The sequence below is a fragment of the Salvelinus namaycush genome, chromosome 7 (genome assembly GCF_016432855.1).
Source record: "Salvelinus namaycush isolate Seneca chromosome 7, SaNama_1.0, whole genome shotgun sequence".
NCBI classification, from domain to species: Eukaryota; Metazoa; Chordata; class Actinopteri; order Salmoniformes; family Salmonidae; genus Salvelinus; species Salvelinus namaycush.
In genome coordinates, this window is record NC_052313.1 from 2,035,678 (window position 1) to 2,107,766 (window position 72,089).

At 45.8% G+C, this 72,089-nt stretch overlaps 2 protein-coding genes across 2 annotated transcripts; both read right to left on the reverse strand.

Annotated features, from left to right (window-relative positions):
* Positions 1-10,297: 10,297 nt before the first annotated feature.
* LOC120050907 (calponin-3-like) lies at positions 10,298-35,158 on the reverse strand. Its single transcript, XM_038997430.1, has 7 exons — positions 34,826-35,158; positions 15,031-15,152; positions 14,475-14,541; positions 13,289-13,426; positions 12,917-13,033; positions 12,347-12,493; positions 10,298-12,009 (listed from the first exon to the last, which is right to left on the reverse strand). Exons 1-7 carry the CDS (start codon positions 34,880-34,882, stop codon positions 11,653-11,655), a joined length of 1,005 nt encoding a protein of 334 aa, XP_038853358.1. The 5' UTR covers positions 34,883-35,158; the 3' UTR covers positions 10,298-11,652.
* A 5,573-nt stretch (positions 35,159-40,731) lies between these two features.
* Positions 40,732-54,562, reverse strand: alg14 (ALG14 UDP-N-acetylglucosaminyltransferase subunit). Its single transcript, XM_038996860.1, has 4 exons — positions 54,418-54,562; positions 53,190-53,341; positions 52,437-52,559; positions 40,732-41,413 (listed from the first exon to the last, which is right to left on the reverse strand). The coding sequence occupies exons 1-4, from the start codon at positions 54,560-54,562 to the stop codon at positions 41,183-41,185; spliced, it is 651 nt and encodes a 216-aa protein (XP_038852788.1). The 3' UTR covers positions 40,732-41,182.
* Positions 54,563-72,089: the final 17,527 nt, after the last annotated feature.

Sequence of the window (72,089 nt, forward strand, 5' to 3'; positions counted from 1 at the left end):
CACAAGGTACCAGTACTGAGTAATGATAACTAGGTTATATACACAGGGTACTAGTACTGAGTCAATGATAACTAGGTTATATACACAGAGTACCAGTACTGAGTAATGATAACTAGGTTATATACACAGAGTACCAGTACTGAGTCAATGATAACTAGGTTATATACACAGGGTACCAGTACTGAGTAATGATAACTAGGCTATATACCCAGGGTACCAGTACTGAGTCATGATAACTAGGTTATATAGACAGGGTACCAGTACTGAGTCATGATAACTAGGCTATATACACAGGGTACCAGTACTGAGTCATGATAACTAGGCTATATACACAGGGTACCAGTACTGAGTCATGATAACTAGGCTATATACACAGGGTACCAGTACTGAGGAATGATAACTAGGTTATATACACAGGGTACCAGTACTGAGTCAATGATAACTAGGCTATATACACAGGGTACCAGTACTGAGTCAATGATAACTAGGTTATATACACAGGGTAACTGTACTGAGTAATGATACCTAGGCTATATACACAGGGTACCAGTACTGAGTAACAATAACTAGGCTATATACACAGGGTACCAGTACTGAGTCAATGATAACTAGGTTATATACACAGGGTTCCAGTACTGAGTAATGATAACTAGGCTATATACACAGGGTACCAGTACTGAGTAATGATAACTAGGTTATATACACAGGGTACCAGTACTGAGTAACAATAACTAGGCTATATACACAGGGTTCCAGTACTGAGTAATGATAACTAGGCTATATACACTGGGTACCAGTACTGAGTAACAATAACTAGGCTATATACACAGGGTACCAGTACTGAGTAATGATAACTAGGCTATATACACAGAGTACCAGTACTGAGTAATGATAACTAGGCTATATACACAGAGTACCAGTATTGAGTAATGATAACTAGGCTATATACACAGAGTACCAGTACTGAGTAACAATAACTAGGCTATATACACAGGGTACCAGTACTGAGTCGATGTGCAGGGGTACGAGGTCATTGAGGTGGGTATGTAAATATAGGTAGGGATAAAGTGACTAGGCGTCAGGATAGATAATAAACAGTAGCAGCAGTGTACGTACGAGGTAATAACTTGGCTATATACACGGGCGGGGTACCAGTACTGAGTCGATGTGCAGGGGTACGAGGTCATTGAGGTGGATATGTACATATAGGTAGGGATAAAGTGACTAGGCGTCAGGATAGATAATAAACAGAAGCAGCAGTGTACGTGATGAGACATAAAAGATGCAGGCAGTCAGGATGCTCTCGATGGTGCAGCTGTAAAACTTGTTGAGGATCTGAGGCCTCATGCCAAATCTATTCCAGTCTCCTGAGGGGAAGGAGATGTTGTCGTGCCCTCTTCACCGCCGTCTTGATGTGTTTGGACCACGATATGTCCATGTGGACGCCGAGGAACAGTGAGATAGATAGGGTTACACTGCCCTGTGTTTTCATTGAATTGAGAACACATGTTCATATATTGCTGTGCATTGTACTGTTCAAACATAATGTATGATGCCATTCAAGATGACCCAGATGTAATGTTCAACTTTAAGGTGAACAGTAGTACTCCCAGCCTCCACAAGAGGTCTGCGTGTCCAGACACATCAAGTCCTTACACTAAAAATGTCTTCTCCACTAGATGGTCCCACTACTACAGAGTACACAGACACTGTCCTGTTAGCCTTAGAGACTTGAGTTTGTCATAATAGGACATTTTTTAGAGAGAGAGAGAGAGAGAGAGAGAGAGAGAGAGAGAGAGAGAGAGAGAGAGAGAGAGAGAGAGAGAGAGAGGAGAGAGAGATTACACTGTGACAAATACTCAGACCTGAGAGAATATTTCTTTCCCAAAATTATAATTCAATACAAAGAATTTGAAACTATAAAAGATGAAGAAAAAAATCAAATATTTATTGGGTGAAAAGCCAAAATGTGCAGTTTTGGCAGCCAAATATGTGTCCTCCTGCCACAACCTGAGGGACAGCCAGTGAAAAGTGCAAAGTAATGTTGATAATATTTCCCATCTTGTTTTGTTTTGTCTTTCATACCATGTAATGTGTCTTCTCAGTCATGTTAACACTGGTCTACTACCATTGATTTAATGTATTGTTGTTCTGATTAATATTGTTGTTGTAGTTGTTGTTAATGGTAATCCCAGGTCCACTACTACTATTATTATTGCTGTTGGTCCCACCATTTATTTATATATAAATATATATATATTTTGTATATATATACATATATATTTGATTTTGATTTTCGATATGTATACTTTGACAATGTAAGTAATAATGAACTTGCCATGTCAATAAAGTTGAATTGAAAATTGAAAATTGAGAGAGAGAGAGTTACGTTTTAAAATACCAGCATGCTCTTCAACCACTGTTGCTTTTCTCTGCCCCACGCTACAGTGATACCTCTGAGGTCAAAGGTTAGCAGGCGACCTCATCGCTTCTGCTCTGCGGTTCGACGAATGTCTTGTTTATCAGTATCATGTGCATTAGGGAATCACATAACCAGTCATTTGAGTCATTCCCAGCACCGCAACGTTTTGGGTGTCATCTGCTTCTTAGAAAGGCAACAGGCCTGAGGACCTACAGTACCTTCCTCATCAGCTGGTGGGGTTGGGGCTGCTGGGGCGCTGGGGCTGCTGGGGCTGCTGGGGCTGCTGGGGCGCTGAGGCTGCTGGGGCGCTGGGGCTATTGGGGCGCTGGGGCTGCCTGGGCTCCTGGGGCTCCTGGGGCGCTGGGGAGCTAGGGCTGCTGGGGATGCTGGGCTGCTGTGGTGCTGAGGCCAAAATTCCCAGTCCTCTTTAAAAGAACCAATCCCAGTCCTCTCAGGAGGGTCATGTCAGCATGAGCCTGCAGGAAGGGTACCACATGAGGGAGGAGGATGTCTTCTGTAACACACATCATTGAGATTGCCTGCAATGACAACAAGCTCAGTCCGATGATGCTGTGACACACCGCCCCAGACCATGATGGACCCTCCACCTCCAAATCGATCCCGCTCCAGAGTACAGGCCTCGGTGTAACGCTCATTCCTTTGACGATAAACACGAATCCGACCATCACCCCTGGTGAGACAAAACCGCGACTCGTCAGAGAAGAGCACTTTTTGCCAGTCCTGTCTGGTCCAGCGACGGTGGATTTGTGCCCATAGGAGACGTTGTTGCCAGTGGTGTCTGGTGAGGACCTGCCTTACAACAGGCCTACAAGCCCTCAGTCCAGCCTCTCTCAGCTGATTCTTCAAAAAAAAGTCACCATTCTCTCAACCAGCTTCATGAGGTAGTCACCTGGAATGCATTTCAATTAACAGGTGTGCCTTCTTAAAAGTTAATTTCTTTCCTTCTTAATGCGTTTGAGCCAATCAGTTGTGTTGTGACAAGGTAGGGGTGATATACAGAAGATAGCCCTATTTGGTAAAAGACCAAGTCTATATTATGGCAACAACAGCTCAAATAAGCAAAGAGAAACGACAGTCCATCATTACTTCAAGAACTTTGAAGGTTTCTTCAAGTGCAGTCGCAAAAACCATCAAGCGCTATGATGAAACTGTCTCATGAGGACCGCCACAGGAAAGGAAGACCCAGAGTTACCTCTGCTGCAGAGGATAAGTTCATTACAGTTACCAGCCTCAGAAATTGCAGCCCAAATAAATGCGTCACAGTTCAAGTACGAGACACATCTCAACATCAACAGAGACTGCGTGAATCAGGCCTTCATGGTCGAACTGCTGCAAAGAAACCACTATTAAAGGACACCAATAATAAAAAGAGACTTGCTTGGGCCAAGAAACACGAGCAATGGACATTAGACCAATGGAAATCTGTTTGATGCGTCCAAATTTGCGATTTTTGGTTTCAACCGCCGTGTCTTTGTGAGACGCAGAGTAGGTGAACGGAAGATGTGTGGTTCCCACTGTGAAGGATGGAGGAGGTGGTGTGACTGTGTGGGGGTGCTTTGCTGGTGACACTGTCAGTGATTTATTTAGATTTCAAGGCTCACTTAACCAGCATGACTACCACATCATTCTGCAGTGATACGCCATCCCATCTGGTTTGTGTTAAGTGGGACTATCATTTGTTTTTCAACAGGACAATGACCCAACACACCTCCAGGCTGTGTTAGGGCTATTAGACCAAGAAGGAGAGTGATGGAGTGCTGCATCAGATGACCTGGCCTCCACAATCACCCAACCTCAACCCAATTGAGATGGTTTGGGATGAGTTGGACTGCAGAGTGAAGGAAAAGTAGCCAACATGTCACGCCTGCTCCCACTTTTCCCCCCCTGGCGCTCGAGGGCTCCCCAGCATGGCGCACTCCTGCCAACATCATTACGCACACCGCCCCCCCCCCCCCCCCCCCCCCCCGTCATGCGCATCAACGATTATCAGACTCACCTGGACTCAATCACCTGTCTATTACCTCCCCTATATTTGTCAGTTTCACAGCTCTGTTCCCCGCTGCTGCATGGATTGTCGTTTGTCATTGTGTATCTGTGGGCTGATGCTGTTTCTGTCTTGCTCTTTGTCTGTTCCTAATTAAATGTCAACTCCCCGTACCTGTTTCTCATCTCCCGCGTCGGTCCTTACACAACAAGTGCTCAGCATATGTGGGAACTGCTTCAAGACTGTTGGAAAAGCATTCCTCATGAAGCTGGTTGAGAGAATGCCAATAGTGTTCAAAGCCGTCATCAAGGCAAACATTGAAGAATCTCAAATATAAAATATATTTTGATTTGTTTAACACTTTTTTGGTTACTACATGATTCCATATGTGTTATTTCATAGTTTTGATGTCTTCACTATTATTCTACAATGTAAGAAATAAAGACAAACCCTTGAATGAGTAGGTGTATCCAAACTTTTGACTGGTACTCTATGTCAGAAGTTGCCTCTGAGCCTCTTACTAATTGGCAGTAAAACAGAGGAAGTCTTACTTCTCACTTTATTACCCCCAGATTAAATCTGAGGTATTCCCCATCTGACTGGGTGAAATACTGACTTCCATGTTGTTGTTACTAACTCAGTGTGGTGGTTGGGCCATACAGAAACCAGTGGCGGTTGGGCTGTACAGAAACCAGTGGCGGTTGGGCTGTACAGAAACCAGTGGCGGTTGGGCTGTACAGAAACCAGTGGCGGTTGGGCTGTACAGAAACAAGTGGCGGTTGGGCTGTACAGAAACCAGTGGTGGTTGGGCCGTACAGAAACCAGTGGCGGTTGGGCCGTACAGAAACCAGTGGCGGTTGGGCCGTACAGAAACAAGTGGCGGTTGGGCCGTACAGAAACCAGTGGCGGTTGGGCCGTACAGAAACCAGTGGCGGTTGGGCCGTACAGAAACCAGTGGCGGTTGGGCCGTACAGAAACCAGTGGCGGTTGGGCCGTACAGAAACCAGTGGCGGTTGGGCCGTACAGAAACCAGTGGCGGTTGGGCCGTACAGAAACCAGTGGCGGTTGGGCCGTACAGAAACCAGTGGCGGTTGGGCCGTACAGAAACCAGTGGCGGTTGGGCCGTACAGAAACCAGTGGCGGTTGGGCCGTACAGAAACCAGTGGCGGTTGGGCCGTACAGAAACCAGTGGCGGTTGGGCCGTACAGAAACCAGTGGCGGTTGGGCTGTACAGAAACAAGCAGGGGATGGATCTGGTCTGGGATCAGGGCCTTGGCCTCCCCAGCAGGGGATGGATCTGGTCTGGGATCAGGGCCTTGGCCTCCCCAGCAGGGGATGGATCTGGTCTGGGATCATGGCCTTGGCCTCCCCAGCAGGGGGTGGATCTGGTCTGGGATCAGGGCCTTGGGCTCCCCAGCAGGGGATGGATCTGGTCTGAGATCAGGGCCTTGGGCTCCCCAGCAGGGGATGGATCTGGTCTGGGATCAGGGCCTTGGCCTCCCCAGCAGGGGGTGGATCTGGTCTGGGATCAGGGCCTTGGCCTCCCCAGCAGGGGATGGATCTGGTCTGAGATCAGGGCCTTGGGCTCCCCAGCAGGGGATGGATCTGGTCTGGGATCAGGGCCTTGGCCTCCCCAGCAGGGGGTGGATCTGGTCTGGGATCAGGGCCTTGGCCTCCCCAGCAGGGGATGGATCTGGTCTGGGATCAGGGCCTTGGCCTCCCCAGCAGGGGGTGGATCTGGTCTGGGATCAGGGCCTTGGCCTCCCCAGCAGGGGATGGATCTGGTCTGAGATCAGGGCCTTGGCCTCCCCAGCAGGGGATGGATCTGGTCTGGGATCAGGGCCTTGGGCTCCCCAGCAGGGGATGGATCTGGTCTAGGATCAGGGCCTTGGCCTCCCCAGCAGGGGATGGATCTGGTCTGAGATCAGGGCCTTGGGCTCCCCAGCAGGGGATGGATCTGGTCTGAGATCAGGGCCTTGGCCTTCCCAGCAGATCTCATGATGAGTAGCAGCCCGTCAGCTGCAGGAAATGGTCCCCCCCACACACACACACACACACACACACACACACACACACACACACACACACACACACACACACACACACACACACCCCTAGCCTCCATGTGTCTCCTAGGAGCCTGATATATATCCTCCTACGCTCACCCCTGTTCCTCATCTCCCCATCCCCAAATCCCAGGAGCCTGATATATATCCTCCTACGCTCACCCCTGTTCCTCACCCCCCGCTTCCCCCACCCAGGAGGTGCTTTGAGTCACGGCACGAGAAGCAGCTAGCTGGAGCTCTCAGCTATTAAAGTCCAGACCTCAGAGGGAGGCTAGCTGAGAATGACTCACAGTCTCCCTTTCTATGCAACCAGTCATCCATCAGGTGCCATTAGATCCCAGACTGGCTCTATCACATTTCATTTGTATTATTTTATTTAACTAGGCAAGTCAGTTAAGAAATAATTCTTATTTACAATGACGGCCTAACAGGGAACAGTGGGTTAACTGCCTTGTTCAGGGGCAGATTGACATATTTTTACCTTGTCAGTTCAGGGATTTGATCTATCAACCTTTCGGTTACTGGCCCAATGCTCTAACCACAAGGCTACCCCGCTGCCCCAACGTTACCCGCTGCCCCAACGTTAGCCGCTGCCCCAACGTTACCCGCTGCCCCAACGTTACCCGCTGCCCCAACGTTACCCTTCAGAACCACTCCAGTTATATGAAATCACTAGAAAGAGATAAATTAATGGGTTATTGTTGTCTTTGAACATTATGGTCATTTTTTAATTTTAAATATGCAGTTTGTAACGTGCGATGAAGATAAAAGCTGTTTAAAACCACAGCTCCTCCTGTGTTTGAATCCTGGTTAACTACTTAAGTAGGATTCAAATGGAGGGTCTGTGGTTTTAAACTGTGTGTGTACCTTCTCTGTTCCCTATTCAACGCATTGGTAAACCTTCTCAGGTTACTGTGACTGAGCAAAAGACAACACAAATATGGACATTAACCAAGACCGAATGGTAGCCTCTTAAACACTAACAGTCCATGACTAACCAAGGTTACTCCACATTGTTTTAAAAACCTTCAGTACACAGGCTGCCCGAGCAGGATCTGTTGAGGTGTGTGAGCTTTTGTGTGTGTGTGTGTGTGTGTGTGTGTGTGTGTGTGTGTGTGTGTGTGTGAGAGAGAGAGAGAGGGGGTCGGGGAGTATCTAGACAGTTGCAGGACTGGTTGGTTAGAGTTCTGCCTTCCCTTCAAGACATTCCTACCGTGTTACTGCGGTAACCACCTTTTTTGGACTGTTTCTCTTGAGTCTTGCAGTTTCATCTCAGATTCCACAGTTCTCACACAAAGCGCAGATTATTCCCAAGCAGCCGACTGACTAGGGATGAAAAAAGGAGACAACCAATGTCCAACACTAACGTCCAACACACAGTCACCCTCAGAACGGACACACACACAGTCACCCTCAGAACGGACACACACACAGTCACCCTCAGAACGGACACACACACAGTCACCCTCAGAACGGACACACACACAGTCACCCTCAGAACGGACACACAGACAGTCACCCTCAGAACGGACACACAGACAGTCACCCTCAGAACGGACACACAGACAGTCACCCTCAGAACGGACACACACACAGTCACCCTCAGAACGGACACACACACAGTCACCCTCAGAACCTACACACAGACAGTCACCCTCAGAACGGACACAGACAGTCACCCTCAGAACGGACAAACAGACAGTCACCCTCAGAACGGACACACAGACAGTCACCCTCAGAACGGACACACAGACAGTCACCCTCAGAACCTACACAGACAGTCACCCTCAGAACGGACACACAGACAGTCACCTTCAGAACGGACACACAGACAGTCACCCTTAGAACGGACACACACACACACAGTCACCCTCAGAACGGACACACAGACAGTCACCCTCAGAACGGACACACAGACAGTCACCCTCAGAACGGACACACAGACAGTCACCCTCAGAACGGACACACAGACAGTCACCCTCAGAACGGACACACACACACACAGTCACCCTCAGAACGGACACACAGACAGTCACCCTCAGAACGGACACACAGACAGTCACCCTCAGAACGGACACACAGACAGTCACCCTCAGAACTGATTCACTGAACCGTCCTTTTCCCAGAACTCAAGAGGAATGCTAGTTCACTCATCACTTTGCTTTCAGTTCAGCCTTTCTTCTGCATAAGAAGAGAGCAGCAAACTTAACCTAATTGAATTCAATGCTCTGTTTGATGTCTAATGTTTCTATGGATGCTGGAGGATCCACTAGTCCTCTGACCCGCTAGTCCTCTGACCCGCTAGTCCTCTGATCCGCTAGTCCTCTGATCCGCTAGTCCTCTGATCCGCTAGTCCTCTGATCCGCTAGTCCTCTGATCCGCTAGTCCTCTGACCCGCTAGTCCTCTGATCCGCTAGTCCTCTGATCCGCTAGTCCTCTGATCCGCTAGTCCTCTGACCCGCTAGTCCTCTGATCCGCTAGTCCTCTGATCCGCTAGTCCTCTGACCTGCTAGTCCTCTGATCCGCTAGTCCTCTGATCCGCTAGTCCTCTGACCCGCTAGTCCTCTGTCATGGTTGTTTATCGGCTTGTATCACCGACCAAGACATCGGAACTGTTAATCAAGTCCTACGTTACTGTCACGACTGAAAAATCATTCCTGAGAAGCAGCATAAATGCAGGGGCTTCTTTCATCTGGCCACACAAACATATACAAGCAAACAGAGAGACTAGCAGTTAACATTTAAATGATTCACTTTAAAAATGGTAAACAACTAAACGGTCAGTACATGATGTATGAAGGGACACGAGGTAATTTTCTCTTCAGTTAGTGGCCGTGTCCGTAATGGCGTCTTCCATTCCCTACAGTGCAGTACTGTTGACTAGTGCACTATGGGCCCTAGTGCACAGTGAATAGGATGCCTTTTCAGACAAAGCCTGTGACTTTCTTCTGCTGACTTGTTCTACTTCTGAGACTGACTGTGGTTACATAGCGCTCTACAGAAAACTGTGGGACATCAATTCAGACAGAGAGCTGCTTTCCAAAACCCCTCAAAAGTAGAGCACTATATTATAGAGAATAGGTTGCCATTTCAAACACAGCCCTGGTTTATAATTAGAGACATGGTGATAAATACAGTGGGAATGATAGGGGGTAATAAGAACATGAGCCCTGCTGGTTTTGGTGCTGGAGAGTTGGATTGGTTCCAAAACCACCTCTCTAACAGAACCCAGTGTGTGGCTGATGAGGGCATGAAGTTAGAGTTTCGACAGCTCAGGAAAGGTGTCCTTCAAGGGTCGATGTTAGGGCCGGTCCTTTTCACACCGTATATTAATTATGTTGGTGAACATGTTAACTGTATGACACAATTGTGCCTCTAAAATTGAGAAGGCTTTCCAGGATTTGCAACGGGCTTTGGATGCCGTTCTGAAACAACTCTTCCACCTGAAACTGTGCTGAATGCCATTCAGAAACAACTCTTCCACCTGAAACTGTGCTGAATGCCATTCAGAAACAACTCTTCCACCTGAAACTGTGCTGAATGCCATTCAGAAACAACTCTTCCACCTGAAACTGTGCTGAATGCCATTCAGAAACAACTCTTCCACCTGAAACTGTGCTGAATGCCGGAAAGACTCAGTACATCGTTTTGTCTAACCTCAAAGTAGACAAATGGAGTCATTTGCAGATTTTAACTTTAAATGGCCAACTGATCAGAAGGGTATCTCTTCTTATAAGTACCTAGGCATGTATTTAGATGAACAGTCGCATTTCAAACAGCACATTGAAAACTTGACAAAGAAACTGAAGCTGAAATTAGATTTTTATTTTTAGGAACAAATCTTGTTTTTCTATGTCAGTTAGGAAAGATCTTGTGCGAAGGCCATGTTTTTTATCTGTGTTGGATCATGCTGAATGTAGTGTATCAATGAGCACTAAGGGTCATAACTAATGCAAGACCACTCACCCATCACCTGGCAACTATATAACATGGTGAAGTGGTCCTCGTTTCCTACCAGAAGGCACTGGGACATATTTGTGTACAAGGCAGTGCTTGTAATATTCCTTAAATATATTTGCTCCTGACTAGCACCGTCACAATCCTACAGTCTCCACTCTCAGTCAGCTCCTAGGGAAAAAACAGAAATGGGGAAACAATCCAACATTTCTTGGACTTTGAACAAACTACAAAATACTTTAAAACTGGAAGAGATGGTGCCGCTGCCTGAGTTTAAAGCTCTGATAGAAAAGGGAATGTAATTGACCATTCTAATAGTGTTTAATGTATTGTGTGTACACACTGACTACTTCCTGCTGATTTCTTGCCAGGTCACCCTCGGGGAAAAAAAGAGGTTTCTAACCTCAAGGCTATTTTCCTGGTTAAATAACATGGTGTGATAAGATTAGCCATACTGTATGCAATAAAAGCCGAACATTCTGGTTTGGTCATCTGGTCTAATGGAAAAGCCATTCGAAATGACTCACTTCAGGATAAAGCTAAATGGTCCATTTGGTTGAGATTGAAACCTGCTAAAATGAAATGGATTAAATGTCCTGACTCCTCAAACATTTTTCACTGACTGATTTGTATCAATAAAATAAAGAAAGTAATATTGGTCATTTTAGGTTGGCTAGGAGATGGGTAAACATTTAAAAAAAAAGATAAAAGCAGCTGGTGAACCTTTTAAGACTGGCATGATTGTGTGAATTCCTTTAAAAGGGATGAGTCAATCATTAAAGCAAGTCTGGGGATTAAAAAAAAAGTGGAATGGCTGCAGATGATACAAAGTTTACGTCACAATGTCCCATACCTCATAATGTAACAGTCGATTTAGAAGGAAGGTTCTCAATCCTAATATAGCACATCCTAAACACTGGATCTCAGGACAATACATGTTTTTAACCCACTGAAACCACTGCTGCTCATAATGGAAGAAGAGCTGGGAGGTGAAGAAGTAATGAACTCAAGGCAATATTTCTCTCAGGCTTCAATTTTAAAAAATACAATAAAAAGACTAGAGAGGAAAAAGACTGTCTCTGTTTGTGGTGGATAAAAGACACTGTTTAACTGTTCCGTCTAGCGGCTGTTATGGTGAAGCCGGATGAGTCTGGCAGCACAGACAGATCTGGGACCAGGCTTGTGGCCCTCAGGGGACAGCCCTAATAGTCGATGCCCTGGTCGACCTCGTTGTAGTGGGCCACGTCGCTGTAGTTGTCCTCTTCATGATAAGCTGGGTACTCCTCTCCCTCCTGGAGGAACTCCTCAGCCTGATAGTCACTGTCGCTGATCTCTGAGCAGTTGGTGCCCAGGCTCCCGTCGGCATGAATGACAGGCTCGGTGGGCGGGCCGCAGTACTTGGGGTCGTACACCTGGCGTCCTAGGCCATATGCGCTCATGCCCTTCTGGGACGCTGCCTTGTTGGTGCCCATCTGCAGGGAGATGGTGGAGTTGTCCACTTGCTGCACCTGCTTATTGTCGAAGATGTCACGACGCGTTCCCGGGCAGGACATACCGGCCTAGGAGAGGAGACGAGAGGACAGGACACATTTAGGAGATTTCCAAGAAAACAGTTATGAGGCAGGAATATTGACCTGGATGGTCTTCAAGACAACTATGAGTATTATGTATATGAACATTGTGATTATGGTGATGTGCAAAGTATATCTAGACTCCCCCGGCTCTCTGTTATATTCCCCCAACTCTTTTGAGAGTAGCACTTGCTGGGTAGTTCCTTCCATTATATAGGTTCCATCATGGTTTCAATAGGGGAAGTGGACCACTGTAAAAGCAACTGTGTGGGTTCTACCTGTAGACATACACATTAACAGTGTTAAAATACATCATTGGCTTTACCTGGCTGGCTCCTTTGTTGGTGCCCATCTGCAGACTGATTGTGGTCTGGTCGTAAGGCTTGTCTGTCTGGGTCTTTGGGTCGTAAAGATGTCTCCTGGTCCCGTACGCTGTCATACCAGCCTGGCTCGCACACTTGTTGGTCCCCATCTAAACACGCAGGAAACATAGAACCATTAGCTGAATAGACCTATTACAGGTATCTGACCTCCGTTATAGGTATCTGACCTCCGTTACAGGTATCTGACCTCCGTTACAGGTATCTGACCTCCGTTACAGGTATCTGACCTCCGTTACAGGTATCTGACCTCCGTTACAGGTATCTGACCTCCGTTACAGGTATCTGACCTCCGTTACAGGTATCTGACCTCCAGTACAGGGCGATTGTGCATGTATTACATTTGAAGAATCAGTAACATAAGCTACATATAAACATTCTATTATCGGGATGATTTCCACTGGCAAAATATTGAAAGGTAGAATAATGAACAAAAACGACACATTTTATTGTATAGTCACATCCAGTAACAGAACCTAACACACCTATCACACATCATCCCCAGCATGTCTTACCTGCAGTCCGATGACACACTGTCCAGCCTTGATCTGCTTATCATCAAAATGGCGTGTCTGTTTGTCTGCGTATTTTATACCAATGTCACACGATGTGCGCATGCCTTTGGTCTTTGCCTATGGAATGAGATAAGAATGTGGAAATATAGTGATGCTACAAGTCTCTTGGAGAGAAGGAACCCAGTCAGAAAGTCTTGTAACACTTTACTGTAGCTGTCAGCAGAGAAGGAACCCAGTCAGAAAGTCTTGTAACACTTTACTGTAGCTGTCCCAGTATACACTAATTACCATAACATGTATTCTTGTATGTTTTGAAAAACTAAAAAGTATTATCACAGAAAACATGCAGGAAAGTCTTTCCACCCCCCTCACCATGCTGGCCAGGGAGAGCAATGTGCTCTGGACTTGGGTCATGTTCCCGTTCTCAAACAGGTCGTTGGCCTCAAAGATGTCATTAGGCTTCATGCCATAGGCCAGGATGGCTTTGATGAAGTTGCCAAGGTTCTCCAGCTGGGGGAACACAACAACACGGGTTACAGAGCTGGTACTATTCCCTATTCTATCTGACAAGACAATCTCCTATCCCTTCTACACCATACATTTCTATATGAATGTTCTGTGGTGTTACATCCTCCTGAACAGGCCCCAGAACACAGAGGGGGTGGGGAGGGGCTTAGCAGGGATGGGGAGGGGCTTAGGTAAAAACATCAGAAAGTAATAAAGGTGTTCAGAGAGAGACAGAAAGAGAGAGAAAGAACGAGAGAGAAAGAAAGAGAGAAAGAGAGAGAAAGAACGAGAGAGAGCGAGAGAAAGAGCGAGAGAGAGAGCGAGAGAAAGAGAGAGAACGAGAGAAAGAGAGAGAACGAGAGAAAGAGAGAGAACGAGAGAAAGAAAGAGAGAGACAGACAATGAGAGAAAGAGAAAAAAGAGAGAGAGTGAGAGAGACAGGTGAAGGCTTAATGAATGAATCCACTTATTCTCCAGGCAGGACATTGTAACAGGTCTTAAATGGTGTTTAATGATGTGAACAGCCACTCTTTGGCTTCTGTGCTCTCTTGGAAAAAGTGTCCATATTATTATGGAAAGGTGTGAACAACAGCATCCACTGAGGTTACGTTTGACGAAGACATTAGCCTACCTCGTGCCAGTTCAGAGCATGAACCTACCTCGTGCCAGTTCAGAGCATGAGCCTACCTCGTGCCAGTTCAGAGCATGAGCCTACCTCGTGCCAGTTCAGAGCATGAGCCTACCTCGTGCCAGTTCAGAGCATGAGCCTACCTCGTGCCAGTTCAGAGCATGAGCCTACCTCGTGCCAGTTCAGAGCATGAGCCTACCTCGTGCCAGTTCAGAGCATGAGCCTACCTCGTGCCAGTTCAGAGCATGAGCCTACCTCGTGCCAGTTCAGAGCATGAGCCTACCTCGTGCCAGTTCAGAGCATGAGCCTACCTCGTGCCAGTTCAGAGCATGAGCCTACCTCGTGCCAGTTCAGAGCATGAGCCTACCTCGTGCCAGTTCAGAGCATGAGCCTACCTCGTGCCAGTTCAGAGCATGAGCCTACCTTGTGCCAGTTCAGTTGTGAGTGGTTAATTTTCTTTATTGAGCCGGGCTGCAGTTTGTTTATCAATCTGGGGGAAAGGAGTGAAAGAGGCATGCATTAAAGCACTCATGTTCATTAAAGCACTCATGTTCATTAAAGCACTCATGTTCATTAAAGCACTCATGTTCATTAAAGCACTCATGTTCATTAAAGCACTCATGTTCATTAAAGCACTCATGTTCAATGTAAAAATGACATCTTATGACAAAATGATAGTAGTTTTAACAAGTCAATCTTGGGGAGGACAATATCTGCTGTATGGACATGTGTATTCCACTGAAATGTGAAATAGACAAGATGCTAATCATGACATCAATCTGTGGACAGTGAATGGAGTGTGATTGATTACTCATGTAAAATAAAAGTCAGTGTTTCCACCCAGCAAACATCAGCTACAGATCACAACACACACACACACACACACACACACACACACACACACACACACACACACACGTCTGCCTGCAATGCCAATCGTCTGTCAGTATCAGCTCTGCTGAGAAACACACACACTTACTCTCCCAGGACGATTCCGTCCTTCAGGCCCTTCTGGAAGTTCTCTCCTATGGCCATCCCCGTCACTTCCTCGATCCAGAACCGAAGCTCCTCCTCCTTTTGCATGTCATATTTCCCTGCGATCTGAGAACAGTTAGTGTCTTAGTAAAAGTTACCATCTTGGTAATCTTGGAACTTAAAGCCATATCTCTCATGTCCTGGCCAGATACTATGCACACACCTGTCACCATCGTTATGCGCACTTGCGCGTCATCAGACTCACCTGGACTCCACCACTTCCCTTTGGTTCCTTCCCCAGGCGTTACTGTTTCATGTCTGTGTGCTGTTACTGTTTCTTGTTTTGTATTATGTTCCTTTTATTTTATTAAAACACTCCCTGAACTTGCTTCCCGACTCTCAGCGCACATCGTTACACTGTTATATTCAGCCTCCACCCGAGCAGTGAGCATTGAGCTGTGAGGTAAGTCATCTGGCGGAGGGGTAGACTGGAGGTTTGAATGTTGTTTTGCCAAAGCAGACATTTAGCAGAGTGATTCATGTGATGTGGATTGGACACAACTAGGTTGTAAGAACAAACAGTCCTCAGGGTTGTGGTGAGTCACACCGTAATACTTTCAGATTTACACCTTGGCTTCAATTAAGTCAGTGTGAGAAAAATTAATAAACATCATTTATGCTTCTACTTCAAATGCAATTCATAGGGGAGATAATTCTGACAGTTAAATAACCCATTATGCAAGGACATTATTTATACTGAGAACCAAAGAGAAGCTGTTGACTGACAAATCAAGGCATTTATTGACTGGTCTGATCTATGTTTTCCTGGAGTGTATTAGTCCTAAACTATTGCCAGTATCAGGATACGATATGACACTGGTCGTTTCATTGTGTGGCCTGATGCTGTAAGGACCGTGTGTTCTCCCAGCGTCAGACATCAGCGCACGGCTCTGAGAGGAAGTGATTAGGGTTGAATGGAGGGAACCTGGTTACCAAGATTTACCGCCCAAAACCACTCCCTTTTCACGGGATAAATAACTGAGAGAAACCGGTAAATTATTATATGCAATGTCTAAATCTGTCTTTCTCTACGGCCAGGTAGGCCTACATCTTCAGCAGCCTAGCCTATGCTACAGTAATATAAAGACCGAATGCACGTTTAATTTACACATCTCCATCTGGCCTTCGGGGGTCACCTTGTTTTTTAATTGTAAAGATGATTATTTTTTTAATTGCAGCTGCAGAGTTTTAAAAACAGCCTGTCACTCGAATATCTTTGCTTTAATTCAGTGGACTCTCTCGCAGTCTCTCTCTCTCTCTCCATCAACCATTCAAATTGCATCCAAAATAGATAGTCCTGTTCTAGATTATATACTCTATAGAGCTTTATAGCAAATGCCCTAGCCTGCCTCTTTCAGGTGATACATTAAAATGCATTATTAGCCTTATATTTAGCTAATGAATGATGTCTTATGGATAATACGCATCTAAGTTACAGCCTCTGTCTATTGTGCAACACGTACAGACCTGTGTTCCGCTGGCCTCTCTCATTAAAACAAAATGCTCCTTAGCTCTTGTAGTCCCATGCAGGAAAAGATAGATAGGAATTGCTTGCTGGACATTATTTTATTAGCATTTGTTATATAAAAAGACTATTCGAAGAGGGACGCAAGCTCTTGTTTGCTGAACGTTAAATACAGCCGCCTATAGAAGTCAGGGGTAGATTGAAAGATGAGTGAATGTGGTAGACCTAATAGCAGTTATTGATTCAGACCGATAACCAGTCAATCTTCATGAAGAGAAGTGAAAGCCTTCTGCATCTAATTCTAGTCCTATAGTGTCCAAGGATGTCATTAGAATGATGAAGATAAGGACAACGAAACGTATTTAATTTAACTTTTGAAAGCGAGGAATGAGGAATGAAACAACAATATAGAAAGAGGAGGTAGGCTAATAACATCAGGGGAAATATTATGAAAAGTACATATGCGTCATCCTACTAATTATACAAATAGGCCCTATTATATTTTAACATTAAAATCTAATTAGCTAGCCTATACTAGTAACTTTGTAGGCTGCATGTGCTGCACCAGAATCACGTTCTCCTCTGCTTCATCATGATTTGAATGAGGTGCGTAATTCTAGTCCATATAATACAGTATAATACGATAATACAAAATACAGTACAGTAATACAGTATAATACAGTACAGTAATACAGTATAATACAGTTCACACTCCAAACGATTAGCCTAGTGGAGGGAGTTTCATTTATTTACCCAAGAGAGCTTATAGCTAGCTACATCTATGGGCTTTTATATCATATATGTATTGGACAACGGCATAATCATTTGAGCTTGAGCTCATTAAATGTTGTTAACGTAGGGCTCATTAAATGTTGTTAACGTAGGGCTCATTAAATGTTGTTAACGTAGGGCTCATTAAATGTTGTTAACGTAGGGCTCATTAAATGTTGTTAACGTAGGGCTCATTAAATGTTGTTAACGTAGGGCTCATTAAATGTTGTTAACGTAGGGCTCATTAAATGTTGCTAACGTAGGGCTCATTAAATGTTGTTAACGTAGGGCTCATTAAATGTTGTTAACGTAGGGCTCATTAAATGTTGTTAACGTAGGGCTCATTAAATGTTGTTAACGTAGGGCTCATTAAATGTTGCTAACGTAGGGCTCATTAAATGTTGTTAACGTAGGGCTCATTAAATGTTGTTAACGTAGGGCTCATTAAATGTTGTTAACGTAGGGCTCATTAACTGTTGTTAACGTAGGGCTCATTAAATGTTGTTAACATAGGGCTCATTAACTGTTGTTAACGTGGGGCTCATTAAATGTTGTTAACGTAGGGCTCATTAAATGTTGTTAACGTAGGGCTCATTAAATGTTGTTAACGTAGGGCTCATTAAATGTTGTTAACGTGGGGCTCATTAAATGTTGTTAACATAGGGCTCATTAAATGTTGTTAACATAGGGCTCATTAAATGTTGTTAATATATTTCTCATCAGGCTCAGGTAGCATCAGGTTTGAATCTTCATGCTGATTTAAAGCTCTAAATCAAATCCAGACATATTTATATGCTTTTGAATGACACTTCTGGTTTTGGTGGGAAATATGGTGTTACGCGGGATGGAACATTTGTAAAATATCAGGAAGTGATGCTATTAACATCATGGTCATGGATAGAAGCCATCAGAGGAAGTGAATGTGAAGCCAATTACAGCTGCATGCTCTTCTTCTCCAGCTGCTTCCGCTCTTCCTCACACACACGTGTGTACACACACTGAACATGATAAGTTAAGGGCTTGAACACATTCCCACTGGCTCCCTGGAGCCTTTACCACGCTCCCTCCTTAAATGACAAACTGCCAAACACACAGCATAACATATACACTGACACACAATCTCATTTGTGTAAACAGATGTACAGGATCTGCTAAAAATGGTAGGTCTACATGGGGGAAAAAATGATTTGTTCTGCCACTAGTTTTTCTGTGCTGTAATGTACAGTATTTTAGTGTCAATGAGTAAGTACTGTTCTGTAAATTACCCACAATTGGATTGCATAATGCCATGGAGATTTTCCAGGACTTTTCTACAATGTCAAACAAAGGCGTAAATTGAACCGTTCTTTATATGGTACTGTCGGATGACCAGTTGCAGTCACCCATTAGCTCATAGTCCATTATAAACAGCTCAGAGTTCACTGTAAACAGCACTTCAACATTGGCCTATGTCCTATAAACATGGCCTTTCAACAAGCACATCACAGACACTAGTCATCCACACTGAGTCAGACAAACTCATCTTTATGATCTAGTCACAGAGGAAAGAGACGACCACATCTGACCTCCACTCTTTTTTACACATTTTTCCTCCACATTGAACAGCTTAAATGTAGTTTATGTGCATGGATTTACTGCTAAACTTAGTTTATTCCCTGTGCATGGATTTACTGGCTAAACGTAGTTTATTCCCTGTGCATGGATTTACTGCTAAATGTAGTTTATTCCCTGTGCATGGATTTACTGCTAAATGTAGTTTATTCCCTGTGCATGGATTTACTGCTAAATGTAGTTTATTCCCTGTGCATGGATTTACTGCTAAATGTAGTTTATTCCCTGTGCATGGATTTACTGCTATTCCCTGTGCATGGATTTACTGCTAAATGTAGTTTATTCCCTGTGCATGGATTTACTGCTAAATGTAGTTTATTCCCTGTGCATGGATTTACTGCTAAACGTAGTTTATTCCCTGTGCATGGATTTACTGCTAAATGTAGTTTATTCACTGTGCATGGATTTACTGCTAAACGTAGTTTATTCCCTGTGCATGGATTTACTGCTAAATGTAGTTTATTCCCTGTGCATGGATTTACTGCTAAACGTAGTTTATTCCCTGTGCATGGATTTACTGCTAACCGTAGTTTATTCCCTGTGCATGGATTTACCTCGTTAGCACCAAATGCCAATACTGGGCTTCAAGGGGGGTGCCATATACAGGCTAGCAATGCAAACCAAGCGTTCTACTGACCGGCTGCTAATAAAAACAGTGAGGTAACGACAGCTTTTCAGGACCACTCTGTGACACTAAAAGCCCATAAACTTGTAGCAAACCCCCCCCCCACACACACACGAAAGCCTGTCAGCTGGGATGTCAAAGCAGTCAACAGAAAGACGTGCCCTCTCTGAAGCAATGGGTGTGTGTGTGTGTGTGTGTGTGTGTGTGTGTGTGTGTCCGTTTCCCTCTGAGATTTGATGTCAGAAATGAGGCCCTGCTCTCAACTTAATAACAGACAAAAGGGCAAATCTTCAAATGTCCCTCCATCTCGTAAAAGGACAGAAGTGGTGTTCTGGCTCAATGAAAGGACTGGGAGGAGTGGAAGGAATGTGTCCCTCCTTTCTGAACAGCTTGAGAGAGAGCACATGGTCATTTACAGGAATTCATCTCAGGCTTTTTGTGCCACTGACTAATTGCAGCTAGAAATCCTACCATCGCCAGAAAACACACTGAGCCTCCTCAGAGAGAAATCAGGGAAGATTAGAGGAGATCTTTTTTCTTTTTTCAGTTCTCTCTCTCTCAGCACAGCAGTCCTCCTCTAGGAATGCTGCCAGGAACCCCTCCTCACCACCCAACTCTGTAGCCAACGCGTTTCCTGATGACGCTGTAGAAACATCTGGAAGGAGAAGGGTTTGAGGTACAGAATGCCTAAGAAGTGCAACACGATCAATTCAATGTAGGACAGATACACCACTGTCGAGGCTGTTTAAATCAGTATCCAGTCCGGTGTTGTTACTCTTTCGAAATTAACACGTTCTAGTCAATTCTACAGTCAAAGTTTTTTGACAATGAAGTTACCGTTCCCATTTACGCAATATCTTATATAATTGAGTTCATCTCTAACCGGGAGCTTCACCGATAGAATGAAACCAGAACATTCCTTGACCAGAATGACCCCCACTTGAATAACCATTTGTTCAAATCACACACACGACCAAGTACTGTCCAGCTGGTATTCATTAATATTTAACCACTATCCTTTAGCTCTGAAAACATTCAGCATAATGTGAATAGACTGGATGTGCTAGAAATGTGAAGTGAACTAGAAATGTTTATACACAATTGAAGTCAGAAGTTTACATACACTTAGGTTGGAGTCATTAAAACTCATTTTTCAACCACTCCACAAATTTCTTGTCAACAGACTATAGTTTGGGCAAGTCGGTTAGGACATCTACTTTGTGCATGACAAGTAATTTTTCCAACAATTGTTTACAGACACATTATTTCACTTATAACTCACTGTATCACAATTCCAGTGGGTCAGAAGTTTAAATCCACTAAGTTGACTGTGCCTTTAAACAGCTTGGAAAATTCCAGAAAATGATGTCATGGCTTTAGAAGCTTCTGATAGGCTAATTGACATCATTTGAGTCAATTGGAGGTGTACCTGTGGATGTATTTCAAGGCCTACCTTCATACTCAGTGCCTCTACTTGACATCATGGGAAAATCAAAAGCAATCAGCCAAGACCTCAGAAAAACAATTGCAGACCTCCACAAGTCTGGTTCATCCTTGGGAGCAATTTCCAAATGCCTGAAGGTACCACGTTTATCTGTACAAACAATAGTACGCAAGTATAAACAACACCGTCATACCGCTCGGGAAGGAGACGCGTTCTGTCTCCTAGAGATGAATGTACTTTGGTGCGAAAAGTGCAAATCAATCCCAGAACAACAGCAAAGGACCTTGTGAAGATGTTGCAGGGAACAGGTAAAAAAGTATCTATATCCACAGTAAAACGAGTCCTATATCGACATTACCTGAAAGGCCGCTCAGCAAGGAAGAAGTCACTGCTCCAAAACCGCCATGAAAACGGTTTGAAACTGCACATGGGGACAAAGATCGTACTTTTTGGAGAAATGTCCTCTGGTCTGATGAAACAAAAATAGAACTGTTTGGCCATAATGACCATCGTTATGTTTGGAGGAAGAAGGGGGAGGCTTGCACCATCCCAACCGTGAAGCACGGGGGTGGCAGTATCATGTTGTGGGGATGCTTTGCTGCAGGAGGGACTGGTGCACTTCACAAAATAGATGGAGAGACAGGATTGTGTCGAGCCACAGATCTGGGGAAGGGTACCCCCAAAAAATGCTGCAGCATTCAAGGTCCCCAAAAACAGAGTGTCCTCCATCATTCTTAAATAGAAGTTTGGAACCACCAAGACTCTTCCTAAAGCTGGCCGCCCGGCCAAACTGAACAATGGGGGGGAGAAGGGCCTTGGTCAGGGAGGTGACCAAGAACCCGATTGTCACTCTGGCAGAGCTCTAGAGTTCCTCCGTGGAGATGGGAGAACCTTCCAGAAGGATAACAGTCTCTGCAGCACTCCACCGATCAGGCCTTTATGGTAGAGTAGCCAGACGAAAGCCACTCCTCAGTAAAAGGCACATGCCAGCCAGCTTGTAGTTGACCAAAAGCCACCTACAGACTCTCAGACCACGAGAAATAAGATTCTCTGGTCTGAGGAAACAAAGATTGAACTCTTTGGCCTGAATGCCAAGCGTCACGTCTGGAAGAAACCTGGCACCATCCTTATGGTGAAGCAAGGTGGTGGCAGCATCATGCTGTGGGGATGTTTTTCAGTGCCAGGGACTGGTAGACTAGTCAGGATCGAGGCAAAGATGAAAGGAACAAAGTACAGAGAGATCCTTGATGAAAACCTGCTCCAGAGAAAAGGTTTGCCTTCCAACAGGACAACGACCCTAAGCATACAGCTAAGACAACGCAGGGGTGGCTTCGGGACACGTCTCAATGTCCAGAGCCTGGACTTGAACCCAATCAAACATCTCTGGAGAGACCTGAAAATAGCTGTGCAGCAACGCTCCCAAACAGAGCTTGAGAGGATCTGCAGAGAAGAATAGGAGAAACTCCCCAAATACAGGTGTGCCAAGCTTGTAGTGTCATACCCAAGAAGACTCGAGGCTGCCAAAGGTGCTTCAACAAAGTGCTGAGTAAAGGGTCTGAATACTTGTGTAAATGTAATATTTATATTTTTTTATTTATATAAATTACCAAACATTTCTAAACCTGTTTTACTTTGTCATTATGGGGTATTGTGTGTAGATTGATAAGGATTTTCTTTTTCAATCCATTTTAGAAAAAGGCTGTAATGTAACAAAATGTGGAAAACGTCAAGGGGTCTGAATACTTTCCTGAAAGCACTTGGTGCTGAAATAAAACCAAGCACTGACATGTCGTAAAAAAATCTCACATTTAGGCACACAAGGCCAAATCTTAACTTGAGACATACTGCATAACCAAGTTTTTCATACCAAAAAGTAGGGCTGGGACGATACCAGTATCGTGGTACTAGTTAGTATCTTGGAAAGTTAAAAAGGTTCAATAAAAATTTAAAGGAAACAAAAAACACGAAGAGGATTTAACTTCTTTAGGAAAACAGCCTTAATGTTGGAAAACAAACAACATTTTTCATCCTGAGTCAACACACATTTTTCACAAGCTATAGCACAGCAGGTTTTTAAAGAACCAAAGTGTTTGGTCTGCTTTGTGTTTACATTTGTTTTTGCCATTTAAAAATAATATATTGCAATACTGGTCTAACAAAAAGCCCACCAGAGTCGATCATTTTCCATCAAGTCTTTAACGTGTTGTAACGGACAATAGTGTTATCACAAACACATACGTGCACAAGTTAACAGTATCCTTCCCAAAGTTGAACAAGTCAAGGTTAGTGAAAACCCCACTATTTATCTTGCTGGACTGGAATCTGAGAGTTAAAAAGAAGCTGAACAATGGTTCAGGAAAAGAGCTCACTTCCCATTCACCCCAAAACAGCATCACTGGGCTTAATATGACAACAAGGAATTCAGGAATCAGAATCTCGCTGTGAAAAGGAGATCCAGCCTGAACCAATGCAGGGAGGGATATAGCATGGGAACACTCCAACCCACCTCCCTGCAGCTCTCTCTCTCTTTCTCCATCTGTAATGGAACTTTTCATGCATCTTTTCCTGCATCTGCAGAGCACATGCTCAGAACTTTTTCCTGTTTAAAAACAATATCCCACATATAAATAGAGTTGGGCACATGCTCAGATAGGGCTTTACCTGTGCAGAGAACATGCTCAGATAGGGCTTTACCTGTGCAGAGAACATGCTCAGACAGGGCTCTACCTGTGCAGAGCCCATGCTCAGATAGGGCTCTACCTGTGCAGAGAACATGCTCAGACAGGGCTCTACCTGTGCAGAGAACATGCTCAGATAGGGCTTTACCTGTGCAGAGAACATGCTCAGATAGGGCTTTACCTGTGCAGAGAACATGCTCAGATAGGGCTTTACCTGTGCAGAGAACATGCTCAGATAGGGCTTTACCTGTGCAGAGAACATGCTCAGACAGGGCTCTACCTGTGCAGAGCCCATGCTCAGACAGGGCTCTACCTGTGCAGAGCCCATGCTCAGACAGGGCTCTACCTGTGCAGAGCCCATGCTCAGATAGGGCTCTACCTGTGCAGAGAACATGCTCAGACAGGGCTCTACCTGTGCAGAGAACATGCTCAGACAGGGCTCTACCTGTGCAGAGAACATGCTCAGACAGGGCTCTACCTGTGCAGAGAACATGCTCAGACAGGGCTCTACCTGTGCAGAGAACATGCTCAGACAGGGCTCTACCTGTGCAGAGAACATGCTCAGACAGGGCTCTACCTGTGCAGAGAACATGCTCAGACAGGGCTCTACCTGTGCAGAGAACATGCTCAGATAGGACTCTACCTGTGCAGAGAACATGCTCAGATAGGGCTCTACCTGTGCAGAGAACATGCTCAGAAAGGGCTCTACCTGTGCAGAGAACATGCTCAGACAGGGCTCTACCTGTGCAGAGAACATGCTCAGACAGGGCTCTACCTGTGCAGAGAACATGCTCAGATAGGGCTCTACCTGTGCAGAGAACATGCTCAGATAGGGCTCTACCTGTGCAGAGAACATGCTCAGATAGGGCTCTACCTGTGCAGAGAACATGCTCAGATAGGGCTCTACCTGTGCAGAGAACATGCTCAGATAGGGCTCTACCTGTGCAGAGAACATGCTCAGATAGGGCTCTACCTGTGCAGAGAACATGCTCAGACAGGGCTCTACCTGTGCAGAGAACATGCTCAGACAGGGCTCTACCTGTGCAGAGAACATGCTCAGACAAGGCTCTACCTGTGCAGAGAACATGCTCAGACAGGGCTCTACCTGTGCAGAGAACATGCTCAGACAGGGCTCTACCTGTGCAGAGAACATGCTCAGACAGGGCTCTACCTGTGCAGAGAACATGCTCAGACAGGGCTCTACCTGTGCAGAGAACATGCTCAGACAGGGCTCTACCTGTGCAGAGAACATGCTCAGACAGGGCTCTACCTGTGCAGAGAACATGCTCAGACAGGGCTCTACCTGTGCAGAGAACATGCTCAGACAGGGCTCTACCTGTGCAGAGAACATGCTCAGATAGGGACTCTACCTGTGCAGAGAACATGCTCAGATAGGGCTCTACCTGTGCAGAGAACATGCTCAGAAAGGGCTCTACCTGTGCAGAGAACATGCTCAGACAGGGCTCTACCTGTGCAGAGAACATGCTCAGATAGGGCTCTACCTGTGCAGAGAACATGCTCAGATAGGGCTCTACCTGTGCAGAGAACATGCTCAGATAGGGCTCTACCTGTGCAGAGAACATGCTCAGATAGGGCTCTACCTGTGCAGAGAACATGCTCAGATAGGGCTCTACCTGTGCAGAGAACATGCTCAGATAGGGCTCTACCTGTGCAGAGAACATGCTCAGATAGGGCTCTACCTGTGCAGAGAACATGCTCAGACAGGGCTCTACCTGTGCAGAGAACATGCTCAGACAGGGCTCTACCTGTGCAGAGAACATGCTCAGACAAGGGCTCTACCTGTGCAGAGAACATGCTCAGACAGGGCTCTACCTGTGCAGAGAACATGCTCAGACAGGGCTCTACCTGTGCAGAGAACATGCTCAGACAGGGCTCTACCTGTGCAGAGAACATGCTCAGACAGGGCTCTACCTGTGCAGAGAACATGCTCAGATAGGGCTCTACCTGTGCAGAGAACATGCTCAGACAGGGCTCTACCTGTGCAGAGAACATGCTCAGACAGGGCTCTACCTGTGCAGAGAACATGCTCAGACAGGGCTCTACCTGTGCAGAGAACATGCTCAGATAGGGCTCTACCTGTGCAGAGAACATGCTCAGACAGGGCTCTACCTGTGCAGAGAACATGCTCAGACAGGGCTCTACCTGTGCAGAGAACATGCTCAGACAGGGCTCTACCTGTGCAGAGAACATGCTCAGATAGGGCTCTACCTGTGCAGAGAACATGCTCAGACAGGGCTCTACCTGTGCAGAGAACATGCTCAGACAGGGCTCTACCTGTGCAGAGAACATGCTCAGACAGGGCTCTACCTGTGCAGAGCCCATGCTCAGATAGGGCTCTACCTGTGCAGAGAACATGCTCCAATGCACTTCCAGTCTACAAAGTGCCCTTTTGGGTGGTGGTATAAAAAAACATTTATATAAACGTTTGTCGTTCTTGTTCCCGAACCCACTGCCCTCAAGTCGTCGTTAAATTCTCATCAATGCTTCAGAACCAAAAAGTTGCGCGTCTTGATTGTTGCCCAACGCCAATGACCAGTCATCAGAATTGACGTGCAAAAGGCTGACGCGCATATCCAGATTAGTTACCAGGTCTCTCCTATCATTGCTATGATGACACTCAACTACTTTTCTCCTTCCCCCTTCTGACACCCAGGTGGTGACAGCATCTCTGCGTGACTGGCAAATATCTCAACTTGGATGTCGACCCACCACCTCAAGCTCAACCTCGACAAGACGGAGCTGCTCTTCTTCACGGGGAAGGCCTGCCCGCTCAAAGACCTCTCCATCACGGTTGACAACACCAGTGTCACCCTCCCAGAGTGCAAAGAACCTTGGCGGGAACCTGGACAACACCCTGTCGTTCTCTGCAAACATCAAAGCAGTGTCTCGCTCTACAACATCCGTAGAGTACAACCATACCTCACACAGGAAGCAGTGACTCGCTCCTGCAGGTTCATGCTCTACAACATCCGTAGAGTACAACCATACCTCATACAGGAAACAGTGACTCGCTCCTGCAGGTTCATGCTCTACAACATCCGTAGAGTACAACCATACCTCACACAGGAAGCAGTGACTCGCTCCTGCAGGTTCATGCTCTACAACATCCGTAGAGTACAACCATACCTCATACAGGAAACAGTGACTCGCTCCTGCAGGTTCATGCTCTACAACATCCGTAGAGTACAACCATACCTCATACAGGAAACAGTGACTCGCTCCTGCAGGTTCATGCTCTACAACATCCGTAGAGTACAACCATACCTCATACAGGAAACGGCACAGGTCCTAATCCAGGCACTTGTCCTCTCCCGTCTGGACGACTGCAACTCTCTGTTGGCTGCCCTCCCCGCACACTCCACCGGCTTCCAGTCGAAGCTCGCATCCACTACCAGACCATGGTGCTTACATCTCACCCCTATGGGAGGGCAGTTCCCGCTCTTACATCCCACCTCTATGGGAGGGCAGTTCCCGCTCTTACATCCCACCTCTATGGGAGGGCAGTTCCCGCTCTTACATCCCACCTCTATGGGAGGGCAGTTCCCGCTCTTACATCCCACCTCTATGGGAGGGCAGTTCCCGCTCTTACATCCCACCTCTATGGGAGGGCAGTTCCCGCTCTTACATCCCACCTCTATGGGAGGGCAGTTCCCGCTCTTACATCCCACCTCTATGGGAGGGCAGTTCCCGCTCTTACATCTCACCCCTATGGGAGGGCAGTTCCCGCTCTTACATCCCACCTCTATGGGAGGGCAGTTCCCGCTCTTACATCCCACCTCTATGGGAGGGCAGTTCCCGCTCTTACATCCCACCTCTATGGGAGGGCAGTTCCCGCTCTTACATCCCACCTCTATGGGAGGGCAGTTCCCGCTCTTACATCCCACCTCTATGGGAGGGCAGTTCCCGCTCTTACATCCCACCTCTATGGGAGGGCAGTTCCCGCTCTTACATCCCACCGCTATGGGAGGGCAGTTCCGGCTCAGCCCAGCTCTTCTCTGTCCACCAATGGTGGAACCAGCTTCCTCCTGAAGCTAGGACAGCAGAGACCCTCCCCGTCTTCCAAAACCATCTGAAACCTCTTCAAACAGTATCTTAAATTATCCTCCTCCTCACCTCGACCCCCCTCTTCTATGCCTGTGATATGTTGTTGTCCCACCTAGCTATCTGTAGATGAATGCACTAACTAAGTTGCTCTGGATAAGAGGGTCTGCTAAATGACTAACATGTACATATTAAATATATGGACACTGTTTAAAAATAATGGGTTAAATACATGAACAAAAAAATGTATTATATATATCCTGATCTTATCTCTTAGATATAGGACAGACACTTTAGAACAAATTTCCTTTTGATATTTGTTACTATCTGTTGTTCCATGTAGTGATTCTATTATTCATCGTGTTTCTATGGGCTAATAGCAGTAAGGCCAAAAATAATTGTATAAAATATATTTTTTTTATACTTCAAGGGGTCTTAAAATTCAAAATCAAATCAAATGTTATTTGTCACATGCCCTGAATACAACAGGTTTTACCTTACTGTGAAATGCTTCCTTGTTCAGGGTCAGAATGATAGATTCTTTACCTTGTCAGCTCGGGGATTCGAACTTGCAACCTTGCGGTTACAAGTCCAACACTCTAACCACTAGGCTACCTGCCTCCTAGTGGTTGGATAATAAACAGCGAGTAGCAGCAGTGTAAAAACAAAGGGGGGGGGGGGGGGGGTCGTCAATGTACATACATTTGATTAATTTGATCAGCAGTCTTATGGATTGGGGGTAGAAGCTGTTAAGGAGCCTTTTGGAACTGGACTTGGCACTCCGGTACCGATTGCCGTGCGGTAGTAGATAACAGTCTATGACTTGGGTGACTGGAGTCTTTGACCATTTTTTGGGCCTTCCTCTGACACCGCCTGGTATATTGGTCCTGGATGGCAGGAAGCTTGGTCCCAGTGATAGACTGGGCGCTAAATGATCCTTGGTATGACCTTCTTAAAACAATTCCATATAGCTAGACAGCTTAGATTCTTATGGGATAAAAACCGTTCTGTAGGAATAAGGTTTGTGCAGTAGGTCTAATACATTTTCACAGCATATTGACTATATACCTGGCCTGCCAATATTGTTCTTCTCAGACCATATTGTATTTCAAAACTCAAGCTTTGATAACAAAATAGATCAGTTGGTTTAGCAGTTGCGAGGCACAGTGGAGCATAAATTTAAATAATTAGCTTTTTTATTTTACTGGTTGGTACCTGCATCTGATGGGCATGATGGTTTCAAGAGAACGGTGAACTCGGGGAAAAAATCATGCCGTCAGTGATATTCAGGTCGAAAAGTCGGAGCTCTAGAAAGATGCCAGAGTGTACGACTTTGAATTCCGAGTTGGATGACCGTTGAAAATGATTTTTCCCAGTGGAATTTTGTTTTCCTTCACAGTTCCCAGTTGTATTGAACGTACTGAAGTCAGAAGTCTGAGATTTCCGATTTTCCAATTGTTTTGAATACGGCATTGGCCTCAATGGAGGAAGGGGCCAGCAGAGGGTCTGCCTCTCACGGTCCCTGCTCTCCCCTTCCTTACCTCCGGTGAGACTGACTAGAGAGCGGACACTCGAGCCGCACCACAACCACATCTGCCTCACGCACAAATTCATGTTGTTCCTATGAACAGAGAAAGTGAAAAATTCCTCGATATTAAAATAGACACGACGAGCTGCTAATAATAATAAAAAGGCAGGGCTATCGATAGACTTGGCTACTCATTCATTGCAGCTGCATTGCGAGTGGAAGGAGAGAGAAGCACATTTTATGGTTTGTAATGGAGTTGAATGAAAACAGTGAATAAAAAGTTAAACAGCAGCTCTTTGCTGTATTCTTTCACAGTCTCTCTCTGATCATGGTTTGATAAAAGTGATAAAATCTCATGTAGGCCAGTATCAAACTTTGCTGTGGCCGGGCTCTTGGAAGCAAGCTATATGCACAGTGACTGGAGCCACCCGATTGGCCGGTGCAGTAGGCACACTGGATTTGTCCACAGACCTCTTGGTCCACCGGGTAGGTGGAATTTGTCTTTTCAGGCAAATTAAATAGTTCAAAACAGGAACACTTTGCCTACCCAGTGAACAGGGTTTCTGTATCAAGTACACCTACCGCCAACAGATCAGCACAAATAAAATTAAAAGATAGAAAAGCAAACTCTAATCTGTAACTTGTGAGGTGTGGAAACACTTTGTTGCTTTTATGAATTTTGTCTTGCTGCTTTTTGTTCTATGTTGCTCTGTCTGTATGCTACGTCTTGTTCCATGCTGCTATTGTCTATATTGTAATTGTTTTTAATAACCTGCCCAGGGACTGCGGTTGAAAATTAGCCGGCTGGCTAAAACCGGCACTTTTACTGAAACGTTGATTAATGTGCACTGTCCCTGTAAAAATAAAATAAACTCAAACTCAAACTCAATTGCTTGTGCTACAAAAATGTTTGGTGATCGACTAGGAATGCCTTGAAGATCACGATGGACCGGTTGGTGTCCACTGAGTTAGAGGCTACTCGGTGGTAACCAAACTCCTTCAGGCCTCATTAACAACTCTCTCTTTCACATTGAAAGCACCGGATTCTGGAAAAGCTCTACCCTTAACAAGAGCAGTGACCTCAAGAACTGGATAAATAATTCATCTTGAAGTTCCCTCCAACTGCTGTAGAAAAGATGTAAGTTCATCTGTTCATGTGTTCCGAGGCTCCAGAGGGAATTCCTGTTCTATTTTAAAACACTTGAGAAGTAAGGTCAAGCAAACACCAGTTAGACGTTTGGTCCACACTTCAACCCCGGAGAGTGGTGGTTCCACGCTTCCACCCCGGAGAGTGGTGGTTCCACGCTTCAACCCCGGAGAGTGGTGGTTCCACGCTTCAACCCCGGAGAGTGGTGGTTCCACGCTTCAACCCCGGATTCAACCCCGGAGAGTGGTGGTTCCACACTTCAACCCCGGAGAGTGGTGGTTCCACACTTCAACCCCGGAGAGTGGTGGTTCCACACTTCAACCCCGGAGAGTGGTGGTTCCACACTTCAACCCCGGAGAGTGGTGGTTCCACACTTCAACCCCGGAGAGTGGTGGTTCCACACTTCAACCCCGGAGAGTGGTGGTTCCACACTTCAACCCCGGAGAGTGGTGGTTCCACACTTCAACCCCGGAGAGTGGTGGTTCCACACTTCCACCCCGGAGAGTGGTGGTGACCCGCTGGACAGCACTTCAGGCTTCTTTGATTACTAATGAGTGACATGATGATTTGAAGGACTATATAAATAAAATTGGCTGAGGGAAAGTAACTTTGAACACAATGACAGTTACAAAAATTCAGCTTTTTCTATAAGCTGTTTCTTCTTTTCAGTAAAAATTATTAAAGTTCTTCATTTAAAGTGTGTGTGTTTATTTAGAATTTTTTTAATTTAACTAGGCAAGTCAGTTAAGAACAAATTCTTATTTACAATGACAGCCTACCCCGGTCTAACCCGGACGACGCTGGGCCAATTGTGCGCCACCCTATGGGACTCCCAATCACGGCCAGATGTGACACAGCCTGGACTCGAACCAGGGACTGTAGTGATGCCTCTATGTACTGAGATGCAGTGCCTTAGACCGCTGCGCCACTCAGTGTGTGTGTGTGTGTGTGCGTGACGTGGATGTGTGCGTGCCTTTGTGTGTGAGTTTAGTTGATTGACAGATGCTGGTCATCTGTCAAGATTAACACGTATATACATTAGAAAACCAAGCTGCTTTTCATTTCCAGCTGTCAGAATCCGCTGCATATTAATACAAGTAGCTCTCAAATAAAGACGTTGTTGGCAGCCACCCTGGAAAATACCGGAAAGCACACAAAGCATTAGAAAAACAAGAGACGATATTTTCATTTAAATGTTTTCCCGGCTGGGCCAGCCCAGCGTTGGTTGAACTACTCTCGCTCATCTGATTTCAGTCAAGGTTTAGAAGATTACCTCACCCAAAAGCTTGTCATACGACCGCAAACATAAACAAGGGCCACTAAGTAGTTAATAAAAGGGCCAATACAGCCGTTTTGATCTCATTATCAAATCATTTCTGGGTAAAAAGGAAATACCTTACTGTGATTATTTTTGGACCATTTTAATTGAAAACAAACAGCCTTTTCCCCCCCTTTTTTCTTTAGCAAAGAGTCATTTCTCAAGCAAGAACTTTGCTAGGACTGGTCTGAGTGGGGAGGGGAAACTGAAAACTAGCTGTTATTGGCAGAAGTTTGGAACACTCTTTCTTATTGGTCTATTAACTCATTTACCGGCTGGTGACGTCACCAGGCAGGTCAAAAGAGGCAGAGATTTCTTTTCAAACAGCTCTTACACTAAAAGGTCATTATCATCATTTGCACGGTATTATTCCAACCTCAGTGTGTAAATGAATATTAAACACACAGGACATTTTTGTCTGCACTGGGCCTTTACGGAATGAGATGGTCTGGTGTCATTAAGGCAAGACAAACAGAGAAAGAGATGGTTTGAGACACAGGATTTTAACCCTGTCTGGAACCACAGCTCAGTCAATCTGTTCTCATAATATCCCATCTTCCGGTAGAGAGACTTCTCAAAAGGACAAAACTTATAACAGAAGGGCGAGATAAAGACAGTGAGAGAGAGAGATGTCAGACTTGTAGCTCAGTGAATTAGAGATCTTTCGGATTGTGTTGTTTGTTGCCGGTAACCTTGGTTTCCAGGTTCTAGTTTCTCATGTTCAGGAAGTGTGTCAATGTGAGACTATGGGGATGCTGGAGATAGAGATGGATCATTGAGGCATTCTAAGCATGTCTGACATGTGACCTCAGCACAGGTTATTGTTACAACAGATTTATTAAAAGCATGCTGGTTCCTCCATAGTTTCTGCTCTGTATTCAGTCAGAGCTTGATACATTGACATCTGCTGACGTTTGACAAACTACTGACTCATTGTGTCAAAAGTCGACATCGAAATATATCACTTAAAAGCTACTCTAACAACACTTGATAGGTTTCTGTCGATGACCAGCTTTCTGCTTAACTGACAACGCACTACCAGTATCCCAGATTCCACTGTGTTGTTCACAAGTCATTGTCCTGGTCAATAACTCCTTCAGCTTTGTTGAAAAGTGACCGTTGTCTTCTCTCTTTAACCTGATATTCTCATCATTGGCCAACAGGAAGTAGACCATGACAGTCTGCTAATCTTTTATCTGGAGAGAACGCTTGGTTTGCTCAGTTGGCACCAATGCTATCAAGGCAAACAGAGACTGGGCAGACAGAAACTTAACATGAGACAGTTTCACATAGGCCCATGTTTAACGTGTTAGACGGCTATCTCCTCCGGCCTTGACTGCCTGTTTTCCATGGGTAGGCTGACCGATGACGTCATGATTCAGTCATTTCCTATTGGTAGCCTAGGAGACCAACGTTGTAAGAACCAGACATTCCTCTAATGATTTCATACTACGCTGATATTTTCTTCTGAGAACAGCTTGACAGTATCCAGACAGCCAACTTATACAATCCACATTATTTCCTACTGTTCAATGGTCATTCCAACTAATTACATACCCATTGAGTAGAACGGTTTACTTTAACTGTCTAGCCTTGAATGTAAGGTTGTTTAACCTCAATATTTCATTTTTTTGTTGTTGTAATATGTGTATAAAAACTATCTCTCATGGACTGTAAGTGCCTGCATTTATAACTCCATCTACACAACTTGAAAGTGGTTACATTTCTCTCACTTATATGGGCTGTCATTGAAACACATTCAGGAGTGTGGCTTTAAACAATAATACATGTTTGTTAAATTAACATGAATGAACCTATTCCAACATATGACTGACAGCTGTACAGTTAATTACAGTGTTACAATGGAAAGTTATAACTGGAGTACTTCTCCTGTCTTATCCGGTGTCCTGTGTGAATTTAAGTATGCTCTCTCTAATTCCCTCCTTCTCTCTTACTTTCTCCCTCTCGGAGGACCTGAGCCATACGACCATGCCTCAGGACTACCTGGCCTGATGACTCCTTGTTGTCCCCAGTCCACCTGGCCGTGCTGCTGCTCCAGTTTCAACTGTTCTGCCTGCGGCTATGGAACCCTGACCTGTTCACCGGATGTGCTACCTGTCCCAGACCTGCTGTTTTCAACTCTAGAGACAGCAGGAGCGGTAGAGATATTCTCAATGATCGGCTATGAAAAGCCAACTGACATTGACGCCTGAGGTGCTGACCTGTTGCACCCTCGACAACCACTGTGATTATTATTATTTGACCATGCTGGTCATCTATGAACATTTGAACATCTTGGCCATTTTCTGTTATAATCTCCACCCAGCACAGCCAGAAGAGGACTGGCCACCCCTCATAGCCTGGTTCCTCTCTAGGTTTCTTCCTAGGTTCTGGCCTTTCTAGGGAGTTTTTCCTAGCCACCGTGCTTCTAAATCTGCATTGCTTGCTGTTTGGGGTTTTAGGCTGGGTTTCTGTACAGCACTTTGTGACATCAGCTGATGTATGAAGGGCTTTATAAATACATTTGATTTAAAGTCATAATCTCTCCCCATTGGTTGCCCAATTGAAATGTGGGGGCATGGCCTATCTATCCATCGCCCCCCTACGTTACTGACTCCTTAATATAGTCTCCCTGCTACGAACAATGAATTGGACTTGGCTTCCATCCATGCCACTTCCAGTGATTGGTTTTATTGAAATATTTCGTAAATTTAGGCCTGCCTATCTTAATTGATGTGAGAGAAACTCCGGGAAAACTATTTTCTACGTTTCGTCTAAGTTTATATGTAGCCTACCAACCACAATTGTCCATCAGAATCGAATAAACCCCCGTCTCAAAACAAATCCTCATATTTTCAACTCTGCCTGTGGGCCTATCCTATCCGACTAAACTCAATTCCACGATGTACGACGGCGCTTTCATATAGCGGAGTTGAGTTTAATCGGTTACCTGTATCCTAACCTAGCTGTAGCACGCAGCAGCAGACCTGGTTGGTTCAGTTGGTTAGTAAAAAAACGTCAATAATAAACCATGTGGTTATAAATACCCCAAAACGAATTATTTAACTAGCAGTCGGGTTCTTTACTCACTTTGCTTTTCACCTCTGCTGATAATCCGTAGGCTGGTCCCTTATTGAATGAAGTCATCTTTGTTCGAGATTTAAAAGTCAATATTCCTTTGCTACAAAGTAGCTGAAACGATTCCTTTTCGGTTACTTTGTTTCACTCAATGAACAGCGTACTTCTGGGTCCCGTTCAGTCAGTCCAAAAGAGGAGTTTAAATCCGTGCGGATGTGGTGGTGTGTGAGTATCGCAGTGTCGGGTCGGACACCGAAACGTCTCGACTTCAATAGCTACTTTTTTTTGTGTTGAAAAAATGTCGCAAGACTTTTGACGGAACACTTCAGAGCCAATCAAAGGAGCCGAATATACATACCCTCTGCTCATTGTTGGAGGCTGCTACTGCTGCGCATTTATATGCAAGTGATTTATGCTCCTCATTTCAACAAGAACAATCCTACATGTTATCTATTATTGCTGAGCATTTGGTTTGACATTAAACGTCCTCTTTAATGATGTTGTGGCTACACATTTCCGTTATTCAGAATGGGAAAAAAAGGGCGGCAATTGAAGCACAATAGCCTATATGTTATACATGTAGAGTATATGTAAGTTATACATTTATTTATGTTCCTAGGCCGTCATTGTAAATACGAATTTGTTCTTAACTGACTTGCCTAGTTAAATAAAGGTAAAATAAAATATAAAAAAATGTGTTTGATCTGTAGGCTACTAAATTAATTCCCTATAATGAGCCTATATTGATCAACCTGATCTAGGTTCCTCTTATAGATTGGATAGGGTTGCAGGTAGCCTAGCAGTTAAGGGCTGGGAACCAAAAGGTCACTGGTTTGAATCCTTGAGCTGACTAGGTGAACAATCTGTGGATGTGCCTTTGAGCAAGGCACTCAAACATAATTGCTTCTGTAAGTTGCTCTGGATAAGAATGTCTAATAAATCTCTGAAGATATCAATTACATCTTGGGTGGTTGCCATGCATGTTATTGGTGTAATAATAATAACAGCCAAGCTGCTATACACTGGAAGCCCTGAGTCCATAATAAGCAGTGTTGGTCCCTTTGCCTCCATCCAAGGTGGAAGAGGAGGCTCAAGGGCATGACGCACACACAGGTTGTCTTTGTTGAGATATCGATCTTCCAATGTCATTCAACCTTTGCGGTGTGTATAAAGGGACCTTGTTTGAAAGTATGCAGTTTGTCAGTGTCAGGTTTACAGGCAATATTTTAGAACTGAAGTTTCATAATCTTCAACACTCCACCTGGTATAGGAGCAGGGAAGAGTCGTATAGGAGCAGGGAAGAGTCATATAGGAGCAGGGAAGAGTCGTATAGGAGCTGGGAAGAGTCGTATAGGAGCTGGGAAGAGTCGTATAGGAGCAGGGAAGAGTCGTATAGGAGCTGGGAAGAGTCGTATAGGAGCAGGGAAGAGTCGTATAGGAGCAGGGAAGAGTCGTATAGGAGCAGGGAAGAGTCATATAGGAGCAGGGAAGAGTCGTATAGGAGCAGGGAAGAGTCGTATAGGAGCTGGGAAGAGTCGTATAGGAGCTGGGAAGAGTCGTATAGGAGCTGGGAAGAGTCGTATAGGAGCTGGGAAGAGTTGTAGAGGAGCTGGGAAGAGTCGTATAGGAGCTGGGAAGAGTCGTAGAGGAGCTGGGAAGAGTCGTATAGGAGCTGGGAAGAGTCGTATAGGAGCAGGGAAGAGTCGTATAGGAGCAGGGAAGAGTCGTATAGGAGCAGGGAAGAGTCAAATGGGAGCTGGGCAGAGTCAAATGGGAGCTGGGCAGAGTCAAATGGGAGCTGGGCAGAGTCAAATGGGAGCTGGGCAGAGTCAAATGGGAGCTGGGCAGAGTCAAATGGGAGCTGGGCAGAGTCAAATGGGAGCTGGGCAGAGTCAAATGGGAGCTGGGCAGAGTCAAATGGGAGCTGGGCAGAGTCAAATGGGAGCTGGGCAGAGTCAAATGGGAGCTGGGCAGAGTCAAATGGGAGCTGGGCAGAGTCAAATGGGAGCTGGGCAGAGTCAAATGGGAGCTGGGCAGAGTCAAATGGGAGCTGGGCAGAGTCAAATGGGAGCTGGGCGGTCAAATGGGAGCTGGGCAGTCATACAGAGCAGAGCAGTCATACTTCTGCTTCATCTTGGTACAGTCTAATTTAATATATTTGGATGATCAATTCTCATAAAGTCTGTTATTAAGTTATAGTCAAGCTTCCTAAATGGTCAGCTATACCACTCGATTTAGTAAGAGGCCTGAGGGGTAACTGTTTACTGACCCACTTTCTATTTACCTTTATTTAACTAGGCAAGTTAGTTATGAACCAGTTCTTATTTACAATGACGGCCTAAGAACAGTGGGTTAACTGCCTTGTTCAGGGGCAGAACGACAGATTCTTACCGTGTCAGCTCGGGGGATTCTTGTGTCATCCTCATAGAGATGAACTTCAAAAGGGCTCAGATTTCAAAAGATATGGTCTGTGTGTGGCGAGTCAGTTACATACTTTTGGTCATGTAGTGTATGTGGACACCTGCTCATCAAACATCTCATTCCAAAATCATAGGCATTAATATGGAGTTGGTCCTCCCCCTTTTGCTGCTATAACAGCCTCCACTCTTCTGGGAAGGCTTTCCACTAGATGTTGGAACATTGCTGCAGGGACTTGCTTCCATTCAGCCACAAGAGCATTAGTGAGGTCGGGCGATTAGGCCTGGCTCGAAGTCAGCGTTTGAATTCATTCCAAAGGTGTTCAATGGGGTTGAGGTCAGGGCTCTGTGCAGGCCAGTCAAGTTCTTCCACACCGATCTCTACAAACCATTTCTGTATGGACCTCGCTTAGAGCATTGTCAGGCTGAAACAGGAAAGGGCCTTACTCAAACCGTTGCCGCAAAATTGGAAGCACAAGATCGTCTAGAATGTCATTGTATGCTGTAGCATTAACTGGAACTAAGGGGCCTAGCCCGAACCATGAAAAACAGCCCCAGACCATTATTCCTCATCCACCAAACTTTAAGGTTGGCACTATGCATTCGGGCAGGTAGCGTTCTCCTGGCATCCGCCAAACACAGATTAGTCCGTTGGACTGTCAGATGGTGAAGCGTGATTCATCACACCAGAGAACGCATTTCCAGAGTCCAATGGTGGCGAGCTTTACACCACTCCAGCCTGGTTGGCATGGTGATTTACATCACTCCAGCCTGGTTGGCATGGTGATTTACACCACTCCAGCCTGGTTGGCATGGTGATTTACACCACTCCAGCCTGGTTGGCATGGTGTTTTACACCACTCCAGCCGACACTTGGCATGGTGATCTTAGGCTTGTGTGCGGCTGCTCAGCCATGGAAACCCATTCCATGAAGCTCCCGATGAACAGTTATTGTGCTTCCAGAGGCAGTTGGGAACTCGGTAGTGAGTGTTGCTACCGAGGACAGTACATATTTACTCACTACTCGCTTCAGCACTACCATTCTGTAAGCTTGTGTGGGAAAACACTAACCAGTGGAGTAGTTCTTGCTTCTAGACTTTCCAGTTCACAATAACAGCACGTACAGTTGATCAGTGCAGAAATTTGAATTACAGACTTGTTGGAAATGTGGCATCCTATGACAGTGCCACATTGAAAGTCACTGAGCTCTTCAGTAAGGCCATTTTACTTGTCAATGTTTGTCTATGGAGATTGTATCGCTGTATGCTGGAGTTTATACACCTGTCAGTAACAGGTGTGGCTGAAATAACCAAATCCACCACATTTGTTCACATACACTACATATTCAAACAAATCTCTAGACAACTCTACATCATCTGGTTTCACCATCCTGTCATATCACTAGACAGCACTACACCATCCTGTCATATCACTAGACAGGAACACAGCTGGTTTCACCATCCTGTCATATCACTAGACAGCACTACACCATCCTGTCATATCACTAGACAGCACTACACCATCCTGTCATATCACTAGACAGGACAACAGCTGGTTTCACCATCCTGTCATATCACTAGACAGCACTACACCATCCTGTCATATCACTAGACAGGAACACAGCTGGTTTCACCATCCTGTCATATCACTAGACAGGACAACAGCTGGTTTCACCATCCTGTCATATCACTAGACAGGAACACAGCTGGTTTCACCATCCTGTCATATCACTAGACAGGACAACAGCTGGTTTCACCATCCTGTCATATCACTAGACAGGACAACACCATCCTGTCATATCACTAGACAGGACTACACCATCCTGTCATATCCCTAGACAGGACAACAGCTGGTTTCACCATCCTGTCATATCACTAGACAGGACAACAGCTGGTTTCACCATCCTGTCATATCACTAGACAGCACTACACCATCCTGTCATATCACTAGACAGGACAACACCATCCTGTCATATCCCTAGACAGGACAACAGCTGGTTTCACCATCCTGTCATATCACTAGACAGCACTACACCATCCTGTCATATCACTAGACAGGACATCATCTGGTTTCATCATCCTGTCATATCCCTAGACAGGACAACAGCTGGTTTCACCATCCTGTCATATCACTAGACAGGACATCATCTGGTTTCACCATCCTGTCATATCCCTAGACAGGACATCATCTGGTTTCATCATCCTGTCATATCCCTAGACAGGACAACAGCTGGTTTCACCATCCTGTCATATCACTAGACAGGACATCATCTGGTTTCACCATCCTGTCATATCCCTAGACAGGACAACAGCTGGTTTCACCATCCTGTCATATCACTAGACAGGACAACACCATCCTGTCATATCACTAGACAGGACAACAGCTGGTTTCACCATCCTGTCATATCACTAGACAGGACATCATCTGGTTTCACCATCCTGTCATATCACTAGACAGCACAACACCATCCTGTCATATCACTAGACAGCACAACACCATCCTGTCATATCACTAGACAGGACATCATCTGGTTTCACCATCCTGTCATATCACTAGACAGCACTACACCATCCTGTCATATCACTAGACAGGACAACAGCTGGTTTCACCATCCTGTCATATCACTAGACAGCACTACACCATCCTGTCATATCATTAGACAGGACTACAGCATCCTGTCATATCACTAGACAGGACTACACCATCCTGTCATATCACTAGACAGCACTACACCATCCTGTCATATCACTAGACAGCACTACAGCATCCTGTCATATCACTAGACAGGACTACAGCATCCTGTCATATCACTAGACAGCACTACACCATCCTGTCATATCACTAGACAGGACTACACCATCCTGTCATATCACTAGACAGCACTACAGCATCCTGTCATATCACTAGACAGCACTACAGCATCCTGTCATATCACTAGACAGGACTACACCATCCTGTCATATCACTAGACAGCACTACACCATCCTGTCATATCACTAGACAGGACTACAGCATCCTGTCATATCACTAGACAGGACTACAGCATCCTGTCATATCACTAGACAGGACTACAGCATCCTGTCATATCACTAGACAGCACTACAGCATCCTGTCATATCACTAGACAGCACTACACCATCCTGTCATATCACTAGACAGGACTACAGCATCCTGTCATATCACTAGACAGGACTACACCATCCTGTCATATCACTAGACAGGACTACAGCATCCTGTCATATCACTAGACAGGACTACAGCATCCTGTCATATCACTAGACAGGACTACAGCATCCTGTCATATCACTAGACAGGACTACAGCATCCTGTCATATCACTAGACAGGACTACAGCATCCTGTCATATCACTAGACAGGACTACAGCATCCTGTCATATCACTAGACAGGACAACGGCTGGTTTCAGCATCATGTCTTTAGCATATTGTTTTTGGTTGTTCTCTCTGGTTATCTTTATCGGGTTGAATTCAAAAGCAGAAAGCTTAGGTAATGTAATTTATTCACATGGTAGTTACACCAACACCTCACTCAAGTCAGATATACAGTAGCTACATATCAGGTATGATTACCAGTTAGTATTTCTTTACACTGTACACGGCACCATATAATAAAAACACTAATTTCATAACACATTGAAGTGGTCCAGAACATCTTTACGTAGTTATTATGTATAGGGCTCGATGTTCCAAAGTATTCACATTAGAGTTTGTAGAAAAATATACATCACAGTCCATCAAGCAGACACACTATTAAACATGATCTATCTGAACAAAGTGTTCCCATTTGTAACACGCTGAAATAGTATCAGTAAAGACAAAAAGGTCATCTTTTTTCCACCCCAGATAGTCTATCCAGAGTCAGACTATCCTCCCAGAGTCAGACTATCCTCCCAGAGTCAGACTATCCTCCCAGAGTCAGACTATCCTCCCAGAGTCAGACTATCCTCCCGAGGTAAATTGATTTGGGGTATTTGTCTTTCAGGGTGGACCACTGCACAAAGAAGTAGTCTGAGACGTGATAGAGGATCTTCCCGGACAGGGATAGGCTCTCCACTCTGCAGATGCTCTCAACGTAGACAAGCAGGACTCTCTTCAATCCCAGGAGGCCCAGGAGAAGTCCTGCCGCGCACAGAGGGACGCAGGTCCCAGGGCCGTTACACAGCACCTGAAACAACACAGAGAGAGAGAGATAAGCACATGTTCATACAGCATGACACTCCTAGCCACTCACAAGCCCTCAAAATTACCTTGACTAACCTGTACCCCCACACATTGACTCGGTACCGGTACCTCCTGTATATAACCTCGTTATTGTTATTTTGTGTTACTTTTTATGATTTGGTAAATATTTTCTTAACTATTTCTTGAACTGCATTGTTGGTTAAGGGCTTGTAAGTAAGCATTTCACAGTAAGGTGAAAGGCAGTAGGGTTTTGGGGAGATGGGGAATTACAGGAAGACAGACAGCTGCCTGGAATATACAGCCAGGGATGGGCAACTGGCGGCATGCCCCCCTTTTGTAGGCCCACGGACTATTAAAAAAAAAATATATACAATAATACATTGGATGGGGGGGGGGGGGGGGGGGGGGGGGGGTTTACCTCAGTCGGGGTCTCAACTTACTGTTGATAGTTAGAATAGTAGAATACACAAGGTGCAATTTAAAAAATGTGGTTGTGCCCCAGCAGTCAGTCAATTAGCCCATGTCTGCATCACAGGAGGTTGGTGGGACCTTAATTAGGGAGGACGGGCTCGTGGTAACGGCTGGAGCTGCGCCAGTGGAATGGCATCAAATACATCAAACATATAGTGTCCATGATTTCCATGTGTTTGATGCCGTTCCATTGACTCCGTTCCAGACATTATTATGAGCCGTCCTCCCCTCAGCAGCCTCCACTGGTTTGCATATATGTTTTTCCAGTGGTAAATTAGCTGGTAAGTTAGCTGGCTGCTAGACTCTTGTAGTAATCATGGTCTAATTACAGACCTGGGTGGGGCCCATTCATCAGTTAGATTTACCTCTACCCTTTGGCAAAATGTGTAGAATAGCAGGAAATTACCCCAAAATGGCACCCTATTCCCTATGGGCCTTGGTCAAAAGGAGTGCACCCTATTCCCTATGGGCCCTGGTCAAAAGTAGTGCACCCTATTCCCTATGGGCCCTGGTCAAAAGTAGTGCACCCTATTCCCTATGGGCCTTGGTCAAAAGGAGTGCACCCTATTCCCTATGGGCCTTGGTCAAAAGGAGTGCACCCTATTCCCTATGGGCCCTGGTCAAAAGTAGTGCACACTATTCCCTATGGGCCCTGGTCAAAAGTAGTGCACACTATTCCCTATGGGCCCTGGTCAAAAGTAGTGCACCCTATTCCCCATGGCCCTGGTCAAAAGTAGTGCACCCTATTCCCTATGGGCCCTGGTCAAAAGTAGTGCACACTATTCCCTATGGGCACTAGTCAAAAGTAGTGCACCCTATTCCCCATGGGCCCTCGTCAAAAGTAGTGCACCCTATTCCCCATGGGCCCTGGTCAAAAGTAGTGCACCCTATTCCCCATGGGCCCTGGTCAAAAGTAGTGCACCCTATTCCCCATGGGCCCTGGTCAAAAGTAGTGCACACTATTCCCTATGGGCCCTGGTCAAAAGTAGTGCACACTATTCCCTATGGGCCCTGGTCAAAAGTAGTGCACCCTATTCCCCATGGCCCTGGTCAAAAGTAGTGCACCCTATTCCCTATGGGCCCTGGTCAAAAGTAGTGCACACTATTCCCTATGGGCACTAGTCAAAAGTAGTGCACCCTATTCCCCATGGGCCCTCGTCAAAAGTAGTGCACCCTATTCCCCATGGGCCCTGGTCAAAAGTAGTGCACCCTATTCCCCATGGGCCCTGGTCAAAAGTAGTGCACCCTATTCCCCATGGGCCCTGGTCAAAAGTAGTGCACCCTATTCCCCATGGGCCCTGGTCAAAAGTAGTGCACCCTATTCCCCATGGGCCCTGGTCAAAAGTAGTGCACTAGATAGGAAACACAGGGTGCCATTTGGGACACATCCAGTGTCAATCACCACTGACACAGTGTGGTTCACGATTTATTGACCTTGGCAAGTCAGTTAAGAGCAAATTCCTATTTACAATGACGGCCTACCAAAAGGCCTAATGCTGGGACGGGGGCTGGGATTAAAAATGTAGAATACAGACACCGCGACAAGAGAGACCACAACACTACGTAAAGAGAGATGTAAGATAACAACACAGCATGGCAGCACAAAACATGGCAGCAGCACAAAACATGGCACAATCATTTATGGGCACAGATAACAGCACAAATTTAGAGACAACGATACATCAAGCGAAGCAGCCACAACTGTCAGTAACAGTGTCCATGATTGAGTCTTTGAATGAAGAGATTGAGATAAAACTGTCCAGTTTGAGTGTTTGTTGCAGCTCGTTCCAGTCGCTAGCTGCAGCGAACTGAAAAGATGAGCGGCCCAGGGATGTGTGTGCTTTGGGGACCTTCAACAGAATGTGACTGGCAGAACGGGTGTTGTATGTGGAGGATGAGGGCTGCAGTAGATATCTCAGATAGGGGGGAGTGAGTCCTACGAGGGTTTTATAAATAAGCATCAACCAGTGGGTCTTGTGATGGGTACAGAGATAACCAGTTTACAGAGTACAGAGTGCAGTGGTGGCAAATCTGATGGCCCAATGGTAAATAACATCTAGCCGCTCGAGAGCAACCCTTACCTGCCAATCTATAAATTATGTCTCCTTAATCTAGCATGGGTAGGATGGTCACCTGAATCAGGGATAGTTTGGCAGCTGGGGTGAAAGAGGAGCGATTACGATAGAGGAAACCAAGTCTAGATTTAACTTCAGCCTGCAGCTTTGATATGTGCTGAGAGAAGGACAGTGTACCGTCTAGCCATTACTCCCAAGTACTTGTATGAGGTGACTACCTCAAGCTCTAAACCCTCAGAAGTAGTAATCACACCGGCGGGGAGAGGGGCATTCTTCTTACCAAACCACATGACCTTTGTTTTGGAGGTGTTCAGAACAAGGTTAAGGGCAGAGAAAGCTTTGTGGAAGAGCGTTTAATACAGTATGGTTCATGATTGAATGTGGAGAGACGTCTGTGAAACTAAGAAGTGAACCTCGTTAAAGCTGGGATCCTTAGTTGCTACATCCATTTTTAAACTTAATGATATATAGACCCAGTGATTTTTGAAGATGATAACTTCAACTGTCATACCCCATCAGAACCCAAAACGTACGTTTATTTTACACCAAGGTTTGTAATGTACTGTAAATATAAACAGACACAATATACCGTTAAAACTATACTTTTGATATCATTGATGATGAATCCTTGCTTCTATAGCTGTCTTTGAATTTGAGAATGGTTACATTTTCTCAGACCCCTCCCTCAACACATACAATATACACAATTACAAAACATATGAAGAAATACAGACACATTAATCAACACAGAGGTCTCTGATCATGACCCTGAACTCACCAAGGGGGACCAGAACATCTCCTTTCAGAGAGCTATGGAACTTGTTCCACATACACAGAGCATAAAAACCTAAATCAGCTTTATCAAACTCTGTGGAGACAGAAGGGGCCTCCAGTGTTATCCAAGCCTGAGAGACAGAAGGGGCCTCCAGTGTTATCCAAGCCTGAGACCGGGTTTGGTCATTTGTAAGTCTAAAATTAATTAATGATGAAAGATATATATATATATATATATATAGGACATCTGCATGACTGCTTTGTAGATAAACAAGAAAATGCTTCCCTCTCCTTACATTTAAAGAGGCACAACCCACTTTTTGATACAAAACACAATGGTGAGTTCTGTAACCATCATCAGTAAAACACCTAAAGGAACAATGGTGAGTTCTGTAACCATCACCAGTTATAAACCTAAAGGAACAATGGTGAGTTCTATAACCATCATCAGTAATAAACCTAAAGGAACAATGGTGAGTTCTATAACCATCATCAGTAATAAACCTAAAGGAACAATGGTGAGTTCTAGAACCATCACCAGTAATAAACCTGAAAGGAACAATGGTGAGTTCTGTAACCATCACCAGTGATAAACCTAAAGGAACAATGGTGAGTTCTATAACCATCACCAGTAATAAACCTAAAGGAACAATGGTGAGTTCTATAACCATCACCAGTGATAAACCTAAAGGAACAATGGTGAGTTCTATAACCATCACCAGTAATAAACCTAAAGGAACAATGGTGAGTTCTATAACCATCACCAGTTATAAACCTAAAGGAACAATGGTGAGTTCTGTAACCATCACCAGTAATAAACCTAAAGGAACAATGGTGAGTTCTATAACCATCACCAGTTATAAACCTAAAGGAACAATGGTGAGTTCTATAACCATCACCAGTAATAAACCTAAAGGAACAATGGTGAGTTATATAACCATCACCAGTAATAAACCTAAAGGAACAATGGTGAGTTCTGTAACCATCACCAGTAATAAACCTAAAGGAACAATGGTGAGTTCTGTAACCATCACCAGTAATAAACCTAAAGGAACAATGGTGAGTTCTGTAACCATCACCAGTAATAAACCTAAAGGAACAATGGTGAGTTCTAGAACCATCACCAGCAATAAACCTAAAGGAACAATGGTGAGTTCTAGAACCATCACCAGTAATAAACCCGAAAGGAACAATGGTGAGTTCTGTAACCATCACCAGTAATAAACCTAAAGGAACAATGGTGAGTTCTATAACCATCACCAGTAATAAACCTAAAGGAACAATGGTGAGTTCTGTAACCATCACCAGTAATAAACCTAAAGGAACAATGGTGAGTTCTAGAACCATCACCAGCAATAAACCTAAAGGAACAATGGTGAGTTCTAGAACCATCACCAGTAATAAACCCGAAAGGACAACTGAAAACAGCATCTAGTGGTTTAAGTGTAGATGCTGCTGCATGCATATAGATAATATCCCCAGAATCTAAAATAAACATAATCTAAAATAGACATAAAAGTGGCCTGGACATTATCTTTCCTATTATCAAAAGTCAGACATGCTTTGTTTCTGTAAAAGAAACCAAACTTCAACTTCTTCGCCAGCTCAGGGAAACTAATCCGGACGCTTATAAGAAATCCCGCTATGCCCTCAGACGAACCATCAAACAGGAAAAGTGTCAATACAAGACTAAGATTGAATCCTACTACACCGGCTCTGACTCTCGTCGGATGTGGCAGGGCTTAAACTATTACGGACTACAAAGGGAAACCCAGCTGCCCCGTGAGCTGCCCCGTGACGCGAGCCTACCAGACGAGCGAAATACCTTTTATGCTCACTTTGCGGCAAGAAACACTGAACCATGCATGAGCACACCATCTGTTCCGGACGACTGTGTGATCACGCTCTCCGTAGTCGATGTGAGCAAGACCTTTAAACAGGTCAACATTCACAAAGCCGCAGGGCCAGACGGAATACCAGGACATGTACTCAAAGCATACGCGGATCAACTGGCAAGTGTCTTCACTGACATTTTCAAACTCTCCCTGTCTGAGTCTAATATGTATATGTTTCAAACAGATCACCATAGCCCCTGTGCCCAAGATAGCCAAGGTAACCTGCCTAAATGATTACCGGCCCGTAGTACTCACGTCGCTAGTCATGAAGTGCTCTGAAAGGCTGGTCATGGTTCACATCAACATGTCAGAAACCCTAGACCCACTCCAATTCGCAAACCGCCCCAACAGATGACACAATCTCAATCGCACTACACACTGCCCTTTCCCACCCGGACAAAAGGAATAATTATGTGAGAATGCTGTTCATTGACTACAGCTCAGCGTTCAACACTGTAGTCCCCACAAAGCTCCTCAGTAAGCTAAGGACCCTGGGACAAAACACCTCCCTCTGCAACTGGATCCTGGACTTCCTGACAGGCCGCCCCCAGGTGTTAAGGGTAGGCAACAACACAAAGCTGTCATCAAGGCAAAGGGTGGCATTTTGAAGAATCTCAAATATATTTTTATTTATTTAACACTTTTTGGTTATCACATGATTCCATATGTGTTATTTCATAGTTGTGATGTCTTCACTATTATTCTAAAATGTAGAAAATAGTAAAAATATATATATATTTTTTTACAGCATTACCAATTTTATTAATATAGATTGTAAACAGTAGTGGGCTGAGTATCACACCTTGGGGCACCCCTTTATGTAACTCAGGGAACTCCGATTTTACCCCATCTACCTTGATGGCCTGAGTTCTATCATTGAGATAATTATGAAACCATCGGCAAGGCATCACTACCCAACACCACCAAGGAAAGCTTATTCAACAGAATAACATCTGCAGCATTAAAAGCCTACAAACATGGCAGAACAATTCTTTCTATCATCTAAGGCATTTGCAATATCATTTCCAACCAGCATGGTAGCCGTAGTTGTATTATGTTTAGGTCCGAATCCAGATTGATTAACATTAAGAAAACAATTTTACAGATAGATAATAACGCAGCCCTTTGTTGACCAATGATTCTAGTCCAGTTGAAAGACAAGGGCGCCTGTATGTTCGATAATTATGATGATCACTACTATGCCAACAACAGAGACAGGTTAAGTCACCTTTGTGTTAGCTCTGCCCCTATAAGAACTGCTTCCAAATAAGAAAACATTTCCTTCTCTGAAACCAGTCTTGAGATAACACTACTTACGTCAATAAACAGCCTAAATATTTTATGGAATGCATTATGTAACCAAGTTGTATTCTAGCAAGCAAAAGCAGCAACAGGCCACCTTGAACACACTTCCATCCACTCACTGTGAAGACACTGATCTTATTGGATTGTGCTGACAAATCTGGGGGAGGAAACAGCGTGTGTGTCCTCAGAAATGACTTTTACAGGTAACACACACTTGAATGCTCTATGGGTTAGGGAGGTGTTGAATGCTATATGGGTTAGAGAGGTGTTGAATGCTCTATGGGTTAGAGAGGTGTTGAATGCTCTATGGGTTAGGGAGGTGTTGAATGCTCTATGGGTTAGGGAGGTGTTGAATGCTCTATGCGTTAGAGAGGTGTTGAGTGCTCTATGCGTTAGAGAGGTGTTGAGTGCTCTATGGGTTAGAGGGGTGTTGAATGCTCTATGGGTTAGAGGGGTGTTGAATGCTCTATGGGTTAGAGGGGTGTTGAATGCTCTATGGGTTAGAGGGGTGTTGAACGCTCTATGGGTTAGAGGGGTGTTGAGCGCTCTATGGGTTAGAGGGGTGTTGAGCGCTCTATGGGTTAGAGAGGTGTTGAGCGCTCTATGGGTTAGAGAGGTGTTGAGCGCTCTATGGGTTAGAGAGGTGTTGAGCGCTCTATGGGTTAGAGAGGTGTTGAGCGCTCTATGGGTTAGAGAGGTGTTGAGCGCTCTATGGGTTAGAGAGGTGTTGAGCGCTCTATGGGTTAGAGAGGTGTTGAGCGCTCTATGGGTTAGAGAGGTGTTGAGCGCTCTATGGGTTAGAGAGGTGTTGAGCGCTCTATGGGTTAGAGAGGTGTTGAGCGCTCTATGGGTTAGAGAGGTGTTGAGCGCTCTATGGGTTAGAGAGGTGTTGAGCGCTCTATGGGTTAGAGAGGTGTTGAGCGCTCTATGGGTTAGAGAGGTGTTGAGCGCTCTATGGGTTAGAGAGGTGTTGAGCGCTCTATGGGTTAGAGAGGTGTTGAGCGCTCTATGGGTTAGAGAGGTGTTGAGCGCTCTATGGGTTAGAGAGGTGTTGAGCGCTCTATGGGTTAGAGAGGTGTTGAGCGCTCTATGGGTTAGAGAGGTGTTGAGCGCTCTATGGGTTAGAGAGGTGTTGAGCGCTCTATGGGTTAGAGAGGTGTTGAGCGCTCTATGGGTTAGAGAGGTGTTGAGCGCTCTATGGGTTAGAGAGGTGTTGAGCGCTCTATGGGTTAGAGAGGTGTTGAGCGCTCTATGGGTTAGAGAGGTGTTGAGCGCTCTATGGGTTAGAGAGGTGTTGAGCGCTCTATGGGTTAGAGAGGTGTTGAGCGCTCTATGGGTTAGAGAGGTGTTGAGCGCTCTATGGGTTAGAGAGGTGTTGAGCGCTCTATGGGTTAGAGAGGTGTTGAGCGCTCTATGGGTTAGAGAGGTGTTGAGCGCTCTATGGGTTAGAGAGGTGTTGAGCGCTCTATGGGTTAGAGAGGTGTTGAGCGCTCTATGGGTTAGAGAGGTGTTGAGCGCTCTATGGGTTAGAGAGGTGTTGAGCGCTCTATGGGTTAGAGAGGTGTTGAGCGCTCTATGGGTTAGAGAGGTGTTGAGCGCTCTATGGGTTAGAGAGGTGTTGAGCGCTCTATGGGTTAGAGAGGTGTTGAGCGCTCTATGGGTTAGAGAGGTGTTGAGCGCTCTATGGGTTAGAGAGGTGTTGAGCGCTCTATGGGTTAGAGAGGTGTTGAGCGCTCTATGGGTTAGAGAGGTGTTGAGCGCTCTATGGGTTAGAGAGGTGTTGAGCGCTCTATGGGTTAGAGAGGTGTTGAGCGCTCTATGGGTTAGAGAGGTGTTGAGCGCTCTATGGGTTAGAGAGGTGTTGAGCGCTCTATGGGTTAGAGAGGTGTTGAGCGCTCTATGGGTTAGAGAGGTGTTGAGCGCTCTATGGGTTAGAGAGGTGTTGAGCGCTCTATGGGTTAGAGAGGTGTTGAGCGCTCTATGGGTTAGAGAGGTGTTGAGCGCTCTATGGGTTAGAGAGGTGTTGAGCGCTCTATGGGTTAGAGAGGTGTTGAGTGCTCTATGGGTTAGAGAGGTGTTGAGTGCTCTATGGGTTAGAGAGGTGTTGAGTGCTCTATGGGTTAGAGAGGTGTTGAGTGCTCTATGGGTTAGAGAGGTGTTGAGTGCTCTATGGGTTAGAGAGGTGTTGAGTGCTCTATGGGTTAGAGAGGTGTTGAGTGCTCTATGGGTTAGAGAGGTGTTGAGTGCTCTATGGGTTAGAGAGGTGTTGAGTGCTCTATGGGTTAGAGAGGTGTTGAGTGCTCTATGGGTTAGAGAGGTGTTGAGTGCTCTATGGGTTAGAGAGGTGTTGAGTGCTCTATGGGTTAGAGAGGTGTTGAGTGCTCTATGGGTTAGAGAGGTGTTGAGTGCTCTATGGGTTAGAGAGGTGTTGAGTGCTCTATGGGTTAGAGAGGTGTTGAGTGCTCTATGGGTTAGAGAGGTGTTGAGTGCTCTATGGGTTAGAGAGGTGTTGAGTGCTCTATGGGTTAGAGAGGTGTTGAGTGCTCTATGGGTTAGAGAGGTGTTGAGTGCTCTATGGGTTAGAGAGGTGTTGAGTGCTCTATGGGTTAGAGAGGTGTTGAGTGCTCTATGGGTTAGAGAGGTGTTGAATGCTCTATGGGTTAGGGAGGTGTTGAATGCTCTATGGGTTAGGGAGGTGTTGAATGCTCTATGGGTTAGGGAGGTGTTGAATGCTCTATGGGTTAGGGAGGTGTTGAATGCTCTATGGGTTAGGGAGGTGTTGAATGCTCTATGGGTTAGGGAGGTGTTGAATGCTCTATGGGTTAGGGAGGTGTTGAATGCTCTATGGGTTAGGGAGGTGTTGAATGCTCTATGGGTTAGGGAGGTGTTGAATGCTCTATGGGTTAGAGAGGTGTTGAATGCTCTATGGGTTAGGGAGGTGTTGAATACTGTATGGGTTAGAGAGGTGTTGAATGCTCTATGGGTTAGAGAGGTGTTGAATACTGTATGTGTTAGAGAGGTGTTGAGTGCTCTATGGGTTAGAGAGGTGTTGAATGCTCTATGGGTTAGAGAGGTGTTGAATACTGTATGGGTTAGGGAGGTGTTGAAAGGTGTTGAATACTGTATGGGGAGGTGAATGGATGGACAGTGGCTAATTATGAGATTCCATTGAGAGCTGAATGGACGGACAGCGATTCTTCAGGGCAGAATGTCAGCCAATGGCAGGTGATATCCACAATCCAAGACTACTACTACCTAGTACATTCTGTAAGCACTGGCTGCCGTCTCTTTCTCTCGCTCTCCCTCTCTGTGCTTGCTTAGTCACACTCTGCCCTACACTCCTCTTTTCCCCATCCTCCCTCTCTTCCTGCTGTTATCCCGAGAGACCGAAGGGGGAACCCCTGACCCTCTGTCTCCCCTCTCCCTCCTCCAGAGCAGAGCTGCAGAGTTAAGGCATCAGCATGCTACAGTTCGGCTGGCTCCTAGCTCAACTCGGCTAGCCTAACCCAACGAGTGTGCTCCCATACTCCCTGAAAAGATGTTGGCTTGAAAAACGCTGTAGCCAGTGTACACACCTCCTCAAAATAGTCAGAATTAAACCGAAGATAAAATGAATAACACACATTTCTTGAGTTGAAGTTTGACATCTAAATAAGAGGTTGGAGGTCTAGGATGTCTGGTCAGTTCTGTCGAAAGAGCACAAACAGATCTGGGACCAGGTCACAGTACCACACCGAGGGCTGCATCCTAAACCAACCAGACAGATTATATTCTATTATGAACAAACCTTCCATGTCTGGTCTGAGAGAGACTAAATGGGATTGGGTACAGCAGTGTACTGTCAGAAACTAAATGGGATGGGGTACAGCAGTGTACTGTCAGAGACTAAATGGGATGGGGTACAGCAGTGTACAGTACATAAACAGTACCATATCTGACCTAATAAGGATAGATGATATATTATATTATGATCCAACCTACCATGTCTGGCCTAATAAGGCTAAATTATATATTATATTATGATCTAACCTAACATGTCTGGCCTAACAAGGCTAGATTATATATTATATTATGATTCAATCTACCATGTCTGGCCTAACAAGGCTAGATGATATATTATGATTCAACCTACCATGTCTGTTCTAACAAGGCTAGATGATATATTATATTATGATTCAACCTACCATGTCTGGCCTAACAAGGCTAGATGATATATTATATTATGATTCAACCTACCATGTCTGTTCTAACAAGGCTAGATGATATATTATGATTCAACCTACCATGTCTGGCCTAACAAGGCTAGATGATATATTATATTATGATTCAACCTACCATGTCTGTTCTAACAAGGCTAGATGATATATTATATTATGATTCAACCTACCACGTCTGGCCTAACAAGGCTAGATGATATATTATATTATGATCCAACCTACCATGTCTGTTCTAACAAGGCTAGATGATATATTATGATTCAACCTACCACGTCTGGCCTGAGCCTGAACACCAGAGGAACGGCGTAGAGCAGGGCGTTCAGAGTGGAGATCACAGAGGAACTCCAGGATTGAAGCACCTCACGGCTTCGAGGGATCCGCTGGATGGTAAACTGACGGGGAGGGAAGTGATAAAATGAGACGGCTAGCTTAAAATCTCACAGGTCAATTGTCTCTGATAGCAGAGACAGGTACCACAAGCAATACTGACTATACAGAGAGAAATCTAGCCCAATGGCAAGTAGCCTAGTGATGGGAAGTTTTGTTACAGACACAAAAGAAAGAAAAGGAGTTGACTCCATCTGGTGGTGAGGATAGGACTTGCACTGAGATTTACACTACAGATCAGACTCTCATCTCAATGACAACTATCAACATAAGATGTTCATTTGAATAGAAGAGGACTTGCACTGAGGACTCGATTTACACTACAGATCAGACTCTCATCTCAATGAGAACTAACAACATAAGATGTTCATTTGAATAGAAGTGGACTTATAAAGATCATTGCAACTCAAAATATTGTTATGTAAGACATTCTATTACAGAGAGGAATTCATATTTCAACAAACAGTAACAATGCAGTAAGAAACAGGGATCTTGAGACCTTCAGGGATCTTGAGACCAGGGATCTTGAGACCTTGTCCATGTTTTCCTGATTTTGAAGGGCAGTTGATGACTGTGTCTGAAATAGGCTACTCAAGAACTATGCTACTTATATGTGCAAGAGGCTGTAGGCCTACCTGGCCTTTTGAACCAGTGTCTTTCTTTGCGTTTTCAAAGGTGCGTATCTTGTCTTCACTCATCTTGTCTGTGTCTGCGATTATATAGTGTCTTGGGCTGTAGGACTGAGAGAGACTCTCCATCAGACGCAGGATCTCAGTGGTGTGTCCCCCTGAAGAAAAAACCCACAATGAATGCATAGATGTAACGTAGGCTACATGGTCAATAGAAGCACTAGTATTATCCTCTGTGTCTCCTTTTCCAATGGTGCTCTGTGTTACAATCCAAACAGCTTAAAACAAAGTATATACAAAGCATAATTCTTAGATTTTACAAGTACATTTCACAATGAACAGGTATTAAAGTCTTAAAGGGACCTAATTAACCAGGATGTCCAGCTGTAATATATATCCTGAAGGAATGAGCAGCACTATAACTAAAGCAGTTTGGCCCAAAACAGAGGAGATATATTATATCACCATAATCTAGGACTGGCAGGAGTGTCGCCTGTACAATCTTCTTTCTGTTGTCAAAAGTCAAACAGGACTATTCTAAATAAGAAACCAAGGTTAATCCGTGTTTTAGTTAGTTTATCTATATGCATTTTAAATTACAATGTATCATCAATCAATTTGTGCTCCACTCAAGCTAGCCTATAGGCTACATTATGCAAGTCAGTGGGGTCCATAGTATGAGACTTGGATAACAAACGTTGTTTTAATGTCAACAAGCGAGTTTCGTATGGAATCTAAAGCGTGCTGCAGTTCACAAATGGCGTGTTTCACAGAGAGGGCACTAACTTAGAGAACAAAACCGTATAATGGTGCAATTTACAATTACTCACAGACAAGCCAATTGTGTTTCTAAAGAAAGTAAAAACGTGATGTTTTGACATAAAACACTGAATGCTCATAATGTTACAGCCTAAAAAAATACATTTAGCTTTAATAAAGTAGCTGATCTCTCTTCGTCATTTTACCCGCCACATCATGTTTGTTATTGGTGACGTCAGCCCTAATAGCTAGGTTACCTAGTTACCGTAACAACGCGATTATTTGTTACTACTCTGTAGTTTTAATAACTAGCATAAAGGCAGAAAGAAATACCAATTAAGTGTAAAGTAAGGAGTAAAGCCTAGTAATTGATAAATATTCATAAATGCCCCAAAAGCAAAGGATTGTCTCGGACGCTTCAGTACCTGCTGCTAGCTTAGCCAGCTAGCTAACGTTACTTTTAAAATGTTGATACCTGATCCAGCAACGACAAGCACGCAGACGGGACCTTTCTCTCCAGGTTTACATTTTGATCCAGAACGAATCACAATCAGAAGCCGCACTATAACACAAATCACAGTAAAACAAAGTCCTGTGAATAGTCCTAACAACACTGCCATGATTGCTACTACGGACACTCGTTTGGACCAGTTGGGGCGGAGCGCAAAAGCATTATTTATGTAGTTTCCTGGAAACGGTCTAAGCAACAATAAAATGGATGTCAACGGGGAAAACCAAACTGCTGAGATTGATTTTGATTAAGCTTCAACCATTAATCAAGTAAGTTTTTTGGCTTTGTTTAGTTTATTCAACAAAACAAGTCAGCATCATCAATATGTCTAGCAAGGACCCAGACCACAAAATGCAACATCTCCTGGCATGTGGCTGCAATCATTTTATTTGATGGCCATACTGTCATGTCATAACCTGTCAATATAATAATCTCAATAATAACAGTTTATACTACATTGAACCAGAACATGCAGCAAGGACGCCTATTTTAATAGGCCAGGTGGATTGGCTTGGGGAGCCGATGCAACCCCAAATTTCAAGCAATATTAGCCTATTTATTGCGTGAGCGTGGGTCAGCCCAAAACTGTGTCACCAATCAGGGCCCCGAGGACTGGAATTGCCCACCCCTCTAGTCTAAACCACCTGGTAGGCCATACTTCACCTCCCCTTAACACCATCTGAGTCACAGGACCAATGTGACTGACAGTGTTCTAACCATGGTCTTTTCAGCAACACCAAACATTGTCACTGTTGATCAGGGAGTTAAATTGATATTAGCAAATTGACATATATTTCATTAACGCGTGTGTGTGTTGGGAGGGAGGGGGTGTATGATAATAGGTCTATCTCTTTAAGAATGTAGCTGTAATTCGATCCCATATGATAGAGTGCCCTGCCCTACTGTAACGTCCCCATCACTTCCATAAGTGAGCTTCAGTTTCGCTGCATCACACACCGCTGTCAATTTGCACGTTATGTGGGGTGGATTTGTCATTCAGTGCAATGCAGTTTAGAACTACGGTTCCCCTTTGCACGGTAAAATCGGGCTTGTAGGCTCCGAGAGAGCTATATTAAAAGTACTAAACATAACATGGCATCGGACAGCATTTGCCATGCCTTCGCACCATCACAAACCAGTTGAGTTCGGAACAGAGATCTAAATGGAAGCCTGAAGAAAGGTAAATCTGTCTGTTCATGTGTGTCTCTTAGGCTGTTCGTTTATGATTTTGAACCATACGCTATGTTACAATTACAGTAAAGGGGATGTCGTTGTTAGTTAAATTGGTTGAAAATATCAAATGGAATACATTGACTGAATTATCTTTGATTGTATACGCATCTACCACGATGTAACTGCATCGTTTCAATGTTACACTTTATGTCCCACCGATTCTGCGATTGATATGCTACATTACATATACTGTAAATATGTATATACACACGCGCAGGGTTTATTGTTTAATTGCAGGCTACACATTTGTAGCATAGGCCTACAGATCATTTTTTTCATTTAACAAATTCTTATTTACAATGACTGGCTACAACAGACGAAGCTGGACCAATTGTGCGCTGCCCTATGGGACTCCTAATCACGACCGGTTGTGATGCAGAATGGATTCGAACCAGGGTGTCTGCAGTTACACCTCAAACAATGAGATGCAGTGCCTTAGACCGCTGCGCCACTCGGGAGCTATAAAGAGAAAACATTTAAGTAGACATAGACATTAAATAAATGAACAAAACAAAGACACTGATGTTGATTAAACCAGCTCAGAGAGTTCCTTCACAGCAGAGTGTGCCCGTTTATGACAGCGACTGGTGCTTCTAACAACCCACTGGAGCTAGAGGGATTTGATGATGGGGATGCCAGATTATGCAGTTGGTTTGCTGGCCCTGATGTTGTCCTCAGCCTCTCAGTATCCTTCCTGTAATGCCAGGTCGAGTGATGCATGTAAGCAAAACCCCCAAACCCAAATTATTGACCAGATACTTTAGCAGGGGTGGGCAATTCCAGTCCTCGAGGGTCTGATTGGTGTCACAGTTTTGCCCCAGCTAACACACCAATAATCCAATAATCACCTAATCATGATCTTCAGTTTAGAATGCAATTTGATTAATCAGCTGTGTTTTGCCATACATGTTTAATGCTTTTCGACCTGTCCCCAAATTAATATCGTTGGTTAAGAGTTAGTTTTGATATTTCAATCTGCGTGGTCTGAACACGTCTGGTGTGGGTGGACCAAATCAACATGCGGGCACACGCTTGCATTGCAATTTTTTATTTTTTTACACATACATGTTATTCAGTCATTGCGCCCACACTGCTCGCGCGCATCAATGAGCTTCTGTGTAGCCAGGCGCTAACATGCTGACCAGACCGCGCACATGCCTGCACTGACTTTGTCCACCCACACCAGACATGATCAGGACATGCAGGTTGAAATATCAAAACTCTGAACCAATTATATACATTTTTTTGGACAGGTCGAAATGCATTACAGATTTATGGCAATTTAGCAAGCTAGTTTGCTGTTGCTGTCTAATTTGTCCTGGGACATAAACATTGGGTTGTTATTTTACCTGAAATGCACAAGGTCCTCTACTCAGACAATTAATCCACAGATAAAACGGTAAACTGAATTTGTTTCTCGTCATCTCTCCTCCTTCCTTCAGGCTCCTTTTTCTTCTTTGGACTTGATATGGGGGTCGGCTGCATTACTACAACTGACTGGAGTCTGATCCTCAGTTCATCTATCAATCACACACGTGGGTATATGCTCCTAAAAAACAATGAGGAGATTTGAGAGGCAGGACTTGCAGTGCATTGAGTTTCACAAATAGAACCAATTTTTTTTTTAGTGCCTGGCGCTCTGACGCTCGCAAGCAGTGTGGGTGCAATGATTGAATAACATGTACTGTATGTGTACATTTATTTTGCAACGCTTGCACACGTGACGCGAGCGGTGTGGTCATCATGTAAAACAGAACAGAGCTTCTATTTGTGACGCTTGATGCACTGCAAGTCCCGCCTCTCAAATCTCCTCATTGGTTTTTAGGAGCACATACCCACGTGGGTGATTGAAAGATGAACAGAGGTCCACACTCCAGTCCAGTTGGTAGTGGTAATACACCTTAAAGTTGGTTGCCAAACAGCAAGCAAGCTAGCTAGCTAAATTGCCATAAATGTTTAATGCTTTTCGACCTGTCCCCAAATTAATATCGTTGGTTAAGAGTTTGTTTTGATATTTCAACCTGCGTGTCCTGATCGCGTCTGGTGTGGGTGGACCAAATCAACATGCGCGCACGATGGTGCACAAGAGGTCTGGTCAGCATGTGACAATGAAAATAAATGTCTTCCAAAATGGAAGGCAGAGTAGCTAAAAAGTAGTAAGTAGTTGACAAGTTGCTAATTAGCTAAAATCCTAAAGTTGTCCATGGTGAGATTTGAACACACAACCTTTGGGTTGCTATGCATTCGCGATTGTGTGTTACCATATGTTGTTATCTAGAAAATAATAGGAAATAGCTTAGTCTAGTACAGCCTTCGTATTAGCCTACATGTATACGCCATATCAATTAGTAAGGCTGATGAAACAGATCGGAATGTTTAACTTAAAATGTTAAAACTAAATGTTGATAAACTATTATTTCTAAACATTTTAGAATGTGCAATGTGGACACGGCGGTAGGCCTATGTGCGAATGTTCCAAAATGCCGTTTGAAGGAAAACACAGTTCTAAAATGTGCACTGCACATGAGAGCGGTTTCATGGACAGAGATGGGAAGATCCGTTAGAAATGTGGAAATGAGGCCTCCCGGGTGGCGCAGTGGTCTAGGGCACTGCATCGCAGCGCTAGCTGTGCCACCAGAGACTCTGGGTTCGCACCCAGGCTCTGTCGCAGCCGGCTGCGACCGGGAGGTCCGTGGGGCGATGCACAATTGGCCTAGCGTCATCCGGGTTAGGGAGGGTTTGGCCGGTAGGGATATCCTTGTTTCATCGTGCACCAGCAACTCCTGTGGCGGGCCGGGCGCAATGTGCGCTAACCAAAGTCGCCAGGTGCACGGTGTTTCCTCCGACACATTGGTGTGGCTGGCTTCCGGGTTGGATGCGCGCTGTGTTAAGAAGCAGTGCGGCTTGGTTGTGTTTCGGAGGACGCATGGCTTTTGACCATCGTCTCTCCTGAGCCTGTACGGGAGTCGTAGCGATGAGACAAGATAGTAATTACTAACAATTGGATACCACGAAATTGGGGAGAAAAAGGGGGTATAAAAAAAACAACTAAATGTGTTATTGAGAAATCCATTTTACAACCATCTGAATGCTTCAGGTGCCGCAAAGATGTACCATCGCTGAAGCTGTTCTATCCTGCATCGGCAGGATGGAACAGTGTTGTCTGGTAAGACGAGGGAAGGCGGACTATGTAGTTTTGTAAATAACAGCTGGTGCACGATATCTAAGGAAGTCTCGAGCTATTGCTCGCCTGAGGTAGAATATCTCATGATAAACTGTAGACCACACTACCTACTGAGAGAGTTTTCATCTGTATTCTTTGTAGCTGTTTACATACCACCACAGTCAGAGGCTGGCGCTAAGACAGCATTGAATGAGCTGTATTCCGCCATAAGCAAACAAGAAAATGCTCAGCCAGAGGTGGTACTCCTAGCGTCCGGGGACTTTAATGCAGGGAAACTTAAATCAGTTTTACCAAATTTCTATCAGCATGTTAAATGTGCAACCACAGGGAAAAAAACTCTGGACCACCTTTACTCCACACACAGAGATGCATACAAAGCTCTCCCCCGCCCTCCATTTGGCAAATCTGACCACAATTCTATCCTCCTGATTCTTGCTTACAAGCAAAAATTAAATCAGGAAGCACCAGCACCAGATCAATAAAAAAGTGGTCAGATGAAGCAGATGCTAAGCTACAGGACTGTGTTGCTAGCACAGGCTGAAATATGTTTCGGGATTCCTCCGATGTCATTGAGGAGTACACCACATCAGTCACTGGCTTTATCATTAAGTGCATCGATGACGTTGTCCCCATGGATTTTATGCAACATCCGCACTGAGCTATAGGCTAGAGCTGCCGCTTTCAGGAAGCGGGACTCTAACCCGGAAGCTTATAAGAAATCCCACTATGCCCTCAGACGAACCATCAAACAGGCAAAGCATCAATACAGGACTAAGATCGAATCGTACTACACCGGCTCTGATGCTTGTCGGATGTAGCAGGGCTTGCAAACCATTACAGACTACAAAGGGAAGCACAGCCGCGAGCTGCCCAGTGACATGAGCCTACCAGACGAGCTAAACAACTTCTATGCTCGCTTCGAGGCAAATAACTATGAAACATGCATGAGAGCACCAGCTGTTCTGGAAGACTGTGTGATCACGCTCTCCACAGCCGATGTGAGTAAGACCTTGAAACAGGTCAACATTCACAAGGCCGCAGGGACAGACAGATTACCAGGATGTGTACCGCGAGCATGCACTGACCAACTGCCAAGTGTCTTCACTGACATTTTCAACCTCTCCCTGTCCGAGTCTGTAATACCAACATGTTTTAAGCAGACCACCATAGTGCGTGTGCCCAAGAACACCAAGGTAACCTGCTTAAAATTAAAAGAATACCGAACCGTAGCACTCACGTCTGTAGTCATAAAGCGCTTCGAAAGGCTGGTCATGGCTCACATCAACACCATTATCCCAGAAACCCTAGACCCACTCCAATTTGCATTCCGCCCCAACAGATCCACAGATAATGCAATCTCAAGACAGTCATGAAGCGGGCACGACAAAACCTATTCCCCCTCAGGGGGACTGAAAAGATTTGGCACGGGTCCTTAGATCCTCAAAAGGTTCTACAGCTGCATCATCAAGAGCATCCTGACTGCTTGCATCACTGCCTGGTATGGCAACTGCTCGGCCTCCGACCGCAAGGCACTACAGAGGGTAGTGCGAACGGCCCAGTACATCACTGGGGCCAGGCTTCCTAACATCCAGGACCTCTATACCAGGCGGTGTCAGAGGAAGGCCCTAAAAATTGTCAAAGACCCCAGCCACCCTAGTCATAGACTGTTCTCTCTGCTACCGCACGGCAAGCGGTACCGGAGCGCCAAGTCTGGGTCCAAGAGGCTTCTAAACAGTTTCTACCCCCAAGCCATAAGATTCCTGAACACCTAATCAAATGGCTACCCAGACTATTTGCATTGCCCGCCCCCCCTCTTTTACACCGCTGCTACTCTCTGTTGTTATCATCTATGCATACTCACTTTAATAACTCTACCTACATGTACATATTACCTCAACTAACCGGTGCACATTGACTCTGTATCGGTACCCCCCTGTATATAGTCTCGCTATTGTTATTTTACTGCTGCTCTTTAATTACTTGTTACTTTTATTTCTTATTCTTATCAATGTTGGACATCAGGCATAATGACCACCCAGTGGTTCACTGCATTTATGCATGGGTTAACAAGTAAGTGTTAGCAATCTAGAGACATAATCGTTATGCTTAATTCTATGTAAAAAATATATGTTTATTTTTATTCATATCTAAGCATACCTCTTGAGCTGTCTGTATCCTCCTAAATGTTTTTTTTTAAAGAAACGAGATATACTTGTCTGCTAAAATATGAGTCTTATTCAGTGCATTTAGTAATTGCTTGCTTGCTTGCTTGCTTTTCTAAAGTCTACCAAACTTGTCAGCAGGCATGCCAGATCAGATAGTTAGACAAGCTAGCTACTCTAACTTGATTGATGGCCTTAAATGGCTTGGTGGCTAGTTATGAGGTTGGGAGATAGCATTAGCTAGCCCAGATTGGGAACCTAACTTCATAAAATTGCTAGGTTGCTTGTAGTATTACAGAGAAGCAACAACATAAATAAATAAACACACACACATACTAACTCTCCCGGGATGACCCAACATGTTTTCAAAGACTCCAGCCACCCAAGTCATAAACTGTTCTCTCTGCTACCACACGGAAAGCAGTACTGATGCACCAAGTCTGGAACCAACAGGACCCTGAAGAGCCTCTACCACCAAGCCATAAAACTGCTACATAGTTAGTCCAGGTAGCTTTTTGGTTAACTATTTGACTATCTGCATTGACCCCTTTTGCCCTATCTTTTTTTGAATCATCACATATGCTTCTGCTACTATTTATATTTATTTTATATATTTTTATCTATTTATTTACGTGTTATTACCTTTATATTATTTCTCTGTTTTCTTTCTCTGCGTTGTTGGGAAGTAAGCATTTCACTGTTAGTTTCACCTGTTGTTTACGAAGCATGTGACAAATACAATTTGATTTGATGACTCCGTCCTTCGGGACCTTTTTTTTGATTGTAAACCACAGTGATTGAACCAGCTCACTGGGAGAGTCATCAGAAGCCACAGCAGATGTCCTTTGTGATTGCGTGCGTGCGTTCATTGCTTTCTGCGCTGCGGAAGCTATGCTGGTGCGTGTATCTGAGTGGCAGGATCTGTCTGTTTTATTGCCACACGTCAGTGCTGTGGCTGAGACAGGCTGTCTCTTGGGTTATAGCCCTAACACTGCTGCTGCTGGATAAAGGCTTTACAGCTGAGGCTGGGGGCTGAACCTGCAGTACACAATAATACTCCCTTGCACAGCGGGGGATTCACAGTGTAAATGCCGAGTAGCCTATCGACTGGTACAGGCAGTAATAATACATGACTGTAAATGTTGTTACCTGAAGTAACAATAACATATTTGGAAAGCAGAGCTAACATGCTTAGTAGCTGCATTTTACTGCGTGAATGGTTACTGGCGGAAATCATGTGGCAACATAGTACAGTAGGAAATCAGGAATTGATGTTCTTGGGTGTCCAATCGCAGTAGCATCAGGAATTGATGTTCTAGGGTGTCCAATCGCAGTAGCATCAGGAATTGATGTTCTAATCTAGGGTGTCCAATCGCAGTAGCATCAGGAATTGATGTTCTAGGGTGTCCAATCGCGGTAGCATCAGGAATTGATGTTCTAGGCCCTGATCTAGAGTGTCCAATCGCAGCAGCAACCACGATAATCTCCAGTTGTCCGGGTTCTCCTCTGCATAGAGACTGCACTGTGTGTAAGTGGTGTCTGCTGAGCTGGCTGTTGTTGGAGCCAAAAGCTTATCTGTACGGATCAGCGCCTTCTACGCTGCACGGTTCAGAAAGGAAGATTCTGCAGCAGAAGGAGCCTATCTCTATGGATACTTCCTGTAGAACTCCAGGGATCACTGTTGTGTGCTACAGTTTGCATTCTAGTTTGCTGACATCATCTCAAGCTCAATGGATACCAAGACTTTTGTTTGATGCATAGGGCCTATATGGTCAGATGTATTAAACGTATGTCCCAGTTACACCTGCCAACTAGGGTTACCTAAAAGAGCTCAACTACCAGGCTACGCTAGTTGCTGTTTAATGGGGGGCACCATCTCATCCAGTATAAGGCAGGTGGTGACAGACAGGGACCATCTCAACCAGTACAAGACAGGTGGTGACAGACAGGGACCATCTCAACCAGTACAAGACAGGTGGTGACAGACAGGGACCATCTCAACCAGTACAAGACAGGTGGTGACAGACAGGGACCATCTCAACCAGTACAAGACAGGTGGTGACAGACAGGGACCATCTCAACCAGTACAAGACAGGTGGTGACAGACAGGGACCATCTCAACCAGTACAAGACAGGTGGTGACAGACAGGGACCATCTCAACCAGTACAAGACAGGTGGTGACAGACAGGGACCATCTCAACCAGTACAAGACAGGTGGTGACAGACAGGACCATCTCAACCAGTACAAGACAGGTGGTGACAGACAGGACCATCTCAACCAGTACAAGACAGGTGGTGACAGACAGGACCATCTCAACCAGTACAAGACAGGTGGTGACAGACAGGACCATCTCAACCAGTACAAGACAGGTGGTGACAGACAGGACCATCTCAACCAGTACAAGACAGGTGGTGACAGACAGGACCATCTCAACCAGTACAAGACAGGTGGTGACAGACAGGACCATCTCAACCAGTACAAGACAGGTGGTGACAGACAGGACCATCTCAACCAGTACAAGACATGTGGTGACAGACAGGACCATCTCAACCAGTACAAGACAGGTGGTGACAGACAGGACCATCTCAACCAGTACAAGACAGGTGGTGACAGACAGGACCATCTCAACCAGTACAAGACAGGTGGTGACAGACAGGACCATCTCAACCAGTACAAGACAGGTGGTGACAGACAGGACCATCTCAACCAGTACAAGACAGGTGGTGACAGACAGGACCATCTCAACCAGTACAAGACAGGTGGTGACGGGGACCATCTCAACCAGTATAAAACAGGTGGTGACAGACAGGGACCATCTCAACCAGTACAAGACAGGTGGTGACAGACAGGACCATCTCAACCAGTACAAGACAGGTGGTGACGGGGACCATCTCAACCAGTACAAGACAGGTGGTGACGGGGACCATCTCAACCAGTACAAGACAGGTGGTGACAGACAGGACCATCTCAACCAGTACAAGACAGGTGGTGACGGGACCATCTCAACCAGTACAAGACAGGTGGTGACAGACAGGACCATCTCAACCAGTACAAGACAGGTGGTGACAGACAGGACCATCTCAACCAGTACAAGACAGGTGGTGACAGACAGGACCATCTCAACCAGTACAAGACAGGTGGTGACAGACAGGACCATCTCAACCAGTACAAGACAGGTGGTGACAGACAGGACCATCTCAACCAGTACAAGACAGGTGGTGACAGACAGGACCATCTCAACCAGTACAAGACAGGTGGTGACAGACAGGACCATCTCAACCAGTACAAGACAGGTGGTGACAGACAGGACCATCTCAACCAGTACAAGACAGGTGGTGACAGACAGGACCATCTCAACCAGTACAAGACAGGTGGTGACGGGGACCATCTCAACCAGTATAAAACAGGTGGTGATAGACAGGGACCATCTCAACCAGTACAAGACAGGTGGTGACAGACAGGACCATCTCAACCAGTACAAGACAGGTGGTGACGGGGACCATCTCAACCAGTACAAGACAGGTGGTGACGGGGACCATCTCAACCAGTACAAGACAGGTGGTGACAGACAGGACCATCTCAACCAGTACAAGACAGGTGGTGACGGGACCATCTCAACCAGTACAAGACAGGTGGTGACAGACAGGACCATCTCAACCAGTACAAGACAGGTGGTGACAGACAGGACCATCTCAACCAGTACAAGACAGGTGGTGACTGGGACCATCTCAACCAGTACAAGACAGGTGGTGACAGACAGGACCATCTCAACCAGTACAAGACAGGTGGTGACAGACAGGACCATCTCAACCAGTACAAGACAGGTGGTGACAGACAGGGACCATCTCAACCAGTACAAGACAGGTGGTGACAGACAGGGACCATCTCAACCAGTACAAGACAAGTGGTGACTGGGACCATCTCAACCAGTACAAGACAGGTGGTGACAGACAGGACCATCTCAACCAGTACAAGACAGGTGGTGACAGACAGGACCATCTCAACCAGTACAAGACAGGTGGTGACAGACAGGACCATCTCAACCAGTACAAGACAGGTGGTGACGGGGACCATCTCAACCAGTATAAAACAGGTGGTGACAGACAGGGACGATCTCAACCAGTACAAGACAGGTGGTGACAGACAGGACCATCTCAACCAGTACAAGACAGGTGGTGACAGACAGGACCATCTCAACCAGTACAAGACAGGTGGTGACGGGGACCATCTCAACCAGTACAAGACAGGTGGTGACGGGGACCATCTCAACCAGTACAAGACAGGTGGGGACAGACAGGACCATCTCAACCAGTACAAGACAGGTGGTGACGGGACCATCTCAACCAGTACAAGACAGGTGGTGACAGACAGGACCATCTCAACCAGTACAAGACAGGTGGTGACAGACAGGACCATCTCAACCAGTACAAGACAGGTGGTGACAGACAGGACCATCTCAACCAGTACAAGACAGGTGGTGACAGACAGGACCATCTCAACCAGTACAAGACAGGTGGTGACAGACAGGACCATCTCAACCAGTACAAGACAAGTGGTGACGGGGACCATCTCAACCAGTACAAGACAGGTGGTGACAGACAGGACCATCTCAACCAGTACAAGACAGGTGGTGACAGACAGGGACCATCTCAACCAGTACAAGACAGGTGGTGACAGACAGGACCATCTCAACCAGTACAAGACAGGTGGTGACGGGGACCATCTCAACCAGTACAAGACAGGTGGTGACGGGGACCATCTCAACCAGTACAAGACAGGTGGTGACAGACAGGGACCATCTCAACCAGTACAAGACAGGTGGTGACAGACAGGACCATCTCAACCAGTACAAGACAGGTGGTGACAGACAGGACCATCTCAACCAGTACAAGACAGGTGGTGACAGACAGGACCATCTCAACCAGTACAAGACAAGTGGTGACAGGGACCATCTCAACCAGTACAAGACAGGTGGTGACGGGGACCATCTCAACCAGTACAAGACAGGTGGTGACGGGGACCATCTCAACCAGTACAAGACAGGTGGTGACAGACAGGGACCATCTCAACCAGTATAAGACAGGTGGTGACAGACAGGGACCATCTCAACCAGTACAAGACAGGTGGTGACAGACAGGACCATCTCAACCAGTACAAGACAGGTGGTGACGGGGACCATCTCAACCAGTACAAGACAGGTGGTGACAGACAGGGACCATCTCAACCAGTACAAGACAGGTGGTGACAGACAGGACCATCTCAACCAGTACAAGACAGGTGGTGACAGACAGGGACCATCTCAACCAGTACAAGACAGGTGGTGACAGACAGGACCATCTCAACCAGTACAAGACAGGTGGTGACAGACAGGACCATCTCAACCAGTACAAGACAGGTGGTGACGGGGACCATCTCAACCAGTATAAAACAGGTGGTGACAGACAGGGACCATCTCAACCAGTACAAGACAGGTGGTGACAGACAGGACCATCTCAACCAGTACAAGACAGGTGGTGACGGGGACCATCTCAACCAGTATAAGACAGGTGGTGACAGACAGGACCATCTCAACCAGTACAAGACAGGTGGTGACGGGACCATCTCAACCAGTACAAGACAGGTGGTGACGGGACCATCTCAACCAGTATAAGACAGGTGGTGACAGACAGGGACCATCTCAACCAGTACAAGACAGGTGGTGACAGACAGGGACCATCTCAACCAGTACAAGACAGGTGGTGACAGACAGGACCATCTCAACCAGTACAAGACAGGTGGTGACAGACAGGGACCATCTCAACCAGTACAAGACAGGTGGTGACAGACAGGACCATCTCAACCAGTACAAGACAGGTGGTGACAGACAGGACCATCTCAACCAGTACAAGACAGGTGGTGACAGACAGGGACCATCTCAACCAGTACAAGACAGGTGGTGACAGACAGGGACCATCTCAACCAGTACAAGACAGGTGGTGACAGACAGGGACCATCTCAACCAGTACAAGACAGGTGGTGACGGGGACCATCTCAACCAGTACAAGACAGGTGGTGACAGACAGGGACCATCTCAACCAGTATAAGACAGGTGGTGACAGACAGGGACCATCTCAACCAGTACAAGACAGGTGGTGACAGACAGGACCATCTCAACCAGTACAAGACAGGTGGTGACGGGGACCATCTCAACCAGTACAAGACAGGTGGTGACAGACAGGGACCATCTCAACCAGTACAAGACAGGTGGTGACAGACAGGACCATCTCAACCAGTACAAGACAGGTGGTGACGGGGACCATCTCAACCAGTACAAGACAGGTGGTGACAGACAGGGACCATCTCAACCAGTACAAGACAAGTGGTGACGGGGACCATCTCAACCAGTACAAGACAGGTGGTGACGGGGACCATCTCAACCAGTACAAGACAGGTGGTGACAGACAGGACCATCTCAACCAGTACAAGACAGGTGGTGACAGACAGGGACCATCTCAACCAGTACAAGACAGGTGGTGACAGACAGGACCATCTCAACCAGTACAAGACAGGTGGTGACAGACAGGGACCATCTCAACCAGTACAAGACAGGTGGTGACAGACAGGGACCATCTCAACCAGTACAAGACAGGTGGTGACAGACAGGGACCATCTCAACCAGTACAAGACAGGTGGTGACAGACAGGACCATCTCAACCAGTACAAGACAGGTGGTGACAGACAGGGACCATCTCAACCAGTACAAGACAGGTGGTGACAGACAGGGACCATCTCAACCAGTACAAGACAGGTGGTGACAGACAGGACCATCTCAACCAGTACAAGACAGGTGGTGACGGGGACCATCTCAACCAGTACAAGACAGGTGGTGACAGACAGGACCATCTCAACCAGTACAAGACAGGTGGTGACAGACAGGGACCATCTCAACCAGTACAAGACAGGTGGTGACAGACAGGGACCATCTCAACCAGTACAAGACAGGTGGTGACAGACAGGACCATCTCAACCAGTACAAGACAGGTGGTGACGGGGACCATCTCAACCAGTATAAAACAGGTGGTGACAGACAGGGACCATCTCAACCAGTACAAGACAGGTGGTGACAGACAGGACCATCTCAACCAGTACAAGACAGGTGGTGACGGGGACCATCTCAACCAGTACAAGACAGGTGGTGACAGACAGGACCATCTCAACCAGTACAAGACAGGTGGTGACGGGACCATCTCAACCAGTACAAGACAGGTGGTGACGGGACCGTCTCAACCAGTACAAGACAGGTGGTGACAGACAGGGACCATCTCAACCAGTATAAGACAGGTGGTGACAGACAGGGACCATCTCAACCAGTACAAGACAGGTGGTGACAGACAGGACCATCTCAACCAGTACAAGACAGGTGGTGACGGGGACCATCTCAACCAGTACAAGACAGGTGGTGACAGACAGGGACCATCTCAACCAGTACAAGACAGGTGGTGAGAGACAGGACCATCTCAACCAGTACAAGACAGGTGGTGACAGACAGGACCATCTCAACCAGTACAAGACAGGTGGTGACAGACAGGACCATCTCAACCAGTACAAGACAGGTGGTGACGGGGACCATCTCAACCAGTACAAGACAGATGGTGACAGACAGGGACCATCTCAACCAGTATAAGACAGGTGGTGACAGACAGGGACCATCTCAACCAGTATAAGACAGGTGGTGACAGACAGGGACCATCTCAACCAGTACAAGACAGGTGGTGACAGACAGGACCATCTCAACCAGTACAAGACAGGTGGTGACGGGGACCATCTCAACCAGTACAAGACAGGTGGTGACGGGGACCATCTCAACCAGTACAAGACAGGTGGTGACAGACAGGGACCATCTCAACCAGTACAAGACAGGTGGTGACGGGGACCATCTCAACCAGTACAAGACAGGTGGTGACAGACAGGGACCATCTCAACCAGTACAAGACAGGTGGTGACAGACAGGACCATCTCAACCAGTACAAGACAGGTGGTGACAGACAGGGACCATCTCAACCAGTACAAGACAGGTGGTGACAGACAGGGACCATCTCAACCAGTACAAGACAGGTGGTGACAGACAGGACCATCTCAACCAGTACAAGACAGGTGGTGACTGGGACCATCTCAACCAGTACAAGACAGGTGGTGACAGGGACCATCTCAACCAGTACAAGACAGGTGGTGACGGGGACCATCTCAACCAGTACAAGACAGGTGGTGACAGGGGACCATCTCAACCAGTACAAGACAGGTGGTGACAGACAGGGACCATCTCAACCAGTACTAAGACAGGTGGTGACAGACAGGGACCATCTCAACCAGTACAAGACAGGTGGTGACAGACAGGGACCATCTCAACCAGTACAAGACAGGTGGTGACAGACAGGGACCATCTCAACCAGTACAAGACAGGTGGTGACAGACAGGGACCATCTCAACCAGTACAAGACAGGTGGTGACAGACAGGACCATCTCAACCAGTACAAGACAGGTGGTGACAGACAGGGACCATCTCAACCAGTACAAGACAGGTGGTGACAGACAGGGACCATCTCAACCAGTACAAGACAGGTGGTGACAGACAGGACCATCTCAACCAGTACAAGACAAGTGGTGACAGACAGGGACCATCTCAACCAGTACAAGACAGGTGGTGACAGACAGGACCATCTCAACCAGTACAAGACAGGTGGTGACAGACAGGGACCATCTCAACCAGTACAAGACAGGTGGTGACAGACAGGGACCATCTCAACCAGTACAAGACAGGTGGTGACAGACAGGACCATCTCAACCAGTACAAGACAGGTGGTGACAGACAGGGACCATCTCAACCAGTACAAGACAGGTGGTGACAGACAGGACCATCTCAACCAGTACAAGACAGGTGGTGACGGGGACCATCTCAACCAGTATAAAACAGGTGGTGACAGACAGGGACCATCTCAACCAGTACAAGACAGGTGGTGACAGACAGGACCATCTCAACCAGTACAAGACAGGTGGTGACGGGGACCAACTCAACCAGTACAAGACAGGTGGTGACAGACAGGACCATCTCAACCAGTACAAGACAGGTGGTGACGGGACCATCTCAACCAGTACAAGACAGGTGGTGACGGGACCATCTCAACCAGTACAAGACAGGTGGTGACAGACAGGGACCATCTCAACCAGTATAAGACAGGTGGTGACAGACAGGGACCATCTCAACCAGTACAAGACAGGTGGTGACAGACAGGACCATCTCAACCAGTACAAGACAGGTGGTGACGGGGACCATCTCAACCAGTACAAGACAGGTGGTGACAGACAGGGACCATCTCAACCAGTACAAGACAGGTGGTGAGAGACAGGACCATCTCAACCAGTACAAGACAGGTGGTGACAGACAGGACCATCTCAACCAGTACAAGACAGGTGGTGACGGGGACCATCTCAACCAGTACAAGACAGGTGGTGACGGGGACCATCTCAACCAGTACAAGACAGGTGGTGACAGACAGGGACCATCTCAACCAGTATAAGACAGGTGGTGACAGACAGGGACCATCTCAACCAGTACAAGACAGGTGGTGACAGACAGGACCATCTCAACCAGTACAAGACAGGTGGTGACGGGGACCATCTCAACCAGTACAAGACAGGTGGTGACAGACAGGGACCATCTCAACCAGTACAAGACAGGTGGTGACAGACAGGGACCATCTCAACCAGTACAAGACAAGTGGTGACGGGGACCATCTCAACCAGTACAAGACAGGTGGTGACGGGGACCATCTCAACCAGTACAAGACAGGTGGTGACGGGGACCATCTCAACCAGTATAAAACAGGTGGTGACAGACAGGGACCATCTCAACCAGTACAAGACAGGTGGTGACAGACAGGACCATCTCAACCAGTACAAGACAGGTGGTGACGGGGACCAACTCAACCAGTACAAGACAGGTGGTGACAGACAGGACCATCTCAACCAGTACAAGACAGGTGGTGACGGGACCATCTCAACCAGTACAAGACAGGTGGTGACGGGACCATCTCAACCAGTACAAGACAGGTGGTGACAGACAGGACCATCTCAACCAGTACAAGACAGGTGGTGACGGGACCATCTCAACCAGTACAAGACAGGTGGTGACGGGACCATCTCAACCAGTACAAGACAGGTGGTGACAGACAGGGACCATCTCAACCAGTATAAGACAGGTGGTGACAGACAGGGACCATCTCAACCAGTACAAGACAGGTGGTGACAGACAGGACCATCTCAACCAGTACAAGACAGGTGGTGACGGGGACCATCTCAACCAGTACAAGACAGGTGGTGACAGACAGGGACCATCTCAACCAGTACAAGACAGGTGGTGAGAGACAGGACCATCTCAACCAGTACAAGACAGGTGGTGACAGACAGGACCATCTCAACCAGTACAAGACAGGTGGTGACGGGGACCATCTCAACCAGTACAAGACAGGTGGTGACGGGGACCATCTCAACCAGTACAAGACAGGTGGTGACAGACAGGGACCATCTCAACCAGTATAAGACAGGTGGTGACAGACAGGGACCATCTCAACCAGTACAAGACAGGTGGTGACAGACAGGGACCATCTCAACCAGTACAAGACAGGTGGTGACAGACAGGACCATCTCAACCAGTACAAGACAGGTGGTGACGGGGACCATCTCAACCAGTACAAGACAGGTGGTGACAGACAGGGACCATCTCAACCAGTACAAGACAAGTGGTGACGGGGACCATCTCAACCAGTACAAGACAGGTGGTGACGGGGACCATCTCAACCAGTACAAGACAGGTGGTGACAGACAGGGACAATCTCAACCAGTACAAGACAGGTGGTGACAGACAGGACTATCTCAACCAGTACAAGACAGGTGGTGACGGGGACCATCTCAACCAGTACAAGACAGGTGGTGACAGACAGGGACCATCTCAACCAGTACAAGACAGGTGGTGACAGACAGGACCATCTCAACCAGTACAAGACAGGTGGTGACAGACAG

Coding starts and splice junctions, on each gene's coding strand:
- alg14 (XM_038996860.1), bottom strand. CDS start 54,562: ATGGCAGTGTTGTTAGGACTATTCACAGGACTTTGTTTTACTGTGATT. Junction 53,342..54,417: donor GCTTGTCGTTGCTGGATCAG/GTATCAACATTT, acceptor TTTTTTCTTCAG/GGGGACACACCACTGAGATC. Junction 52,560..53,189: donor ACACTGGTTCAAAAGGCCAG/GTAGGCCTACAG, acceptor CCTCCCCGTCAG/TTTACCATCCAGCGGATCCC.
- LOC120050907 (XM_038997430.1), bottom strand. CDS start 34,882: ATGACTTCATTCAATAAGGGACCAGCCTACGGATTATCAGCAGAGGTG. Junction 15,153..34,825: donor CAGCAGAGGTGAAAAGCAAA/GTGAGTAAAGAA, acceptor AACTGTTCTCAG/ATCGCAGGGAAATATGACAT. Junction 13,427..14,474: donor CACAACTGAACTGGCACAAG/GTAGGCTCATGC, acceptor GTGTTCCCCCAG/CTGGAGAACCTTGGCAACTT.